The sequence below is a fragment of the Gracilinanus agilis genome, chromosome 2 (genome assembly GCF_016433145.1).
Source record: "Gracilinanus agilis isolate LMUSP501 chromosome 2, AgileGrace, whole genome shotgun sequence".
NCBI classification, from domain to species: domain Eukaryota; kingdom Metazoa; phylum Chordata; class Mammalia; order Didelphimorphia; family Didelphidae; genus Gracilinanus; species Gracilinanus agilis.
The window spans coordinates 308,292,413-308,364,501 of NC_058131.1; positions in this window are offsets into that span (position 1 = coordinate 308,292,413).

Below are 72,089 nucleotides of genomic sequence, written 5' to 3' on the forward strand. Positions count from 1 at the left end.
AGAGAATTGCTATAAAATTTTTCATACTACTTCATTGTCTTTGGTACTTTTAGGAAAATGTTGTCTCCCTGATTATCCCTTTTACTTAGATTTATTTTGATTTTCACTTTGTCTGAGATAATGATTGCTAGCCTTGAGCATTTTTCCATTTAGTTGAAGCATATTAGATTCTGTTCCAGACCTTTATTTTAACTCTTCTTGTGTCTTTCTGTTTAAATGTGTTTCTTATAAATAACATATTAGATTCTGGCTTCAGTTTTATGGGTGGACTCATCCCATTCATATTCATAGTTATGATTTCTAACCATTGTTCTTTTCTTTCTAGTTTCTTCTGTTTTTTTCTCTCTTTTTTATCCTGCTCTTCCCCAAGTCAATGTTGTTTCTAACACCTGCTCCCCTTTATAGTCATCTCTTTTATCATTCCTCCCTTATACCTTTCCCCTAATATTTCCCTATTGCATAAGTTACATTTCCATATACAAATGAGTATGTATATATTTTTCCTCTTTGAACCGATTCCAATGAAAGTGAGATTCGAGCACTGCCCACTATATCACCTTTTCCCCCTCCACTGTAAAAGCACTTCCTTATGTGCCACTTTTATGTGAGAAAATTTTCTGCAATCTATCTTTTTTCCCCCTTCTCCCAGTGTATCTCTCTTTCTTCTTCATTTTTTTGGGAGATAATTCCAAAATAATTGGTTCACATCTATGCTCTTTGTCTGTGTAAACTCCTTTTAACTTTCCTAATAATGACTAAATTCTTAGAAGTTACATGTACCATCTTCCCATATAAAAATACAACCAGTTTGATTTTACTAAGACCCTTATGAATATTCTTTCATGTTAATCTTTTTTGTGCTTTTCTTGAGTCTTATGTTTTAATGTCAGATTTTCTATTCAGCTCTGGTCTTATTATCAAGAATTCTTAAAAGTTCTCTATTTCATTAAATGACTAGTTTTTTCCTTTAAGGATTTTCTTTAATGGTGATTTTTGTTTGGTAGATTATTCTTGGTTACTATTCTAGCTCTTTGCCCTCTGGTATTTTATATTCTTAATATGGATGTTGCTAATTTTTTTCTGATTCTTATTGTGGATCCACAATATTTGGATTGTTTCCTTCTGGCTACTTGAAATATTTTTTCTTTTATCTGGAAGCTCTGGGATTTGGCTTTAATATTCCTAGGAGTTTTCTTTTGGTATTTCTTCCAGAAAGTAATTGATGGATTCTTTCAATTTCTATTTTACCCTCTAGATCAATGATATTGAGACACTTTTCCTTTAGGTAGTCCTGTAGTTCCTTAATTATCTCTCATTAATCAATTTTTAGGTCAATCTTTTCCCCAAATTTTCTATTTTTTCATTGTTTTGTTTTATTGTTTCTTATATATATATATATTTGTATATGTGTGTGTGTGTGTGTGTGTGTATATATATATATATACATAATGAAGTAATTATTTTCCACCTGCCCAATTCTAATTTTTAAAACATTATTTTCTTCAGTGAGTTTTTGTACCAATTTTCCATTTTGTCAATTCTGTTTTTTTGTTTTTGTTTTTTAAATAATTCTTTTCTTTAGTGAACTTCTATACCTCTTTTTTCCACTTGGCCTATTCTGATTTTTAGAATTTTCTTTTCTTCAGTGAATTTTTGTGCTTCTTTTACCATTAGGCCAATTATTTTAGGTGTTATTTTCTTCTTTTTCTTTTTGTGGCTCTTTAACAGGCTGTTAATTCTCTTTTTATAATTTTCTCACACCACACTCATTTCTTTGCCCAAATTTTCCTCTACCCTTCTTCTCTGTTTTTTTAAGTCCTCCAGGAATACTTGTTGACCATGGATCCACATTATCATTTTTTCTTTGAGACTTTTTAACTCTATTAATTAGCAAAAGAAACAAATCTAGCATGATATGAGGACAGACTATAATAAATAGAATTGTCCAAAAGTAGAATGAATTCCTTGAGAATTAGAAGGTTCTCTTTCACTAAAGGACTTTCGGGGGAATAGATTGAACTAAATGGAAACTGAGGCCCCCTCCAACTCCTCAATTTTGTGATTCTGTAATGATCTTGATGACTTTTCTCAATCTGGATATATTCCTCTGGACATCCTTGACTTTGTCAAATACTTACTAAAAAGTTATATCCAGAACTAAGAAAATATTCCAGATATATTCTGAGCAGGTAAGAAGAAAGAGAAATTATTATTTCCCTAATCTGGGACATTATACTTTTCTTAATACAGCTTAAAGTCATACCAACTATTTAAGGTCCCCTATTTTGCTGGTTATTCATATTAAGTTAGCAATTCACTAAAAATCCCAATATAATTTTTCAGATATGTAGTCATTTAGAAAAAATCATCTTATATCATTCAAGCTAATTTTGAACCCAAGGATAAAACTTTACATTTATCTCTTTTAGGTTTGAACAGAACCCCCTCATTTTACTGATAAGAAAACTAAGAGCTTCTAGAGGAGTTGTGATTTGTACAAGGTCAGGCCGATAGTAAATGATAGAGCCAAGATCTGAACCCACTTGCTTACTTCCAGATCTAATGTTCTTTCTTCAACCCCAAACTATGGCCTAGTATTCTATTCTGTCAAGATCTTTTTGGATCCTGACTCTGTCAATATAATATAATATAGCCTGTTAGCTATACCCTTCCCACCCCTTTCTGGATTTGTATCATCAGCATATTTAATGGGCAAGACATTAATGCCTTTATCCAAGTCTGAACCAATCAAAGATCTTTGGATTACTAAATTTTAAAATGACTATATTTTTATCCCTCCATTCAACCATTTCTGAATCCACTTAACTGCACTATTGTCTAGCCTATATTTCTAAATTTTCTTCATAATCACATGAGATTTCATTCAATGATTCACTTACATAGAGGTAAAATATTTTTTGCAGCATCCTTTTGGTCTATGAATTCGATACCCTTTTACTTTAGGTATGTGAATTTAATTGATGTGACAAACTCCTGGCACGGAAATTGCCTTTGGTAATACAAATAAGCAACACCTTTGTAACTTATAGCCTTAAACAGTTCCTTAGAGCACTGAGAATTTACCTATGATGTTATAACTAATACGGTTCAGAGGTGGGATTAGACCCCAGATCTTCTTGATTCTAAGACAATCTTCCACTATCCATTATGTGGACCATGCTTCCTGTACTTTGAAATCCCATGCCAGCCCTGAATCACAGTCCATGTAGCATAGAATGTGTGGAGTGTTCTGGAAAGACTAGCACTTCAGGAATGCTCATCCACCTTTTGTGTCCACCTCTTACCCAACTCTCACCTATGGCTTCAAGAAGCTGTAGCATGGGCAAACACCACACCCTAGTTAAACTGTTTTGGCTAATGGCTAAAGCAGGCTGAGGGTCTCTGATGAGCCTCAGGTCCATTGATGAGTTAGGGAAATATTTACCCTAATCATATGATATGAAAACTTGTCCTGGTGGAGTCTGGGAGCTGTCAACTCTATAATGGGACAAAATCAACCTCTTGCTGATAGGTCATTTCTCCTCTTATGGGTTCTTAGTTAGTTGAGGTAAATTGCTCCAATTGTGAACTCTGGAAAAGCTACTCAAAATGCAATGAAAGTTATCATTAGATTGTGAACTCCTCAAGGCTAGAGACTGTCTTCTGCCTTTCTTATTATTCCCAGGGCTTAGGGGCTGGCACATAGAGGGAAGTTAATAATTGGTTATTCACTGAAAGTCAAGTCAGTTCTTAAATTAAGACTGACCCATATCTATCAAGGTAAAATCCAAAGATCTTTATATATCCCAGGTAACCCCAGCTAAGCACTTGCCCTCCTTGGCTCCTTGCTGAGAGTCAGCACGCCAAGTAGTAATTGTTTTATCCCATCTTCTCTCCTTATCCATAGTCTTGTGGTATTGGCTCTAAGGGAAAAAATGACTAGCTATGGATCTTCTCTGCAAGCTCTCTGTCTCATCCCCCATTTAAAATAATCAAGATAACATTTTTCCTCAAGATCTCTAAATGTACTTCAGTAATCATCTCCATGAGAACTTTAAATTCTATGGAATGGAGGTTGTCTGAATTTGGTGCCTTAAATACAACAAAGACAGGTAGGTTCTGCATTGTTGTCAAACTTCTTATTTTGGACTTCAGCTTCTAGTCATTTTTGCTCTACCCTCTTTGGTCCAAACATAATTTCCCTTGATGAAGAAAATAGAACCAAAAAAGGACTTGAATATATCATCTCTACTCTGTTATCCATTATCATCATCCCATCCACTTCAAGCACTGGGTCAGTTGCTTACTTTGCTTCTTTTCTTTTCATTCTTTTAAAATAATTTTTAAAATTGTCCATTAGTTTTTCCTGCCTGCCTCAGCTCATCAGAATATCTGCCACCCCTCTGATTATCCTTAGATGACACTGCCACATTTTTGCATTCATCCTCTAGTAGCTGTTCTTGTTTCTGTGTTCGGTTCACGTCTTTTTGATCTGGTAGCCAAGTTTCTTGTGACTATACATTCATTGTCTCTCTAGACAACTATCCTTTTTATCTCCTCATGGGAAGTATATCTTGTGAAATACATTCTCAAAAGGTTTTCAGACCTCCTAGGTTGACTCACCAGTTAAACCTTAGTCAATATGATCTAACCCAGTGATGGGCAAACTATGCCCCCAGGCCAGATGCAGCCTCCTGAAATGTTCTATCCAGGCAACGACATTATTCCTAATCTGACAAATACAATGAGTAGGATACAATACAATGAAACTTCAAAAGAGATGCCTTAGAAACAGACTGACAGATGAGCAATTCTTTTCCTTTGGCCCCCTCTTTAAAAAGTTTGCTCATCAATCCTTCCTCTAAGTCCTTTGAAGTCTCTCCAAATATCCAGGGGGTGGTGTTATACCATGGCCATATTTTTTCTGCTTTTCTGTCACAATTTTGATAGATGAATCTCCACCCATATTCCCATTTTCAACACATCTAATTCTACAATCAGGATCATAATTATCCTTCAACCTTCTGACATAGGGCAGGACTCCTATCTGCCTGTTCAGATCACTTTTTTCCTTTGTTTTTACATTGTAGCTTTTTTTCCATTTTTAAAAGAAACTTTTATTTTTCTCTAATAACATGGAGGTTGACAAGGTACTCTTCTAGTTCCTTTACTTTCTGTTCAAGGAAGGAGACCAGCCTGTACTTTCCATATAGATAATAATTATTTGCTTGTGGCAGAAAGATAGACGTTAAGCACTCCACAAAATTGCCTATGCTATCTGCACTTTCTGGAAATAAGATATTTTATTATTCTTGCTAGTAGTTCTTATCCCCAGTTCCCCTGGAGAATTGCTGCCCCAGATGCCTGTTGGGTAATTAAACTGAGAAGTTGTTCCTCCTCTTATTGGTGCTTTTTATTTAATTTAATTATTATTTTTTTTAATATTTATTTTTTAGAAACGTTAACATGGTTACATGATTTATGCTCTCACTTTCCTCTTCACCCCCCGACTCCCCTCCCCCCCCCATAGCCACTGCGCATTTCCACTGGTTTTAACATGTGTCATTGATCAAGACCTATTTCCAAATTGTTGATAGTTGCACTAGGGAGACTGTTTAGAATCAATATCCCCAATCATGTCCGCCTCAACCCATGTGTTCAAGCAGTTGCCCCTCTTCTATGTTTCCACTCCCTCAGTTCTTCCGCTGAATATAGGTAGCTTTCTTATCCATAAATCCCTCAGAATTGTCCTGGATCACTGCATTACTGCCAGTATAGAAGTCCACCACATTCTATTTTACCACAGTGTATTGGTCTCTGTATACAATGTTCTTCTGGCTCTGCTCCTTTCGCTCTGCATCAATTCCTGGAGGTCTTTCCAGTTCACATGGAATTCCTCCAGTTTATTATTACTTTGAACACAGTAGTATTCCATCACCAGCATATACCACAATTTGTTCAGCCATTCCCCAATTAAAGGGCATACCCTCATTTTCCAGTTTTTTGCCACCATGAAAAGCACAGCTATAAATATTTCCATACAAGTCTGTTTATTTATGATCTCTTTGGGGTACAACCCAACAATGGTATGGCTGAATCAAAGGGCAGGCATTCTTTTATAGCCCTTTGAGCATAGTTCCAAATTGCCAGCCAGAATGGTTGGATCACTTCACAGCTCCACCAGCAATGCATTAATGTCCCAGTTTTACCATATCCCCTCCAGCATTCATTACTCTCCCCTTCTTTCATTTTAGCCAATCTGATAGGTGTGAGGTGATACCTCAGAGTTGTTTTGATTTGCATTTCTCTAATTATTAGAGATTTAAAACACTTTCTCATGTGCTTATTGATACTTTTGATTTCTTTATCTGAAAATTGCCTGTTCACTTCCCTTGCCCATTTATCAATGGGGGAATGGCTTAATTTTTTTATACAATTGATTTAACTCCTTGTATATTTGAGTAATTAGATCCCTTTCAAAGTTTTTTGTTATAAAGATTTTTCCCAATTTGTTGTTTCCCTTCTGATTTTGGCTACATTGTTTTTGTTTGTACAAAAGCTTTTTAGTTTAATATAATCAAAATCATTTATTTTATATTTTGTATTTTTCTCTAACTCTTGCTTGATTTTAAAATCTTTCCTTTCCCAGAGATCTGACAAGTATACTATTCTGTGCTCACTTAACTTGTTTAGAGTTTCCCTCTTTATATTCAAGTCATTCACCCATTCTGACTTTATCTTAGTGTAGGGTGTGAGATGTTGATCTAAGCCTAATCTCTGCCATTTTGTTTTCCAATTTTCCCAACAATTTTTGTCAAATGGTGTATTTTTGTCCCAAAAGATGGGCTCTTTCGGTTTATCATACACTGTCTTGCTGACGTCACTTACCCCAAGTCTATTCCACTGATCCTCCCCTCTGTCTCTTAGCCAGTACCATACCGTTTTGATGGATGCTGCTTTATAGTATAGTTTAATATCTCTTCTATGTTTCCACTCCCTCAGTTCTTCCGCTGAATATAGGTAGCTTTCTTATCCATAAATCCCTCAGAATTGTCCTGGATCACTGCATTACTGCCAGTATAGAAGTCCACCACATTCTATTTTACCACAGTGTATTGGTCTCTGTATACTGCTAGGCCCCCTTCCTTCACATTTTTTTCAGTATTTCCCTTGATATTCTTGATCTTTTGTTATTCCATATGAACTTTCTTATAGTTTTTTCTAATTAGGTAAAAAAGTTTTTTGGTAGTTTGATAGCTATGATGCTAAATAGGTAAATTAATTTGGGTAGAATGGTCATTTTTATTATGTTAGCTCATCCTACCCATGAGCAATCAATGTTTTTCCAATTGTTTAGATCTGGTTTTAATTGTTTGGAAAGTGTTTTGTAGTTGTTGTCGTATAATTCCTGTGTTTTTTTTTGGTAGATAGATTCCTAAGCATTTTATTGTCTATGGTGATTTTAAATGGTGTTTCTCTTTCTACTTCTTGCTGCTGTGATATGTTGGAAATATATAGAAATGCTGATAATTTATGTGCATTTATTTTGTATCCTGCAACTTTGCTAAAGTTGTTGATTATTTCTACAAGCTTCCTAGTTGATTCTGTAGGATTTTTTTAAGTAGACCATCATATCATCTGCAAAGTGATAACTTAGTCTCCTCATTGCCTATTTTAATACCTTCAATTTCTTTTTCTTCTCTAATTGCTACTGCTAGTGTTTCTAGTACAATGTTAAATAATAGAGATGATAATGGTCATCCTTATTTCACTCCTGATCTTATTGGGAAAGCTTCTAATTTATCCCCATTGCAGGTGATGCTTGTTGATGGTTTTAGGTATATACTGTTTATTATTTTTAGGAAAGGTCCTTCTATTCCTATACTTTCCTGGGTTTTCAATAGAAATGAGTGCTGTATTTTGTCAAAGGCTTTTTCAGCATCTATTGAGATAATCATGTGATTTTTGTTTGTTAGATTGTTGATATGGTCAATTATGTGGATGGTTTTCCTAATGTTGAACCAACTTTGCATTCCTGGTATAAATCCCACCTGATCTTGGTGAATGATTTTCTTAATTACTTGCTGGAGTCTCTTTGCTAATATTCTATTTAAGATTTTTGCATCTATGTTCATTCGGGAGATTGGTCTGTAGTTTTCTTTCTCTGTTTTTGATCTACCTGGCTTTGGAATCAGTACCATATTTGTGTTATAAAAGGAATTTGGTAGGACTCCTTCTTTGCTTATCATATCAAATAATTTGTATAGTATTGGGATTAGTTGCTTTTTGAATGTCTGATAGAATTCACTTGTGAATCCATCAGGCCCTGGCGATTTTTTCTTAGGGAGTTCTTTGATGGCTTGTTCAATTTCTTTTTCTGATATGGGATTATTTAGGTATTCTTTTTCTTCTGCTGTTAATCTAGGCAATTTATATTTTTGTAAATATTCATCCATATCACCTATATTGCTATATTTATTGTCATAAAATTGGGCAAAATAGTTTTTAATGATTGCCTTAATTTCCTCTGCTTTGGAGGTGAGGTCTCCCTTTTAATCTTTGATACTGTCAATTTGGTTTTCTTCCTCCCTTTTTTTTATTAGATTGACCAGTACTTTGTCTATTTTATCTGTTTTTTCAAAGTACCAGCTTCTAGTCTTATTTATTAATTCAATAGTTCTTTTACTTTTGATTTTATTAATTTCTCCCTTGATATTTAGTATTTCTAATTTAGTTTTTGTCTGGGGATATTTAATTTGCTTGCTTTCTAGTTTTTTTAAGTTGCATGCCCAATTCATTAATTTCTGCCCTCCCTAATTTGTTAATATATGCACTCAAAGATATAAATTTCCAACCGAGTACAGCCTTAGCTGCATCCCACAGAGTTTGGTAGGATGCCTCATCATTGTCATTCTCTTCAATGAAATTGTTGATTGTTTCGATGATTTCTCCTTTGACTAACTGGTTTTGGAGAATCATATTATTTAATTTCCAATTAGTTTTTGATTTTCCTGTCCAGGTGCCCTTACTAATTATTATTTTTATTGCATTATGATTGGAGAAGGTCACATTTATTATTTCTGTTCTTTTGTATTTGTTTGCTATGTTTCTATGCCCTATTACATGGTCAATCTTTGTGAATGTACCATGTGCTGCTGAAAAGAAGGTGTATTCCTTTTTGTCCCTATTTATTTTTCTCCACATATCAATCAAATCTAATTTTTCTAGGACCTCATTCACCTCTCTTACCTCTTTCTTATTTATTTATTGGTTTGATTTATCTAGCTCTGAAAGAGGAATATTTAGATCTCCCTAGTATTGGGATAGTAAAACTAGTATGGTTTTACTATTTCCTTCTTGAGCTCTACCAGTTTCTCCTTTATGAATTTGGATGCTATGCCATTTGGTGCATACATACTGAGCACTGTTATTTCCTTATTGTCTATACTGCCTTTTATCAGGATGTAATTACCTTCCCTGTCTTTTTTAATCATATCTATTTTTACTTTGGCTTCGTCAGAAATCATGATCGCTACTCCTGCCTTCTTTTTCTCATTTGAAGCCCAAAAGATTTTGCACAAGCCCTTTACCTTAAACTTGTGTATGTCCACCCACCTCATATGTGTTTCTTGTAGACAACATATGGTAGGATTTTGGTTTCTAATCCACTCTGCTAATTGCTTCTGTTTTATGGGCAAGTTCATCCCATTCACATTCAGAGTTGTAATTATCAGTTGTGTATTTGCCGACATTTTAGAATCCTCTCATAATCCTACCTCTTCTTCTTACACTATTTCCTTTTAAAACAGTGGTTTGCTTTAAGCCAGTAACCTTTGTCCCCTCTCTTGATTTACTTCCCTTTCTACCCCCTCCCTTATTATTCCCTTCTTTTTATTTTTAAGGCCTAATGAATTCCATCCCCCTTCTTCTCCCCTCCCTTTTTTGACCTCCCCACTCCCCTGTTCCCTGTGGTTATTCCCTTCTGACTTTCTCAGTAGGGTTAGATAGAGTTCTATATCCCAATGGATATAGCTACTCTTCCCTCTCAGGGTTAATTACAGTGAGAGTAAGGTTTAAATATTACCTCTTAATGCTCTCTTCCTCTCCTTCTTATAATAATATTCATCCCCTCTCCTTCCCATGCCCTCTTTGTGTGTAATAGAATATCCTTTTTTTTATTCATTCAAGTTTCCCTTGGTGTCCTCTCCTATTCACCCACTCTTTCCCACCCACCCCCATATCATATTAGACCATTTAGTATTCCAACCTCTCCCTACGATTAATTCTTCTAATTACTATAATAGTGAATAGAATTCACTACATTTCTCCACATAGGAATACAAATAATTAGATCTTATTGAAGCCCTTAAAGGGGCAAATTTAAAAAATAAGAGTTTTATTTCTTTCCCTTCTGTTTCTTATTTACCGTTTCACGTTTCTCTTGATTTTTGTGGTAGGATATCAAACTTTCCATTTAGTCCTGGTCATTTCTGTGCAAATTCTTGGAAATCTTCTATCTTATTGAATGCCCATACTTCCCCTGGAAGTATATAGTCAGTTTTGATGGGTAGATGATCCTTGGTTGTAGACCTAGTTCTCTTGTCTTTCTGAATATCATATTCCAAGCCTTGTGGTCTTTTAGTGTGGAGGCTGCCAGATCCTGTGTGATCCTGATTGGTGCTCCTTGATATCTGAATTGTTTCTTTCTGGCTTCTTGTAACATTTTTTCTTTTACTTGGAAGCTCTTGAATTTGGCTATTATATTCCCTGGGTTTATCTTTTCAGGGTCTAGTGTAGGGGGTGATCTATGGATATCCCAGTGCCCTCTCAGCTTTATCCTCATGCCCAGGGTCTGTCTGCACTCTTTAGGCTCCTGATGTCTCAGGTCTAGTTGTTCTCAGGATCAAGCCTCCTGGTGGTCCCCTTCCTTGTTCCTCTGCCTGAAGCTCCTTTAACAGTCTCAGGGAGCTGCTTCCACAGTTGTGCACCACTCTGCACTGGGTCCCCACCCAAGATCTGCCTGAGCTCAGGATCCACGCCCATGCCTGCCCTCAAAATCCCTGTATGAGCCTGAGCTCAGGGTCTGTATTCAATGTCCGAGAGTTCTTTAGCCTCTTAGGGTATTAAGTCTTGCTGCTCTCAGGAGCTGGCACTGGTGACCCTAGGTGGCTGCCAAGGACTAAATGGGTGCCCCAAATTCGCTCTGACTCTTTTGAGCTGGCTTTTGCACTGTAGGTGGTGTGTGTGGGGGAGGGGTTGCTCAGCTCATGTTTTAGTGAGAGCTGTTTCACCTCTTTATAGCATGGGAATGCCCCAATTTCATGTACCTTCAATGCTGTGCCCTGTTGTGGGGTCCCTTCATTCATATGGGTTTGTTTTTATGTCTTCTTGAGGAGTCCTATATGTGTGAGTTAGGAGAGATCAAGCAGCTGCTTTTTACTCTGCAGCCATCTTGACCCAGAAGCAGTTTTGCTGTTTTATTTTTTTTAATCTCTTTAGTTCCTTGACAAACATATCCAACTTCCCTTCCCTTCTCTTCCTTTCTTCTCATTGTTATTCTCCTCCAACTCTTCCTTCACCTTCTTCTCCTCCCCCCTACTCCTTCTCTTTCCTGTTCCCCATCCTTCTGCTTCTCCTCTTCTTTCTCCTTCACATTCTCTTCCTCTTCCTCCTTTGTCTTATCTTCCTCTTTATCCTTTTCCCTCTCCTCCTTCCTTTTCTCCTTTCCCTCCTCCTTTTCCTTTTCATTCTCTTCCTTCAAGTCTTTTTTCTCTCCTCTTTAAGTCCTTTTCAAATCCTTCTTTTCTTGCATCCTCTAATATCCCTCAAATTTCAGTATCTGGACTTTGTCATCATTCCAAATCCACCTAAATCTTTATAACTCTTTCTCCATTTCCCTTTTTGTTTATGTGAGTCCTGCCATTTTAGAATTAGAGAATTATTCTTTTTTGTTTAAGGCCTCTTTCCTTTAAAATGCAACTATGACTGGAAAAGAGGGTACACATTAAGATATTATCAGTCTTTGATTCCTGACTTTATCAGGTTCTTTCAGAAAAGCAAGTTTGAATAAGGAAGCGAGGAAGAGAACAAAATAGCACATAGTACCTGAATGAGATGCCACTCTTTGGTGAGAAGGCCAGATAGGAAAATCACTGAAGCAAATTTCATTGTGTTGTTAGAGTATATTTTTCATTTGAATGGGTTTGCCTAACCTGGTGGAATTCATCAGATCATTCTAATCAAAAGAGATTGAAGAATCCAAATGAAATCCTAATGTTCAAAAATATGTATATATGACCTTGACAGCTTTCCTCCCTGGCCTGTGCCCCCATTCTACTATTGTTCCATGACATTAGCAGGTGTCTCTAAACCAAGAGACAGATGTAGAAATTAAATGCATCCTTTAGTGGAGAAAGAGCTAATGGTGCAAAAAGTGACATGTTTAACATTTTTCCCTAAGTAGTAAATTAAATTAAAGTTTGGTTTCAATTAATGTTAATGGTCTTAAATGACAAAAGCTAAGAAAATCACTGTTTAGTTGGGAATTCCTTTCTCCAAATCCAGATAAGTTGAAGGGTTTTTTTTTTTTTTGCTGTTGTTGTTGTTTTATGGATCCATTAGCCCATAGTAAAGGCATGAGCCTGGAAGAGCATAGATGCTTTGTTTCATTCTTCAAATTCCATGGTCTGCTTTGTGCATTTGATTCTACAGACATTTAATGATGTATACAGGGAGAGTCCTGTGCTAGACATTAGAGATATAGCCAAAAATATCATTTGCCAATATAACACCCCCTGCATCCTTCTATGCAACAAAGAAAAAGAATTAAACAAAATGGTGGATACAGTAAATATATCTTACATCATATGAAACATTCTGTATGTGTAGTCTCCCATTTATCAACCAAAAGAAAGTATTTTTTATCATCAATCCTCTTGGACAGAGATTCTTCTTATGTTGAATCAAAGTTATGCTGTCTTTAGGTATTCCTTTACAATCATCATCGTAATGATTATGTATATTATTCTTCTGTTTCTGCTTACGACAGCGAATCAATTCATTCATTTTTCCTAAGTTTTTCTAAATTCTTTATGTTTGTCATTTCTTATTCAGCAAGAATATTCCATTATTTTAGGCTTATTGGTATATTTTGATTTTACATCACTCTTATTTCCAAACATATTCTTTACTTCTTCCCTAACAAGTGAATTACTTTTTTGAACAAAGATTTTAAAAGAAAGCAAAAAAATCAGTTTATCAGAAATGACAGCTATACACATTATCTCTTACATATATACATATATATATATACATATATATCTCAAATACAAATTCGATACCCAGAATGCCAAGAGAAGAGGGAGATACGTGCTCTTAAGTATTCTTTCAGGTCAAGAATGGTACTTACAAGTGATTTTTATTTTGTAAAATAGTATTAGTGTAACAACCCTTCTGGTCTACTCCCTCAATTTACTCTTGCACTTATGAATTTTATCCCCAAAAGGTAGTGGCTTCTTTAAACTCTAGGAGTAAGCTTTCAAGTCTGCATTCATTTTACAATTGTATCTCTAACCACTGAGCAATTAAATAAAATGAGGTACGGGTTTTATGAAAAAAAGATAAACAAACAAAAAAATAGATAAACCATTGATTAATTAATTTGATTTTTAAAAAGAAATAAGATCAAATTACCAATATCAGAAATGAAATTTCTGATGAACTCTCCACCAATCAAGATAAAATTAAAGCAATTACTTAGGAGCTGTTTTGCCCAGTTATATGACAATAAATCTGACCTATGTGAAATGGATGAATATTTACAAAAATTTAAACTGTCTAGACTAACAGAAGAAATAGAATATTTAAATAATCCTATCTAAGAAAAAGAAATTGAACAAGCCATCAATGAGCTCCCTAAAGGAAAAAAAAAACAGTATCAGATGAATTTGCAAATATATTCTACCAAACATTAAAAGGATAACAAATCCAATACTATATAATCTATTTTGGAAAGATAGGCAAAGAAGGAATCTTACCAAGTTCATTTTATGACACAAATATGGTATTGATACCTAACCCAGGAAGAGTAATAGCAGAGAAAGAAAACTATTGGCCAATTTCCCTAATGAATATGGATGAGAAATTTTTAAATAAAATACTAACAAAGAGATTGCAGCAATATATTTTAATTTCAAAAATTTTTGTTTACATTTAATTGAGGGGAAAAAGTTAAATGTAAATAAAAGAGCTATAGTTCATAAGTCTTTACTTGTGTGTTTCTTTTTTAACAGTCATTTAAGTAGACGCAATTTGTTCTTAACAAAATAATTTACTATGGTGGCATAGCAAAAACAGGAGCTACAAGACATTATCTGAATAAATTTGGGATGCACTTTCCTATAATATATATATTAGTATCCATGGGGAGAGTGGGCTCAAACTTAAGAGTACTACAGACCATTTAAAGCTGCCTATAATAATATTATCATGTTAATATGTTTTTGTGAATTTATTTTGCATCTTGCTAGATTACTAAAGCTATTAATCCCCATAGTTAGTTTGTTTTGCTGATTTGCCCAAGTTTTATAAGTAGACCATTACATTTTTACTGAACACGTATATTTCTTCTCTTTTCTCATGTTTATGTTGTTAATTTCTTTCTCCCTCTTTTTTTTTTTGCTATTGTGATATTTAGAGAACAGTTAAATAAAGGGGAGGAAATTTATCATTTTAAATTTATAATTATATTTATAAAACAGTCAAATAAGTGAAAAATGGGACCATGCATGTTTTATGCCTATATTTTATTGGGAACATTTTATAATATTTTCTTATAGCAAATAATCTTAGCTTTGGGTTATATATGCATACATATGTATAGGAATACTTTACAAATGTATGCATTCATATCTGTGCATTTATATATGTATATGTGAGCATATACATATAGATAGATAATTTTTGTCATGTGATATTTTCATAATTATACTTTTAAAGATTTTCAGTATAAAGGAGTACTAATTTTTAAAGGCACTTTCTGAACCTATTGAAATAAATGTATTTAGGAGGCAGTTTTGTTTTTGTTTTTAATGTTTTTAATTATGCTATTTTCCTAAAATTGAATCATATTTGCAATCTTGAAATAAATCCAATGTGATTATAGTAAATTGCTTTTAATTTTTCACTGTAAGTTTTGTTTTGTTTTATTTACTTTATCTTATTTTTGTCTTTTATTATATTTTAGAAAAGCTCATACAGTTTTCTATATCGATTTTTGAGAATAATTTATGTAGCATAGATATTAAATCCAAAAGTTTAGTAGAATTCTCCTCTACATCTTTTTTTTTAACCCTTTTACTTCGGTGTATTGTCTCATAGGTGGAAGATTGGTAAGGGTGGGCAATGGGGGTCAAGTGACTTGCCCAGGGTCACACAGCTGGGAAGTGGCTGAGGCCGAGTTTGAACCTAGGACCTCCTGTCTCTAGGCCTGACTCTCACTCCACTGAGCTACCCAGCTGCCCCTACCTCTACATGTTTTTTATCAGATCTTTTTGTTCCTTTTGTATTTTCTTTGCAGTTTAATTTCTTTGTAGTCGAATTTCTTTTTTTTAGATTAGAATTTTAAAAAATCATGTCTTTTTAAAAATTTGTAATATTTTTATTTTCATCAATATTCCATTTATTTTAAATATATTTTGCTATAATATAATTATGTATATCAAATTTTGATTTTTTCTTCTCTGTTGGAATTTTACCTTGTTTATTTTTAAAATTTTAGTTCTTTGGGGGCAGGTGGGTAGCTCAGTGGATTGAGAGCCAGGCCTAGAGACGGGAGGTCCTAGGTTCAAATCTGACCTCAGACACTTCTCAGCTGTGTGACCCTGGGCAAGTCACTTGACCCTCATTGCCTACCCTTACCACTCTTCTGCCTTGGAGTCAATACAAGACGGAAGGTAAGGGTTTAAAAAAATGTTAGTTCTTTGATTTTTACCCTATTCTTTCTTAATTATGTTAGTTAATCTTTACTACTCATTTTAAAGAACAAATCTTTATTTTCTTTAGAATTCTGTGGTCTTTTTTCCGTTCTTTATATTTATTTTAGAATTTTTGAAATTTTTTCCTCTGTGCTTATATTGTATTTGTACATTTCCTGATTTTCTAGTTCTTTTAATTATTCAGTTCATTAATCCTCTTTTTTATTTTATCGTGTGCTTTTAAAGATAAAATCTTTCAGAACTTCTCTAGCTGCATTCCAGAAATTCTGATGTTTTATCATTCTCTTTTATGCAGTAATTATATATTATTTATTCTTTAATACATTCATTTAGGATATCATTATTATTCTCTAAGTTAATATCACTTGCTAATTTTACTATTCTTAGTAATAACTATTATTATTAAATTACTATTTTATTGTGCAATGAACTATAAATGACATATTGAGTATTTATGACTTTTCACATTTATTTATAACTTCTTTGTGTTCTAGGACATGTTCTATTTTTGTAAAGGTACCATTTGGTGCTAAGAAATATGTATATTCTTAAATGCTCTCATTCACAAGATATTCTATTTTCTAGTTCTAAATTATCCAACATTTTGTTCAATCTTATATTTTCATTTTGAAAACCCTATTAAACATACAAAGGCAACTGCATGGTTCAGTAGATAGAATGCCAACCCTGGAGGGAGGAAGACTCTTATTCTTAGTTCAAATCTGCCCTCAGACATTTACTACCTCTGTGATCTGCAGCATATCACTTAACCATGTTTGCCTCAGTTCCTCATCTGTAAAATGAGCTGGAAAAGAAAGTGGTAAACCATGCCAGTATCTTTGTCAAGAAAACCCCAAATGGGGTTATGAACACTTGGGTACAAATGAAAAGCAATTGAACAATATTAGATGTATCTAGTTCTTTTTTTTTTAAACCCTTACCTTCTGCCTTAGAATCAATAATAACAAAAGAAACAAATTATGTTACTATTTCAATAGATGTAGGAAAAGCCTTTGTCTGTGCTAAGGGCTAGGCAATGGGGGTTAAGTGACTTGCCCAGGGTCATACAACTAGAAAGTATCTGGGGCCAGATTTGAATTTAGGATCTCCCATCTCTAGACCTGGCTCTCAAATCACTGAGCTACCCAGCTGCCCATATTCAGTTCTGGTAGGAGTAGATATAAAATCTTTTGTGATAATTATGTTGATAACTATGTCTTTTGGCAAATCAATTAACTTTTTTCTCTATGCATATAAATTCTATGCTAGTTGATATATATATATACATATATTTAATATATAGTTCTGTTATTGACTCTTTGATTGTGGTTCATTTAATTGAAATGTATGCTATAACACTTCTTGGTGTCAAGGAGTTTTTTTTTTTGTTTTGTTTTGTTTTGGGGGGGTTTTTGCTTTGCCTGATAGCATGATTGCAACTTCTACTTTAAAAAAATTATCTGACACATAGTCAGTTTCATTCCAAACTCCCATTTTCATTCTCTGTGTGGATATTTATTTTTTAGATATGCAGCTTTATTTAGCAATTATTAGACTCCCCTACCCCATCTTCTTAATTCTTTCACTCTATTTGTGTTATATTTTAAATTGTTTAATTCACTCACATTTAAAGGTATGATTGTTTGTCTTTTTTTCCATTTGTGTTGATTTTTATCCCTTTCTTTATTTCAAAGTCCCTCGACTCTATGATTATCTTTGCTTATATTATTTTGATGCTAATCTATAACTATGGGATCTTTTCCCACCTCTTCTATATGCCCACATAACTCTTCTATCCCAAGTTCTTGGAATTTGCTTATAATTTACAATTATAAAGTAGCTTAATTCTCCTCCTCTTGTGACCCTTCTCTTATCATGCCCAGTTAAATGAATTATTAAAAAAAGATCCCCTCTCCATCTCCCATCTACAAATTTCTTATTTATTCCTTTTACTGTGACCTTTTCTAAGACATTTCCTTTGCTTTATCTTCCTAATTATGTCTCTTTCATTCTAGTCTATTCTGAAATATATTTAAAAAAAAATTCATATCTAACCATTTCTTGTTCTTTATTCTCTCTGTGTCTCTCATGAGGACAAAGCTTGTGAAATGTCCTCTTTTGCCCAATTTCTAAATTATTATTATTGTCAATTTTGCCTAATCTTCCCCAATTTCTTGTATATTTCACTTTTAGAGGTATTTTCTTTTTTATTATTGCTTTTGTAGATCTTATATTGTTCTTTTTTCTTCTTTTTCTCATTCTTTGAAATATCACTTCATGAAGAAAAAAATGCCAAATGGAAAAAAATTATTTTTTGTTTGAATTCATTCTATGTTCCAAATTCAAGTATCAGTCTTAGTCCTTGCCGTGACCATGATTAGATTCATTTTCTAAAGCCATATTATATTACCTTTGGTTCTAAGCACTCCCTATCATCAAAGGTATTAGTTGCCCTTAGACACTCCTATCACATCTCTTAAGTCAGGATGTTGTCCAGAGACATACTCTTTCTCAGAGAAGGGAGTCTCTGAGTGTATCAGTTTCTACCAGGTGAAATACATCATAATGTTGCTGTCTCTTACTGCAAATATATATCTCCTCTTCAATGGGAACAATTTTTAGTGGCACTCTCCTTTTCTTGACTAGAATACCTTAGCATGAAAACCCTTCCACTACTCCCTTCATAAGTGCTGTCCACCCTTGCTTTTATTCTTACTCCAAAGACCCATTTCATATTTAGACTAAAGAAATTAGTTTTCCCTTCACTATTTACCCACGGACTTGTTAGTCATGCATCATTCACCATTCCCTGTCACCTTCCCCTATCTACATTCACCTAAATTCCTACTCTATTAACCCTCATAGAAAATGATTAACTTATTTAATTGGCCAAGGGCTTTCACTCATGGCATATTAATGAAACTTTTTCAACTTTTATTCTCCTGATTTGTATAGTAGTTTTGAAATACTTAACCTCAGTCCTTTTTTCTTATGAATAATCATTCCTTTCTTTTTCTTTTACACTACATATACAGCTCTTTTTCAACAACAACCCATAAATATGAAAGAATTTGCTTTTACTACTTTAATATTGCACAGATTTGCATTTCTTAAGTTTCTTTTGTTTGGTGTATTTACAAGTTAAGTGATATGTTCATGTATACACACACACTCACACACACACTCACACACAAACACACACACACACACACACACACACACACACACACACATATATATTTTACTCCTGCAGAGATGTTGGAAATGCATCTCTTTTGTTTAAAGTACAAAATTTCCTAGGTAATTAAGCTTATGTTTTAAGGATATGTTCTCTTTATTTGCAGATGAAGATTTTTGGTCTATACTGTTCCATTCTCTTCTCTGATTTCTTATGAATACAGAATAATCTTATAGTATTTAAATTCATTCATATTTTAATGTCCTTCTCTTGGCTACTTGAAAAAAATACCATTGAAATTGCAAAATTCCCTACTATATGCCTTGGAGTTTGAAATCTTTTTTTTTCCTCCTGGTGGTGTTTTGTCAAGTCTCTAGAGATTAATACTTTGTTTGAATTCAGAAGTTCTTATTGATTATCTTATAGTACAGTATTCAAGTATTTTATTTATCATGCTCTTCTAGCTTATAGCCATAAGTACTAAAGTAGAATATCTGTCCTGCCTAAATATTCTGTTAATTCCCTCTCCTTTCACTCATTGTCCTTTTCCTTTTCAAGAGTGGGCAGAATTAGTACCTGATAACTTTTTGTGGGAATAAGAGGCTTCATTTCAAGACATTGCTATGAGTGAGCCCTACACTTGGGCCCTGAACCACTAGCCTATGAGTTTGCTAGTGTTCACTGTGCTTTTTTTTGGGGGGGGGAGGGACTAGACTAACTGGTTTCCAAGGTCCCTTCAAGGCCTAGATCTATGATCACATTTGATTCTTTTATTCACCCCCCATCACACAGAGATTTGGGAAGCCGCTGTGGAAATGTCTATTTACTGTCAGTAGGTCTCCCTTTAAGCAAGCCTGATATATAGAAAGTCAGACTTGCTAGGAATAGGGGATTATTATTTACTTTAAAAAACAAATTACCCCAAAGCTCACAAATGCTCCTTAAAATATAATTTGAAGGAATACGGGGCTTGCACTTAACTATTCAGGAATATATTTCTAGTGCATTAAGGTGTGTGAGTATGTATGTGTGTGAAAGTATATGTGTGTCTGTCTGTCTGTCTTTCTATCTATCTATCTGTCTTGTATATATTTAAATGCACCAGTCAGCACTTCCATTAAAATCATGTTCGAGTTATTTCTGGTCACTGATACAGTTTCTTAGAAATTAAGTCAAGTAGAGAGAGTTTCGTTTTCTGTAGTTGCTGAAAGGGAGCACCAGCTAGAGTGTCAAATGTCCTGGATTTTACTCCTGACCCCTATGGTGACTTCCTATTGCCTCTGTCTGCTTCCTCAGCCTCTGGTCTAGTGAACATATACAAGCCAATTATGACCCCCCCCCAAAAAAAATAAAAGTATCAGAGATGGAAGGAGTATTAGAATGCAACCCTTCCTTTACATATAAAAGAAACTGAGGACTAAAGTAGTGACATCACATAATTAGTCACAGAGCCTCAACTGCAATTACTGACTCCTAAGCCAAAATTCTTTTCATAGGATGATATTGATACAAATTCCAGCCTCTCTCCTCTACCTTCAGCCAGCTCTCTTCCCAGGCAGTTAAATTAAAACAACATTCCTCATGACTCACTAGACAGAATCAATTCACCACAATAGGAGGGAGGGCAGGTGGCTATTTGTAAGTCTGGGGTCATATTACAATCCTCACCACTTTTCTATTGCTTATGAGTATTAGGGTATTTCAAAAGATAGTCCTCCAGGGTTTTCTGAATTCACTGGGAAAAGGGCACTACCAGTCATATACCAATGCTCAGCCCTCATTTTTTGGTTCGAATCTTTGATTTCATTGGTACAGAGAAATTCCTATAATTATGAATATGGGTCAATTCCTCCTCTATAACTCAATAGTCTTAAAGAGTCTTCTTGACCTTGACAGGTTGATCTGGGTCATACAGCTAGCATGGGCATCAGAGGTGGATTTGAAACCAGGTCTTCCTGACTGAAGCTGGTTCCCTCTAAACACTTACAGAATATTCTGTTTCATCTTTCAAGTTATCTGCTCCTTCTCTTTGGGTTTTATTTTGTTTTTGCTTTTTTTTTCCTGCAATATGAGATGGAACCAGCTGATAGAAGGAATATTATATATATATATATATGTATATATATATATACACACACACATGCATATATATATATATTTTTTCTCCCCCGCTTTTAAGTTTAAGTGGAAACTGCACTAAGTCTTTTAGGACACCTCATATGCTATCATCTTTGATCTTTGAAAGCTTATAACTGCCTGAATTTAACTTTTTTCAGTGTTACATCTCAAAGTAAAACTGCTGATAACATACACACACACAAAGAAAATTCAGATTTTGCTGTTATTGTTAAAACATGAAGATATATTCAGAGATAGAAGGGACCTCAGTAGTCATGAAATCCAATTCCTTCATGTTAGAGATAAGGAAACAACCACAGAAAAGTTAAGTGACTTGTCTAACATCTTAATAAGAGAGTTAATATTTGAACTTGGAATGCAGATAGAGATCTAGTTCCAGTCCTATTACCATAAATCGCATAACAGGAAACTCCTTAAAATGAAAAGATTTCTAAACTATGTTAGATGGATCATTTATTTTGAGCCACATAACCTCACGATAATGCAACAATTTGCAAACTCCTTGGGATCAGAACCTCTTTTTCATGTTTCCATCTTACAAAGTTTCTCTTCTGAAACTTCGTATGTAACTGGTACTCCAGTGAGTCAATTAACAAACATTTATTAAATGCAAACTCTGTCAGTCACTGTGCTAATAAATGCTAATAAATATTTATTGATTCAATAATTTACATTTCTTTAGAGTTCTCTGTAATTCTCTGAGGTAAAAATTACATTTTCCTCCAAAGTCTTCCAAAACACCTTTTTGAGGGGGTCCAGAGCTAATTTAAATATTATGTTCTATTTAGTATTAAAGTTTTTCTAAGTATTAAAGTTATTGGTGTGTACATTCTATATTTTTACTGCACTGTCACCTCTAGGAGAGCAGGGTTGTCTTATTTAACTTTGTCTCTTCCCCGGTATTGAGCTAAGTGTTCTGCATCAAGGCACAGTGTTAAATATGCATATTTCTTTAGGTATCATCAACATTTTAATTATATTGGAAAGATCAAATTGTAAGCAGCATATATTTTGCAACTTTCTGTCATTCATTATTTCTATAATCTTTTTAGTTGTATTCATACAAATCTTGCATATCTTCGTAGCTTAACATATATTTTCTTGAATTGGTATTTTTAAATGAAATTACTTTTGGTATTGTTCTTGATTTTTTTAGCACTCTTTAGAAATGATGACAATTTTATTATACTGCTATTTTACTGAAGCAATTAATTTCCATGCCATTTTTACTTAATTATATTGTCTGCAAATAGGGTTAATATTGCCCTTTGACATACTTTTAAGTTTGTTTTCTTGCTTTATTACTATGAATAATATTTCTAAAATTCTATCAAATAGCAATGGGGAATTTAGTTCTTGTTTTAACCCTGTTTGTATTGTAAAAGATTCTAGCGTTTCTTCTGTTATAAATAATACCAGCTCTTGATCTTATTAAAGAGGGATCTCCCTCTGTTTGTGATTTTTAAGTTTTTGTTCCATTATTTAACAAAAACCATCTTCTATCAAAAAAGTTATCTGTATTGTAGCAATCAGGGTTTTTTTTGCCATTTTTATTGTTTATATGATTATGTTAATTGTTTTCCTAATGTTAAATCATCTTTACATTCCTAAGAAGTATCATCTTAATCTATTTAAATTTTTTTTGATACATTACTGGTTTCCTTATAATAAAAAAATTTTTATGTTGCAACAATATGTATTGTTAAAAATGAATTCTTTATTTGTTTTGTTCCTCCATATCTGAGAGTATTTAGATCACCTTTGCTTTATTAAAAGAATTTGTTTCTATTTTTTATATTAATTTTGTGATATAGTTATTAATTACTCTTTATAAATTTGTTGACCATTTGATTCAATGTTATCTCCCCTACTTTGTTAGTTCATTGCTTATTTAAGATCTCTGTGTTTTGTTTTGCTAGTGTGAGTATTTCATATTTATAAAGATACTCATCTACCTTTATTGAATTTTTAGTTTTTCCAGAACATGACTACGTGCAGTTTCTGATAATTCTTTTTACTGTCCATTGGGGATTCAGGCTGCTAACTTGCTATTTTAATTATTACTTGGTAATTTGATTTTTCCCTTTCTTTTCCTCTTCCAGCTACCTTGGGATTTATCAATTTTGTTAGTCTTCAGAAAAAAACTTAATTGTCTTACCATTTCTTTACTCTTTTTATATTCAAATTCTCTGTTTCTCTAATTTTTAGAATTTCCTCTTTCATATCTTTTTGGAGTTGTTAAAATGTTTATTTTCTAATTTTTTAGAATGCATAATAAATTTATTAATATTTCTTTTTTTAATTTTGCTAATATAAGTTTTTGTACATATTAGCTTACCTCTGAGGATTATTTTAGATATTCCTATAACTTTGAACATATTTTCTCCTTTTATTATTGACTATCATAATAAATAATTATTTTCTGTATGATTTGCACCTGATTTTGCCCACACATTAAAGATGTAATTACCAAATTTCTGTTTAGGAATTCATATTTTCTCTTTCCTTAGTTAATGCTGACTTGCACATGAGACATAGATTTGCAGTGATAAAAGGAGTTTCCTCACCAGAATATCCCTATATCAGGGAAATCCATAGATCTAGGACACCAAAATTATTTTATCGACTGCAAATGATTTATTATTTTTACATTTTTATATTTGTTTAAGATTTATTTATGCCTTAGAATGTGATCAATTTTCAATCAAACTACAGAATATTTTTTAAAAAGATATCTTATTTTTCCCATTACCTATAATTACAAATTTCCACATATGATTTCTGAAGTTATAATATTGAAATTGTCTCGCTCCCTACTCCCTGAGAAGGTAAGCAATTTGATCTGGGTTATACATATATTATCATGAAAAACATATTTCCATATTGTTCATTGTTGTAAGAGAATGCTTGTGTAAAACAAAAACTTGAAAATAAAAATGCAAATAAAGTAAAAAATAATCTACTTTCATCTTCATTCTGACTCCAACAATTCTTTCTCCAGAGGTGGGTAGCATTCCTTTTCATAAGTCCTTCAGAATTGTCCTGAATCTTTGTATTGCTTAAAGTAGCTAAGTCTTTCATAGTTGACCATTGTATAATATTGTTGTTACTGTACACACTTTTTTCTCCTGGTTCTGCTTATTTTGCTCTGCATCAGTATGTAGGTGTTTCCATCTTTTTCTGAAATCATCCTGTTCATTTTTCTTACAGCATAATATTAATTCTATCACCATCATATACCACATTTTGTTCAGCCATTCTCCAATTAATGAATATCCCTCACTTTACAATTCTTTGCCACCACAAAAAGAACTGCTATAAATATTTTTCTACATGTAAGTCCGTCCCTCTTTTTTCACCTCTCTGTGATACAAAACTAGTAGTGGTATTACTGGATCAAAGCCCTTTGGGTATAGTTCCAAATTTTCCTTCAATATAGTTGGATTGGTTCACAACTCCACCAACAATGCATTAGTGTCCCAATTTTGCCACATCCCTTTCAACATTTATCACTTTTCTTTACTCTCATATTGGCCAATCTGATAGGGGTGAAGGAGCTAACATTTTAGAGCTGTGATCCAAAATATAGGTCTGACCATGATACCACTCCCCTCTTCCCTTATTCTTATATGCAGGATAAATTAGAGATAATTAACAGGAGAAAGGTTAGGAAGGATTTGATAATTTACAATTCATCCTGCATATATCTTGTTTATGCATAATCTGTTGTATTGTTATCTACTTCATTAGATAGTTAATTTCTTAAGAGTAGGAACTATATATTTTTTTTGTTTTTGCTTTTATTTGTGTTCTAAGCACTTAGCATAGTGCCTGACACAAAGTTGGCACTTAGTACATGTATGTAAATGCAAAATTAGTAATAATGAAAAATGTTTTACAAGACTACACATGTAAAAATCTATATCAGATTGCTTACTGTCTTAGAGAAAGGGAGAGAATTTGGACTGAAAAACAATTTTTAAAATTAATGTTAAATTGTTTTATCCTATAATTGGGGAAAAATAAAATATTTTAAAAATATTATACAAAATAAATAAACATGTTAAAAATAAATAAACATGTGTGAATGACTCTAAGATAAGAGCTTGAAAAATATATATGATTCTTACTATTTCCATCCTGCAATCAAAGGTCAGTCATATTTATTTTCAAATACTCTTTTCAGTTGTATATTTTCTTGGTTTCTTTTTGTTGAATTTATTCACCTCTGAGAAAGGAATAGTAAGATCTCTTATTAATACATTACCATCAATATCTTTTGTCAATTCACTTATCTTTTATTATCTTAAGACTATGAAATTTGGCACATATATTTTAATGAAACTGCCCTTTTTTTTCCTGTGGTATCTATAAGCATAATCTCCTTCCTGTTTGTCTATCTTGACTTTGTCATTTTTTATATTATTTCCTTATCTGAAATCATCATTGAAACTTTTGCTTTTTTCTCACCAGGAGTGAATAGACTTGTCCAATACTTCAGTGTATGTTTATAGAGACAGTAGAAAGCTGGTCTCAAAGCCAGAATGGTATTGGACAATTTACTTAATCTCTCAGTGGTTTAGGCAGCCTCAAAGGGAAAGAGTTGACTTACCTTGATGGAAGAAATTTTTCACTCTAAGCTCCCTATTCCAATGAAATCACAATTTATCTCTCTCTCTCTCTCTCTCTCTCTCTCTCTCTGTCTCTGTCTCTCTCTCCATCTATCTATCTATCTATCTATCTATCTGTCTGTCTGTCTGTCTGTCTGTCTGTCTATGGCTGAAGTGTTGTTTCTTATAACAAATTTGAGGGGGGAGGTTCATTCATTCTCTTGGAAGGAGAAGATAATCTATTCAAATTTAGGGTGAAAGTACTAAATTTACATTTTTTCCATTAAGTAATATATAAATATAGCTGCCTATAAAGATATATACATGTGTATATAGACATGACTATATGTATATGTACATATATGTATATCTCCTCTTTTAAGTCTGTAGTTATTGTCTTAAACTCATTTTGAATATGTCTGATTCTGATTTTCCAATTGAAGGAATCAGTTAGATATTATAATACATGGAGAGCTAATCCTGGACTTGGAAAGGCCTGAATTCAAGTTTGGCCATAGACACTTAATGTGTGACCCTAGGCAAGTTTTTTCCCCTTGGTTTCTTCTATTATAAAATGAGGATAATAATAGTACCTACTTCACAGAGTTGTGAGTACAAAATGAGATAATACAAGTAGCCCTTCCATATAACATGGGTTAGGAGCATGGTGTTTCCCATTGGAAAACTCATATAAAAATTTTGGGCCCTCCTTTTGTACCACAAAAGTTCTATTTTTTTTCTTTTTCTTTCATGGAGTATTACAGTACCTTCCTATAAAATTTGAGTTAAGTTTTTGCTCATAGGCCATATAGTTTCTTAACTTTTTCTGTGTCGGGTATTGGCCTTCACATGCCATCTTCAGATACCTCAAAACTTTCCCAAAATTTCCATTTAATTTCTTATGTTGACTGGTGATATATCAAAACTGTGACTGGAAAAGTTATAATGTGGAAGGGATAATTATATTTGTAAAGCACAATGCCTGGCATATGATAAGCATTTAATAAATTCTTATTCCCTCTCCTACCCCACACTACCCAACACATACATCTGCCCATCATTCCTGTTATTGTTGTTGTTGTTCAATTATTTCAGTCATGTCAGACTCTTCATGACCCCATTTGGAGTTTTCTTCCCAAAGATACTAGAATGGTCTGCCATTTTCTTCTCTAGCTCATTTTGCAAATGAAGAAACTGACTTGCCCAGTGTCACCAGCTAATAAGCATCTGAGGGGCTCCATCCATTGCACCTTTCTCAATCTGTTGGTCTCTGTCTTTCTCTTTATGTCTTACTCTCATTTTCTCTTTCCTTTTCCCAGTTGAGATACCTAATTCTTTCCTTCCCTCGCCAGGATGTCATTTTTTCTTTTAATTTTAGTGGTGTTAATTTGTAACACTTTTTTGAAGAAATGTTTCTTTCCTATTTTACCCCCTTCTTTTTTTCTTTCCCCCTTTAGGATATTTTAGAATCTCTTTGCTAGGATGTTAATACTTGGTGGAGGCAGTGGAGGGCACTTTGCTACCTAATTCTTGGTGACCTAATCTTAATATTTGTCTTCTCACTCATCAAAAGTTCCTTTTGCTATCTTGTCAAGCTTATTTAGAACCTATCAAACCCTTTCCAACCCTCTCAGAACTATGCTTCCCCTGGGATATACACCTTCTGCTCGCTAATGTGAATTAGTGCTAAGAAGCTTTATCCTCACTAATAGAAGTGATTTTCCTAATGTGGCCAGAGTTCCTGCTTCTGTGAGATCTCTTCACCATGCAGAGGGATAATTTCCTTTCTGCTTCTAGTATTCAACTTTAATTTTCTCTGTGATTCTGAGTTAAGATTATTTTTTTTTCAATCTTTATATCCCTCTACCTACCACAGTGCTTACAATATAGTAGATGCTTAACAAATGCTTGTTGATCGATCAAATGGTTTGCACCAAAATATTCTTTCCTTACTCTCCTAAAGGTGGGACAGTGGGGAATCAAAAACCTCTCCTCCTAAGTTCTGAATAGTCTTTTCCTGCCCACTGCCTCTCCCAACCTCTGTTCTCTCCTTCTGAAAGTAATTCCTCTATATTGTCTTATCATATATAATACTGACTTACTAATAAGGGAATTAGATATTTTTTCAGAGACATTTTTCATCCCTGAAAAATTAATTCCCTTCTTCATTTGACCTTTTTTTGTATTTTTCCCCTTCTATCATGTACTACTTAGATTCATTAGCCTTTTAGTCTTCTCTTTGCCTTCTTGTTTCTCAAGCCAACCTGTAAATTAGTGTTGTTTTCTCAAGGAAATCAAAACAACAAACAAGAAGATACCCCTTACCCCATATTCTTAACTTTTCTACCTTCTATTAATTAAAAAAGCATATTTTGGGTTTTTTTTGGTTTTTCATCTCTATCTGATAACATTTCGCTTTCTTCTGGTAGGTCAGTTTGCATTTTGAATACCCTGTTTACTTCTAGGTCCTTTTGAAGAAGAATCTCAGATTCCTCTTTTTGGTGAAAGCTATTTTCTTTGATGCAGTTTAGCTTGAGATGCTACATTACTTTTGGTGCCAAAAATAATTTTTCCTCTCAAAAAAATATTTTTTTGGAATAGTATAATACAGTTTTCTTTTGAATTCTCATAACCAAGGAATAATTGTGTTGTTGCCAAGATTGATTAATCTTGGCATGTAAAAGTTTTCCCCCTATCACTGTTTGATATTTAATTCTGAAGTTTAAATATGATTAATTTTGATGAATTAAACTTGGAGTTTCTTTCTACTGATCTTCTATGGGGTTTTTTGATCTGTGCAGTGTTTTTTGATTCCCATATTCCTGTGAACTTTTCTGATTAATTTCTTAAAGCAAAGCATTTACATTTCCCTTTTCATTATGGTTTCCTTGAAAGTCTATCATTTTTATATTATGTCTCCATAGCCTATCTATTGCATTTGCTTGTTTAGTAGAGCTTTAATATACCCTCCCAAATTTGTTTTCTTTTGATTTTATTCAATTCATTTTCCTTTGGCTTCTTCATATTTATGCTCCAATTCTGTTATTCTATTTTTCAGAGAATCTATTGTTTCAAATTAGGGTAACAGGTGAACATTTCAAAGAGAAAAATTTACAATTAAGGTCAGGAAAAACTCTCCAAGAATTAGAGATGATACAGATAGGTTGCATTAAAACATAACAAGATCTTCAAGCAGAGAATAGATAATTACCTATCAGGCGTGCCATGTAGTGAGGATGACTGTTATCTATTTATTGGATTTGATGGCTGCTGAGGTTCTTTCCAAATCTCAAATTCTTTGACTCTGTGATTTTAGAAAATATCTTTGTGGTAGAAAATTCTCTGCTGTCTTGTTGGACTTGTGATTCTTTTCTCAAGAGCTCTAATTTTTGTCTTTATTTCTTTTGTATATTCATCTAATTCTTTGTTCATCTGATCCATTCTTGGAGTTGTTCCATTTCCATTTCTGGGGCATTAAAGAATTTTTTGGTAATATTTTTATCTTCCTTTAGAGGTTTTAGTTGAATCTGCTTTACAATGAAGTACTTATCTACTGAGATGGTACATTTGGGACTACAATAATTTTGCCTTCTCAGTCATCTTTTAATGTCTTTCTCAATTCTGCACATTTTTCTTTGATGTCCTAGCTGTAAAAATATTGTTAATTTCAATATTTTCCCTTCCATGGGCCCAGAACTTTTGAAATCCTCCCTTATCCTCTACTGTCTATTTTCTGTGCTCCCAAAGCACAGTCTTGAATGACATCTGTGTCTCTCAAGGACAGAAGGTTTTTGTGGAACATTGCTGGATACTTGTGGACACCAAAAAGGCCATTTTAATTAAACTGTTTTTCTTCTTTCTCAGCTTCTGTGGTCTACCTTCCTCTCTTTACTTCCATTGTTAGGTTGATTCCTGGGAACTGGTTGCCAAGGATTTAGAGAAAAGTCTTCTGGGCCTCATTAAAAGGAAACTCTAGGATATCTTTGCAAATGTGTCATTTCTACTCCCCCACCCCCCTCAAACCTTTCTGGCTCCTATTTCTCTCTGGATAATATTGAATAGTTACAACCATTTCCATACATCTGGTCTACTCCTCTCTAATATTCTTCAACCATCTTCTTTCCTTCCTCTCAAGCATCAGTGATCTTTTGATTCAGGTCTCCAATTTGACCTGAGAGGGGTTCATTTCAAAACAAATGCTTAAAACTGAAGTTGCTCTATGAGATAGAGGGACAGGAATGCCAGTAATGACAGTATAATGAGCTGGTTTTCAGATACCTATCTATCTCTATATCTACCTCTAGTCTACTATCTATCTATCTATCTATCTATCTATCTATCTATCTATCTATCTACCTACCTACCTATCTATCTATCATCTATCTATTTACTTAAGAATGTCCCTTGGGCAATGAAAGTTTTCCTCTGCTGGTCACATGCATTGGGGGGGGGGGGGTGCTTATATGATATGATTAATGAGAAACTGTGCTGTAGGTTGTCTTTCACTCCACTAACTTTCCCCATCTCCTAAACCCCTTTATAAGTGAGAAAACAGGCTTAATGAGATGAAACAATTAATTGCCCAAAGTCAATTCAATTTATAGTCAAATATCCAAGACCCTTTGACTCCAAACCCATTGCTTTTTCTTTAGTACCACATAGTGTCTTTGCTACTTTCTATCTGTATGACCTTGGGCTAGTCACCCAAACTGGAGACTTAGTTCACCCATCTGTAAAATGAGAAAATAGGACTAGATGACCCCTAAGTTGCCTTCTGGCACCAAGTCCATGATTTTGTAATTCTAGGGAAAGGGCCCTGTTTCTCTAATTGCACCCTCAACCATCTCCTACTTCTCATCCCCTGCTAATACCCCCATATAGTTTATAGGGCCACAGCTGTGCCTTTTCTGGAAAATCCTAAGGCTGTCCTCCAGTCTTCAGGAACACAGGCTACAGTTTATGAAGGGTCCCAGAGAGTTCAAAAGCAAATCAATAGTGTGCATTACAAGAAACAGTGAGCTAACCAAGGTGCGAAGGGGTCATGCTCCATATGCATCTTCAAACAGCTACTTTGGGGGCTTTAATTGTCATGATGTTCCAAGGAGGAATATGACCTTATAGGGCATTTTCCAGAATAGAACAGTCTATATATTAAAAGGCAGCAAATGATTCATAACTGGTTAGCGGCAGGGCCTGTGGGCCCATGTTCCCCATGTGAAATTTTTTTTTCTGCATTGCAAACTCTTACATTAAATTGTGATAAATGAAGAGTGGAGGCTACTCATACAAATCAATGACTTTAGTGTATGTGTCATTAGCCTGAGAGATGCAGGCAGCGGTCAGTACCATAAATCATGTGATGATCTGCTGTCTGCAGCCCGATGCAAGCAAGCAGATGCATTAGGAAGGTTAAGGAATGAAATTAATCTGTGCATTTTCCTTTTCCCCCTCTTTCCCCCTCCTCCGTCACCTGGTCACACAGAAAGAATTAAAATCACATGATCCAAACTAAACTGGCTCCAGAACAGTAAATTGGTTAAGTTAGACTTCACCTTTCAACTTCCAGTTAATTATGTATTAGGGGATTAATTTATTCACCAGAGCTAAGAAGTAAAATAGAGAGAAGAGGAGGGACCATGATGGGATCCTCATCCAGGTGTTGAGGCTATTAACTGTTCTGGCAGTGCCATGAGACCACCTGGGACAGGTTGTGGACTTGGGAAACAGGAATTTTTAGAAGCATTGGTTCAGTCTTACTTACTGGAGGGAGTTCCTCTAGCAGGCGACCTGCCTCTATAGATCATAGCTTCTCAGGTTGTCTTTTAATAGTCCTAGTCCTGCTTCTACTGATATAATAATAATAATAATTAATAATAATAAATGCAATTATGTAACACTTTAAGGTTGACAAAGCACTTTGCAAACATTATCTCATTTGATCCTCACATATAACTCTGTGATGTAGGTGCCATTATCATCCTCATTTTACAGATGAAGAAACTGAGGCTGAGAGGAGTTAAGTGTGCCCAGGATCACACAACTGGGAGGTTTTAAACTCAAGTCTTCCTGAATTTACAAGTCTAGTACTCTACTATCTGCTGTGCCACAAAAGGAGGAAGTGGCCCAATTTTTAGTATTGTAGAGGTAGTAGATAGGACCTCATACTCCTACATACTCCTTCTTCCAAGCATTGTTAATTCTAAAATCTCACCATAAGTAACTAACGGCTCTCTTTAAGCACATTCTCTAAGAATATGTAATATAACCTATAGTGCAAAGAGCTTGGGGAGGAGTAACAGGGCCTCATTGGATTCTTGTGAATGAAATTATTAGAATAGTCCAAGGCAATCTTGGACTATTCTAATAATTTCATTCACAAGAATCCCTACCTGCTGAAATGAAGGTTAGGATGGAATGGAAGAAAGAGTACACAGAAATCAAGACTTTCAAAAGTAGAGGTGCCAACAAAGGATCTGATTTACACTAATAAGGAGGATTTAGTTGTTGAAGTAGAAATGGTGGGAACTAGTGGAGGTAGAAGTCACAACTCCACCTTAACATTTACAGTAGAGGATAGGAAACACAGGGATTATCTGATATACCCCCTAGATTGTAGGAGATCAGGTTTCAAAGGGTTCTGAGAAAGGATAAATAGGATCTCAAGGACTAAATTTTATTTTTTATTTAAAAAATTTTTTCCATGGTTACATGATTCATATTCTTTCCCTCCCCTTTTCTCTCTCCCCTCCCAGAGCTAACAAGCAATTCTCCTGGGTTATATGTGTATTATCACTCAATACCTATTTCTCTATTATTCATTTTTGCAATAGAGTCATCTTTTAAAAACCAAAACCCCACATCCAATACCCATATAAACAAGTGATAAATGTTTCCTTCTGTGTTTCTACTTCCACAGTTCTTTCTCTCAGTGTGGACAGCATTCTTTCTCATAAGTCCCTTGGGATTGTCCTGGATCATTGCATTGCTATTAGTAGTAAAGTCAATTACATATGATCGTCCCACAATGTTTCAGACTCTGTGTACAATGTTCTCCTGGTTCTGCTCACTTCACTCCGCATCAGTTCATGGAGGTCTTTCCAGCTTGTATGGCAATTTATCATTACTCACTTCACAATAGTCTTCCTTCCTTCCTTCCTTCCTTCCTTCCTTCCTTCCTTCCTTCCTTCCTTTCTTCCTTCCTTCCTTTCTTTCTTTTTCCTGACTTTCAAAAAACAAAGACAATGGAGTTTGCAAACTCCTGATTGGTGAATTTGACTTTAGTCTTTTTTAATTTTAAAATAAATTATTAAAAGAATGATTAATGAACATCTAGAAAAGATGTACTGATAACAAAGAACCATCTTTTCCATCAAGAAGCATTCATTCCAGATTAATCTAATTTTCCTTTTGATAGGATTACTAGACTAAATGGCTGATGGGGATTTTGTGGATAGAGTTTACCTATATTTGACAAAGACTTTCATTCTATTCTTATGTAAAAGATGGACATATGTGGACTATGAAATAATATAATTATGTGATTTGCAGCTAATGGAATGACCAGAACCAAAAAGGTCATTAATGTTTCAATGTTGACTTAGAAGGAGATCTCCAGTGAAGTGCTTCTGAAATCTTTGCCTGGTCCAGTGCTGTTAAACATTTTTTATCACTGACTTGGATAAAAACAAAGATGTCATGCTCATCACATTGAAAGAAAACTCAAAGTTAGAAAGAATTATTTACATACTGGATCACAGTAAAGATTCAAAAGGATATTGACAGATTAGAACATTTGGCCAAATTTCTATCATCATTGTTATCGTCATCATCATCATCTTTTTAGTTCCAGATTTGCTTGAATTTGCATTGTTATAGGAATCTCCAATGAGAAACTTTCTCCTCCAATGCAGAAAGACATCTTCTCTGCAGTTTTAGAGAACTGAGGATGTAGATGTTGTCACTTGCCCAGTATCACATACCCAGTATGGGTCAAAGGTGGGCTTTGAATTCAGGTCATTCTAATTTCAAGATTAGCCCTCTATTTACTACTCCCTGTTGTTTCTCAAGATGAAATTTCATATTGGGTTCAGAAACAATCAACTTCACAAGATGGGGGAGACATGACTAGGTAGCGATTCTTCTGAAAAAAAATCTAAGGGGGTATTTTGGACTCAATGAGTCTCAATGAGTCAATAGTATGATATGTCAGGTAAGAAAGCTAATTTCATCTAAGGTTTCATTGAGGGATGTGTAATGTCCCAAAGTAGGGAAGTGATTGTCTTGCTGAATTCTGTCTGGCCACATCTAGAGTCTTAGTGTTCAATTCTAGAGGCCACATTTTAGGAAGGATATTGATAAGCTAGAGAGTGACCATGGTGGGGAAAGATCTTGGGTTTGTGCTATGTAAGTTATCAACTGAAAAAATTAGGATGGTTAGCCTAGAGAAATAAAGGCTTGGGGATTGGTGTATCATAAGTCTTCAGGTATTTGAAGGTATTTGAAAGCTTGAGAGAGAGTGATCGATCCGAGATGATCAAAGAGATGAGAGAATGATCTATCAAAGCTCCATGGGGGCACACAAGCTGTATCTTGCTGTGTCAGGTCAGAATGGGACAGGCAATACTGATCCCAAGATCACAGGATATGTAGATGGAACAAGCCTTAGAATTTTTCCTGATTGCCTGTGGAGCTTAGTGCTCATTCTCTCATTAAGTTATACTGAATTTCCTTATCTGTGTGTAGGTCATTCCCAGGCTCCTTGAGGGCAAGGACAGCTTTGGTCTGATCTTTGTATTCCCAGCACATGTGTTGGACACAACAGACAATTAATAAATATGTGTTTAATTGAAAGCATTCAATCTAGTGCCCCTCCCAATGATTTTTAATATGCACTCGTACATATAATAGGATTGATAATAACCCTTACGGGATGTAATAATACTTCTAAAATTTATCTCTCAGAGTTGTAATAAGGCTTGCAACTTTATAACATATGAGATCTGTAAATATGGTACCTGCAAAAAGCCACATAAATGGTAAGCATTAGAGCTAAGATACAAATTCAGGTCCTCAGCGTTAATATTCAGGTCTCTTTTAACTAACCCAAGATGCTTTTGGGAGAAAAAGAAATGTTAATGATGATGTCAATGACAAAATAACATTTATATGGCACTTTTCATATATTATCTCTTTTGATCTTCACAAACACCTTCAAGGTAGATGCTCTTATTGTGCCCATTTTAAATCTGGGGAAATTGAAACTGAGAAAGGTTAAATGACTTGTCCTAGGTCACACAGCTGTTAAAAACCAGCAGCAGAACTGGAGCTAAGGTCTTACTTACTCATAGGTTATTTTTGCTAATAATAACTGACATTCACATATGACTTTAAAGTTTGTTGGAGGCTATGCTCTATATACATTGAGTCACTGAAGAAGCCTCATGACAACCCTGTGAGATAAATCCTACAGGCCTTATTATTACTATTTATAGATAAGGAAGCTGAGGCTGAGAGAATTTACTGAACTAACATTTGAATGGATGGACACAGTTTTTACTAAGACACTTTAGGGCTTGCCCAGGGCCACACAGCAAGTGACAGAGGTGGGATTTGAACCCAGTTCTCCCTAACTCCAAATCTAATATTCTCTCCCTCACATCGTAGCCACTGAGGCCTCCTTCCATATTGCTTAACCAATGAACACAGTAAAGAGAGGATTTATTCACTAATCCTTTGGTTTCCTGGTTCCAGTGACTCCTTTGCTCTATTCAATAAACCAGTAATTCTCAAAATGTGGTCTGGGAACCAATGGGGATATTTGTTATCAAAACTGTTGTCATCATCATATGAAGATATTTTAAATATTTCTTAAAAAATAAATGTTTCTAAGTATAACCCACATAAACAAAAGCTAGTATAAAAGGGTCTCAAGACCGAAAAGTTTGAGAACTGCTACAATAGAAGAAAGATTTGGTTTTAGAGTCCAAACTAGTGCCAGCTAATGAAGGAATAGCTTGCTAAGACCCAGACAGATTAATATTATAGTTGAAGTGTATATAGGCCTCAATTTAAGAAAATCTAGTATTCAAAAACACAAACTCATTAGACTAGCAAATGAGAGGGAGATAATGTACATTATAAAATATTTCTTTGTTTTGCAAAATGAGACACCAAAGTGTTTTTTGGAATAGCAAGTTGATCAAGTGCATGTAATGAGGAATTCAATTTGCAACCTTAGATATGTGATTTAGAGCATAAATCAATTTTCAGGAAATAAGTCGAAAAGATCACTGAAGATCATGGTTTGAATTTTGGCTCTCTCTATCGCTACTTGCATGCTCTTGGGCAAATCACCTTTCTGGAACTCAGTTTTCTCACCTGTAAAATTAGAGAACTGAATGATCTAACCAAAAGGTTCCTTCTAGCTCTTAATCTGTTATCAATGAAAGGTTTTTTTTGGTTGAATAAAGTATGCCTGACTCAAGGATCTAGGTACCTGTGTGATCTTGGACAAGTCATTTAACGTTTTAGGTTTTAGTTCTTCATTTGTAAAATGAAGGAATTAGATTAGAAGACATCTGTGGCTGCTTCCAGTTCAAGATCTATGATCTATAAGCTATTATCTGCTAATACTATCTATCTATCCAGACTGCTGAAGAGGTATGAACATCCCTGGAAAGGGAAGCTCTCTATACCTGGGGCTATGTTATCATAGAAGTAAATGTCAATTATTGATCAACTAGTCAGTCACATTGTAGAGGGAGATGGTGTAGGTTGGGATTCATTCTTCTCCCTCTATTCTCAACAATATCTTTGTGGTACAAGACTTCATTGTAGCTTGTGTAGAATAGGCCAATGAGTCCCAGCAGTATCCAACAGAATACCAATAGTATCCAACAGAAATGAGAAGACTCCCTGCTATCCATACTGTTAACTAAGCACACGATAGCTCTGCCCACAAAAATAAAGCTCTAGTTTGTGATAGGGGCAACATCAGCTCCACATAAACAGGGTTAGTTGTTTTTGGTTTTGTTTGTTTTGTTTTTTTCCTCCTAAAAGGCAATGGTATCATTATGGATACCTAATTGGGTCAGTGGACTAAGGCTCTAATTGTTGATATAACTTCAAATGTATCAACCGTTATTAAGCACTTTCTAACTGCCAGAAACTATGCTAAGTGTTGGGGATAGAGAAATAGGTAAAGACCGTCCCTGTATTCAGTGAACTTACAATCTCAGAGAGATGACCCATTTTAAAAAATGTCATATATATATATACATATATGTATATGTATATATATGTGTGTGTGTGTATGTATACATGCAAAGCAAGCTATAATAATAAATAGTAAACAATTAATAGAGTTAAGCACTATAATTAAGAGAGATTAGGGATGACTTTCTATAAAAGGTGGAATTTTAGGTGGGACTTAAAGGAAGTGAAGGATGTCAATAGTTGGAGGAGGAGAGAGTGTTCAAGGCATGGGGGAAGAGGAGGAAAAAATGTCACTTTTCTACTCCTTCCCCAAACGCTTTCTTACACTGTTAATATCTCCACCCTTGTGTTCTCCTCCTCTGATCACTGAGTTCTTTTCTGCAACCACGATTTGAGAACGTAAGGATGCCAGTCCTGTTCACTTAACCTGGTTCAGTCCTCATCTCCAAGGACTGTTTTCCTACTTCTATCCCCAAACTTTCTCACCTGGAAGACACAGTGATCCTATATCTTCTTCTTCCATTTGGTTCAATAATTTAGAATGTACCCCTAATAGCCCTTCATAACTTGGTCCCTTCCTACCTTTCCATGATAATTTCATTGGCTTCACTCACTTCCACATATTGTATGATCAAGTGATATGGCATCTTTGCCCTTCCTTTCACAAGACACTCCATCTCCCTATTCTGGACATTTTTACTGACTTATCTCAATTCTTAGAACCCTCTCCCTCCTTATCTCTATATTTTTAACTTGCTTAGCTTCCTTCAAGTCTCAATTAAAATCCTACCTTCTACAAGAAGGCTTTTGCAGATCTTTGTAATCTTAGTGCCTTCTCTCTAAAGTTATCTCCAATTGATTTTGTGCATAGTTTATTTGTACAGGGCTGTTTGGGTGTTGTCTATGTGTTCCTTGAGATCAGGAACTATTTATTGCCTTTCTTACATCCCCAGAGTTTAACACAGTGGCTGGCACATAATAGGGACTTAATAAATCCTAGCTGATTGACCCATCAATCTCTAACCCAGATCAGTTCCTGACACATTTGACTATTTTTCCACAGATAACCTTCTTAACTTCCTTTTATGTGTTGTCTCCCCCCACCCCATTAGAATGTAAGGTCCTGGAATAGACTAGGAGTAAATGACTTCAGCAAGCTAGTACTCAATAAACCCAAAAGAACTCACTATTTGACAAAAACTGCTGGGAAAATTGGAAAATAGTATGGGAAAAATTAGGTTTAGATCAACATTTTATACCTATACCAAGATAAATTCAAAATGAGTAATTGACAAGTATGAGTGAAATCATAAATAAATTAGGTGAACATAGAATAGTATACCTGTCAGATCTGGGGGAAAGGAAGGAATTTAAGACCAAGCAAGAGATAGAGAACATTGCAAACTGTGAAATGAATGACTTTGATTATATCAAATTAAAAAATTTTGTACAAACAAAACCAATGCAACCAAAATTAGAAGCAAAGCAACAAACTGAGAGAACATTTTTATAACAAAACTCTCTGACAAAGTTTTAATTTCACAAATATATAAGGAACTGAGTCAAATTTACAAAAAATCAAGCCATTCTCTAATCAACAAATGGTCAAGGGACACATGATGAAATCAAAACTATAAATAAGTACATGAAAAAATGTTCTAAATCCTTCCTGATTAGAGAAATGTAAATTAAAACAACTCTGAAGTACCGCCTTATACCTAGCAGACTGGCCAATATGATAATAAAGGAAAGTGATAAATTTTGGAGGGGATGTGGCAAAATTGGGACGCTAATACACTGCCGGTGGAGTTGTGAATTGGTCCAACCATTCTGGAGGGGAATTTGGAACTATGCATAAAGGGCTTTAAAAGAATGCCTACCCTTTGACCTAGCCACACCTCTGTTGGATCTGTACCCCAAAGAGATAATAAGGGAAAAGACTTGTACAAAAATATTTTTAGCCATGCTCTTTGCGGTGGCAAAAAATTGGAAAATGAGGGAGTGTCCATCAATTGGGGAATGACTGAATAAATTGTGGTATCTGATGGTGATAGAATATTACTGTGCTGAAAGGAATAATGAACTGAAGGAATTCCATGTGAATTGGAAAGACCTCCAGGAAGTGATGCAGAGTGAAAGTAGCAGAACCAGGAGAATATTGTACACAGAAACTGATATATTATGGCACAATTGAATGTAATAGATTTTTCTACTAACAGCAATGCAATGACCCAAGAAAATCCAGAGAAATTTAGGAGAAAGAATGCTATCCACATCCAGAAAAAGAACTGTGGGAAGAAAAACATGATCAATCACGTAGTTTGATATGGATATGATTAGGGTTTTGATGTTAAAAGATCACTCTATTGCAAATATGAATAATATAAAAATAGATTTTAAACAATGATACATGTATAAACCAGTGGAACTGCTTGTCAGCTCCAGGAGGGGGGAGGAAAGAGCGGAGGGAGGGGGGAATCATGAATCATGTAACTACGGAAAAATATTCTAATAAAAAAAGGGAAAAAAAAGAATGTAAGGTCCTTGAGGGCATGGACTGTCTTTCTTTTACCATATATTGATTGGTATTCTCAGTTTAGCACAATGTTTAGCACATAATGTTGTTCTGTCATTTCAGTTTTGTCCAACTATTTGTAACCCCATTTATGGTTTTCTTGGCAAAGATCCTGCAGTGGTTTGCCATTTCCTTCTCCATCTCATTTTATAGATGAGGAGATTAAGGCAAACAGGGTCAAGTGACTTGCCTAGGGTCACAAAGCCAATTAGTGTCTAAGACCAGATCAGAACTCATTAAGATGAGTCTTCCTAACCTCAGGCCCAGAATTTTAGCCACTGAATGATTTATTTAATCTAAACTCTTGTTTCTCATTTCATTCCAGTCTTGAGCCTGAGCCACCAGATTGGCTGGAATCTGTGCTTGGGCATAGCACAAATAGATCTTGTGGCTCTAGGATGAAAACACCCTCTTAAAGAGTAGAGTCCAAAAAGAACTGTATTAAGAAACATCTCTGTATCTGACACCAATCAGATAAAACATCACAGATAATGAACTTAGAACCAGAAAGGACCTCAATGTCATCTAGTCTAACCTCCTAATTTCACAGATGAGGAAAATGAGATCCAAGGAATCTTGCCACTTTCCTCAGACTCCATTGGTAGTAAGTGTCACAAACAGGATGTGAACCCACATCTTTTGACAGTAGAATGCTCATTTTTTCTCCTCATTGCATCATACCTCCTGGGAGGTGAAGAAAAGCTTCCCCATCCTTCCTTACATTTTATTTGAAATCTTATAACAGCCAGCCTCCTTTTACCCTATGTGGGTATGATGTCAAAACTCACGCACTTGAAACACAAGATTTTCCTCACCCTGACCCATAAGTTGGAGATTTCTTCTCCAACCCTATCTCTCACTGCTCTAATGAGAATGATTTGTTCTGCCTTTCCCAGCACAGACACCAGTCTTCTTCATTTTCCTTTCTTTTGTACATGCTCTATAATCTCTTTAAGTCATAGCCATCTTTTAAAGCCCAATGATTTTGCCACCTCCTCCAGGAAGACATGGATCCTTCCCTCTCCTGAAACCCTACAACAAATAATTGTTTGGACAACATAATTTAATAACTAAATTTGCATTCATTTTTCTCTTCTGCCTTAATGTTCTTATCTCCCACCTAGACTGTGAGCCACTTGATGGCAAGAACCCTGTTTTAAATTTTTTTTGTATCCCCAGTGGTATTGAGCCCCCAGCTGGTGGAGCTCACAAAATGCTAGCAAATTGACTGATTGATCATCCAAGTGCTTCTGCTCCATAGTGACAGAGCCTCAGGCCCAGGCTGTCCCAGACCCATCAAGCCTCTCACTTTGTATTTCCTAATTCTTTTAAGATACTCCCAACACTGTCTCCTTGGATAGAAATGAAATAAATGTGATATCTATTTCTATCTCTTAAGCACAAATTATAGTATTTTTTATTAAATACTGCATTGTCAAATGCTTGACATTCTTCATAATAGATAAAAAGCAACTAAAACTAGTTATTTTCTTTTACCTCTGAGGTTTGAGATGTAGTTTGTATTGTATTTACTTGTTATGCTTAGCTTGTCGTGTTTTATTATGAGCATGTGAATTATTTTCTCCATTAAATTAAAAATAAAAGATAAAACCCACACTCCCACCCAAGGGCTTCTAAAGAGGTGAGAAAAAGAGGTGAGGAGGAGAAAACCAGTAGCCTGGCTACCACCATGGGAGCTCTGCTGATATGTTTGCCCACCAGAGAAGGAGGCAGCTCTGTTCCCGTCACTAGAAAGACTCCCTTGGGGGTGGTTGGTGGAGGTAACACATGCCACGTTCTTGACAGGGGACTGGTTGCAGGCTGTGTCTAGGCAGCACAAAGGCAAGGGGAGGGAGAATTGATCACAATCATCTGGTTAATTTACGCAGTGAATTCTGGAAGTTATACAGGAAATAATTATACCCTTCATTTGAAGTCTCAAAGACTTTTACCGTTATTATTTCATTGAACTTATGTAAGAGCCCTATTGTGTAGAAATGAGATGGTATAGAGGACAGAGTGTCTGACTTAAGAGTCAGAAGGCCTGGGTTCAAATCCCACCACAAACTCTTACTAGTTGTGTGACCTTTGGCAACTCATTTATTAGTCCTATGTAAAATAAAGGGGTTATATCTGATGACCTTTAAATTCCCTTGAAGTTTTAAATCTTGGATCCTGTAAGTATCTGGGGCAAAAGCTATTGTGCCCATTTTATAGAGGAAGTAAATGAGGTCCAAAAGGAATAAAGCTTAAGGCAAGCAAATTGGCAAGCTCTGACTTAGGGTTTTAGTGCTCTTACCACCATAACACGATAAGATCTGAGATGATTTTTTTCCCTGCCTAAACAATCTAGATTAAACAGATTGTTTCCAATGATCCCCATTTATTTATCCTGTAATAACCCTGTGTGACATTGGGCAAGTCACTTCCCTTTGAGGACCTCATTTTCTTTATAAAATGAGATGGTAGTTCTAATACACATGGATAAGAAGGTCCTTCTGAATTTAAATCTCAGATGTGCAAATACAGCTTTTAATATAAAATAAGTTGTATTTTTTATATTTATATTTATATTCATATTTAATATAAAATAAGCTGTATTGTCTATAAACATGTCATCCAATCATCTATCCTGACTAGGTCAGATTCTGAGAGTGAGAGGACAAGGTTTAAAATCCTACCCCTGCCACTTAGTACTTATATGATCTTAGCAAAGGAATTTCACCTCTATGAGCTTCAGTTTGCAAACTGAGGGATGTGGGGCCAGAAGCCCTTTAAGGTTTCTTCCAGATCAGCTCTATGATGAACCTATCCAAAACTCCATTTCTGTAGGGAAGGAAAAGGGAATAACCTGAAAATTCATTTTCAACAATAGAAAACCTATTATTATCTCCTAAGGGATTTCGTTTTTTGTTACGTGGAGTTTTGTTACGAATGATATGGATTTTTATCCTGCATATCTATACTGATTTTCCATCTTTTTTATTTCCCTCCATCCTCTAACAACTAGATGGCTCAGTGGATAGAGATCCATACCTCAAGTCAGGAAGACCTGAGTTCAAATTCAGCCTCAAACACTAGTTGTGTGACCCAGAGCAAGTCATGCAAACTTGTTTGCCTCAGTTTCCTCATCTATAAAATGAGTTAGAAAAGGAAAGGGCAAGCCATTCCAGCATCTTTGCCAAGAAAACACCAAAAATAGATCACAAAGAATTAGACAGGACTGAAATCCCTGAACAACAACAAATCCCTTAACACATATATCACCACTACCATGTGTTATCTAAGAGAAAATCATGATAACAAATAAATTAACAGGTGAGTGTGAACTCCCATTTCTTGGTCTCTGCATATAAGAAGCTTAGATAAAAATTCAGTGACTTGGTTTAGCACACTCAAGGACTAGCTAATGCTTGTGCAAATCTGTTGCTGAGACAAAAAACTTTATCATTCATGACTCAGTTTCTCCATCTGTGAAATGAAATGACCACCAGTTATTGCACTCACTCCCAGGATGCTCTGAAGATAATCAGTGAGTGAGAGTTTATAGAGAATATCCTGTGAAATAAGGATTTAGTAGTTAACACTATTTAAAATTATTCCTTTGTTGGTAGAGGAAATCATGAAGTTCAGGTCCCCAAATTTGACCTGCTCTGTTTGAAAGTTGCCTTCATTTCCCAGGCCACATTTTCAGGATTCATGATAACTTGATACATCTCTCTATCACTCAGAAACAAATGCGTTGTACTCCTAGCACCTTTCATCCGAGCTCCATGCCACTCACAAAAAGGATTCCCGGAGCTGCTTGGATAGATAACAACTGGCAGGGCTTGCAAAAATGGCTCCGATAAGGCCGCGCACATGCAGAAATTATGACTCTTTAACACAACATCTAGGCCACAGTCAAGTCTATTCAAAACACTAGAGAAAAAGTCATGTGTACCAGTGAGGGGAGGAAAAGATAAAATTGGTAGAAGCAAAAGGTACCTTGAGATTCTTCAGATGGAATTGCAAACAATGGAGAGGAGAAAGCCAAACACAATGAATGGGGTCCCCAAACACAGAGCCTGGCATCATCCTACCAATGCAAATAAAACCATGGCTTCGGGGCAGGCTTTTCTCTCTTCGCCTCTGGACATGAAAGAAAGTCAGGTGGTATATGAAAAATGTACAGTAGTGAGGGTTGTATCTACATGGGCTAAGAGAGAGGGAGAAAACATGATATTCTAGATAATTTTTATATGAAGCTCTACTTTCGTTTCAGCCATTTAGTTCTGGCATTTTGTTTTACTTTTTGGACACTATTTTTATTTACAAATCATAACGTATCCACCAACCTTTAGATTAGTGTCCTAAAGACAAATGCCTATCGGGAGTGACAAAATCAGACTCAGAGATAGAAATAAAGAGACCAGTAAAGAAAGAGGAGGTGCAGGCAGGCAGGTAGGCTATAAACATTTATTAAACGCTTACTAGGTACCAGGTACCTAAATGATGGGGATCACCACTATCAACATTATCATCACACAATTAATAATAAGCACTTAAATAGTTATTTGTTAAAGTTTGTAAAATAATTTAAAAATTCTCTCATTTCATCATTTTTTAAAAACTCTTCCCTTCCCTCTTAGAATCACTACTGTGTACTGGTTCCAAGGTAAAAGAGTGGTAAGGGCTAGGCCATGGGGGTTAAGTGACTTACCCAGGGTCACACATCAAGGAAGTGTCTGAGGCCAGATTTGAACACAGAATTTGTTATATCTCATTTCATCTTCATAAGAACCCTGGGAGGTAGATGCTATTATTTTCATACCCATTTTACAGATGAGGAAACTGAGGAAGACAGATGATAAGTGACTTGCCCATAACTGGTTAAGTGTTTGAGGCCAGGGCCAGCACTCTATCCATTGCTCAAACTAGTTGCTACTATACAAACACAAACAAAAAGAAACACTGCCCTTGCCCTCAAAGAGCTTACATTTTAATGCATGAAAATATATAAAAGGAAATTGAAAAAGATGTGAGGGAGATAGAGAAGGTACTTGAAAGGAAAGCATCATGGAGCATCATGAAGAGGGAAGTGAAAGAAGAGACAAAAAAGAAAGAGAAAGTGGGGGGAGAAGGAGAAAGAAAAGAGGGAAACATTGTGAAAAGGAAAGAGAAAAAAGAAATAGGGAAGAGATACAAAAGGTAAGTAGAAGGAAAGAAGAAAATGAAAGAGGAAATGAGAAAAGAAGAGAAGAAGAAGAGAATGGAAAATAAAGACAGAAGGAGCAAATGAGAGAAAGGAAGGAAAATAATAAGAATGGAACAGGAGGGACAGAGTTACTCAATGGGTTTCTCAAAGACATTAGAGTATCCTTTGGAATCTGTCCCCTAATAGGGACAAAAAGGAAATGTCTAGTTTCTGACACACCATTAAATGAAACACTGAAGAAATTAATCACATCATGTCATCTTCATTATTATCAACAACATAATCACCACCAGTCCTCAAAAAGCAAAGTCAAGACCAAACGTGCACAAGTATTGAATTCCATTGGGAAGACTGTTAGGTTTCTAAGTCACTTTAGCAAATGCCCCTTTTGACTTCTAACTATTTAGCAGATGCCCTGTTGGCTTTTTATGGCTCTTTCTTGATTCCCTCACTTCCATCCACATGACAGGCAGCTTTTCGATCTATCTCACAATCGTAGTTCCTTGACCACTTTTTCTATAGCAGTATCGCACACTCTAAGCCATCCCTGCTATTTAACAACATGTCCTTCTTTAAGACCTCTTGGGGCCTCTCGAAGGCCCTTAGATCCCTTTTGGGCAAAGTACATGCGGTGTGTGTGTTTGTAGGAGGAGACGTTCCACCCAAGAGGTGGCTGCATTTCTAGGGCATGTCCAACATCTTGTTGGGATGTAGTACTATGGTGTAGAACATCTTGATACAGATGAAGGGCACTGTATGGATCAATAAATCATAAGTTAGCTTGGACAGCACTTAGATAGGTAAATGTATGTGTTTTATTTACTCAGCTAACCCTCCAAAAAAGATAATACACTCAATATCTCACTGTGCTGACATATTTCAACTAAATTGATAATGGGTCAGGATTGAGCAAAGCTTACAGAGTGAATTACCTTTTATCCATCCCTTCAAGTTTAGGTTTGCAGTCACCAACAAAATCAATGCTGTAGCATTCTCATTTCATGACTTAACCTACAGTGACTCCAAATGAAATAAACTAATACTGCCTATCAATGGCAGCACCTGACATAAAAGAGAGTCAACTTTCGAGGAAGAGGTACTGGGTCCTAATGCACAAATATAATTGTAGTAACGATACATGGATCCTGGGAAATTTCTCATCTCTATTCCTTTGCACAAACTGCATCCCATTCTTTCCTGGAATATACCCTCTCTGCCTTTTAGAATCCCTAGTTTACTTCAATGCTTGCCTCCAACAGTCTTCCACAGGAAAACTCTTCTGATTCCCACCTCCCAAAAACTAATTTGTAATTATTCTGCATTTGCTTCATGAGTACTGTGTGGATATATAATTTGCTCCTCAGGACCAGTGGTTCCCAAACTTTTTTGGCCTACCATCCCCTTTCCAGAAAAAAAAAATATTACTCAGCCCCCTGGAAATTAATTTTTTTAAAAAAAATTAATAGCAATTAATAGGAAAGATAAATGCACCTGTGGCCATCACTGCTTTCCTGGATCACTGCAGCACCCACTAGGGGGTGGTAGCACCCACTTTGGGAATCACTGCTCAGGACTCTCTTATCCAGCATCCCATTTACGTGCTCAAGCTGAGTGCGAACATTGCTTGTGAAGGTATGGAAGATAAAGTTTTGGTCTGACCCCTCTCCTCTCTCTCTTCTTCCCAGAATGCAGCTGTGGAGGCTGGGGGCAGAGCTTGGCAGGAAAGTTTACTCACATGGTCATACTTAAGCTTTGTACTTCTATTTTTTATTTCTTCCACTTCAAGTGATTAATAATAAATCTTACAAAATATAATACTTGGAGTTATTGATATTAATTTTAATCTTACAGGACTTAATGTTCCTATCCGTCTCTATAATCATGCACACAAATATATACACAACACACACACAAACATGTATGCAAATATAAGATGCATCAAGGCAAAACCTGTCTCATTTTTGTCTTTATATCATTATTGACTCGTACAATTCCTAACACATAGCTAGTGCTTAATAATTTTGCTTGTTGAATGAGTAACTCAGACACATAGTTGACAAAGAGATATTAGCCTTAGAAAGCAAAGTATTCCATATAGTTTCAGCCAGGTCTGCCAGGTTCCATTGGACATAGTCCATCATACACATGACCTCTATCAGTTTCACCAGAGATCAAGGACTTCTGGCTAAGTATGGAACCTCTTTCCTCATTGGACACCTTCTAATGCTATTCCACAAACAGAGATAACCTGAAGACCCTCCATTCTCCTCTGCCAAATATACTCAGAGAGGCATAACATTTTCTCACTGATATCAGCAAAAGTAATGCAAATTCAAGAGACAACTACATATTTGATCAGTCTTTTCTCACCCACACCGCCCAATCTCAAAGTAATTTGACTTTTTAGCAAGGCATTAGAAAATTCTGGAAAATCTCCATGACCACATAAAAACCAATAAAGCAGCTATTGGTAAGAAGGTCCTGCCTATGGGAAAGAGAACTGGCTCAGTTCTCCTTTTTCGGTAACCTTGTGGTTCTTTGGCAACTCTGGACAAGAAAATGCAAATAGGCTTCCTGGGAGGAGTCCCAGATTATCCCAACAGGACCTGGAAAATTGACCAAATATGAGAAAGTAGACTTTTTTTTAAATGGTGGTGGGGTTGCATTAAAAAATTGAATCAATGGATATTTGGGTGGTAGAATTACAGATTTAGAGATAGAAGGGACTTTAGGAACTACTGAATTCAACCTCTAAGTACCCATTTTGAAGAAATTGAGACACATAGAAATAAGTCATTTGTCCAGGTACTCATAGTGAGCCAATCAGGCATCAGAAGCATTTAATGATCATTTTACTATGTGCCAGGCACTGTGTTAAATAATAAGGACATCAAGAAAGGAAAAATAGTCTCTGACTTTACGAAGCTGACATCCTAACATTCTGACATCCTTACAATTATTGTCTCATTTCATCTTTTAAACTTTTACCTTCCATCTTAGAATAAATACTGTGTGTGTGTGTGTGTGTGTGTGTGTGTGTGTGTGTGTGTGTGTGTGTGTGTAGAGAGAGAGAGAGAGAGAGAGAGAGAGAGGAAGACAGAGAGACAGAGACAAAGGGGAGGAGACAGAGAAAGAGAGAGAGAGAGAGAGAGAGATCATAAATGGAAATTAATATGAAAGGGGAAGGTGGAGAGTAGCTGCACAGACCAGGAAAGCCCTATTACGGGAGGTGATATTTGAGTTGAGTTGAGTTTTGAAGAAAGCCAGGGAAATGGAGATGAAAGGAGAGGACAGAACATTCTAGGCTTGGGGGAAGGCTAGTGCAAAGAAAACAAGGAGATGGAGGGTAATGTTTGAGGAGCTACAGGAAGACCAACATAGCAGAGTTGTAAAATATAGGAGAGGGAAAAGGCTGGAAAGTTAGGAAAGGGCCAAGACATGAAGACCTTTAAATACTATTCAGAAAGGTTTATTGGATTTTGGAGGTAACACAGGAGATCATTGAACATCTGGATGATGTGGTCCAACCTACACTTTAGAAAAAATCACCTTGGCAGCTAATAAGTATCTACTGTGTCATATTAACCCAGATCTTCCTGACTCCCATTCTTATTCTCTATCCAGTCCATTATACATCTCAGTTGATGGCTGGGACATTCAGAAACCTAACCAGAATTACAAAGGTAAGGGGAATTTAGTGTGGACTCTTTCCCCAGAAACTTAGACATAGACAATATCATCTATTGGTAGAAGGATAGACCAAAAGACCACTGGGTACAGATTGCACTGAGAGAGCCAGATATCAGCTTAATGTAAAAATTTCCTAATTTCACATTTTCTAATAATTTCAGCTTTCCAAAAGCAGAACTTTATGTCTTGGAAGATAGTGAGTACTTCTTCACTTGAGGTTTCAAACAATAGCTAAATTTCCATTTACTAGATATGTCATAGAATAGGGATTTTAACCTGAGATCCATGAAATATTTTTGGTTTTGTTTTTTAATTTTGATATTTGTATTTCAACACATTTATTTACCTTTGTATTGTTATATATTTTATTTTATTTTATTATTATATTATATATATATAGCGTTTAAAAGTATTATTCTGGGTAGAGATTCATAGGCTTTAGCAGACAATTGCCAAAGGGATCCAGGACATATATAGAAAGATTAAGGTCCTTTTGTAGAATATTTTCAAGCTTAGGTACTAGATAGGCTAGTTAAATTCTGATGTCCCTTCTGATTCTTAGATTTTTCATTCTTCCTGATTCTACATTTCTATTGTATGTCTTGAATTCCTCCTCAGCCATTTGTCCTTCCTTGTGTATCACTGGGAACAATTTAGAGATTATACTTCCAAAAAGAAGAGATCTCACTATTTGTGAGTCTGAGAACTCTTTATCTGCACATGGCCCCTCATTCCTTAGAAGGAATTAACTTGTACCTTTTGGGAGATATTTTGTAGATATACTGAGAGGTAGATTGGCAGAGTGGATAGAGATCTAGATATGAAGTTTGAAGATGTGGGTTCAAATCTTCCCTCCATCATTTACTAACTAGCTATGATACTTAGTAGGCCACTTAACCTCATGTGAGCATGGTTATCTCATCTATAAAATGCAAGTGACAGTAATTGCATTACTTATTTAACAAGTTGTGAAGAAAGTCTTTTGTAAAGTCATCACTATTTTCTTGTTTCCTCCTCTAGACTGTAAGCATCTTGAGGGCAAGGATAATCCTGTGCTCCTCTTTGTCTCTTACAAGTGGTGCAGGACAATCATTTAACAAGGTCATCTTCAAAGAATGAAATAATTTCACTCCTTTCCTTCCTTCTCCTTCCCTTTCTTCCCCTTTCTTTTTCTCATCCATTCTTCTCCTACTCTCAGTAGTATCCTACTTCCCTAGTACAAGCATGGATCACTAGGTCCAACTAACAGCCCCTGCTGCAAAGGAGCTTACATTCTAACAGTTATGTTTAAGTGTGCATGTGTGTGTTTATACGGAATCAAAATGTATAAATTCAAATATGTCCAATGCATCTAACTACAAGGTAGTTTTGGAGAGAAGGAAAATTAATAGTTTACAGAAATGAGGAAAGGTTTCATGGAAAAGGGGGCTCTTTATTTATGTATTTATTTATTTTCATTTTTATTATTTTTAAATTTCTTCTTAACCAATTACATGTAATATATTTCAACATAAGTTTTCCTAACTTAAATAATCAAATTTATTTTCCTTCCTGCCTTCCCTTTCCCTTCCCAGTGCTGGCAGGTGATTCAATATGGGTTATACATGTATTATCATGCAAAATATATTTCCATATTATTCATTTTTATAAATGAACAGTCTTATAAAACCAAAACCCCAATACACAAACCCAAATAAACAATTGAAAAATTTTATGCTTTCATCTGTATTCTGACTCCAGCAGTTCTTTCTCTGGAGGTGGATAACATTCTTTGGCATAAGTGAAAGTGATCACTTTAAAAAAGAATTAAAAAATGAATTTTCTGTGATGGAGGCAAGGAGTCAGTTCCTCACAGGGATAGGGGACAGTGATGACAAAATACAAAGAGAGAAGAGGGAGTATAGAAGAAGAACAATAAGAGGACAATATGTTTGAACTATAGATGAATGTTGGAGGGGATGTGGCAAAATTGGGATGCTAATACACTGCTGGTGGAGTTGTGAATTGGTTCAACCATTCTAGAGAGCAATTTGGAACTATGCACAAAGGGCTTTAAAAGACTGTTTGCCCTTTGATCCAGCCATACCACTATTGGGTTTGTACCCCAAAGAGATAATAATGGAAAATATTTGTACAAAAATATTTATAACCATGCTCTTTATGATGGCAAAAAACTGGAAAATGAGGTGCTATACGTCAGTTGGGGAATGACTGGACAAATTGTGGTACCTACTGGTGATGGAATACTATTGTGCTAAAAGGAATGATGAACTGGAGGAATTCCATGTGAACTGGAACGACCTCCAGGAATTGATGCAGAGTGAAAAGAGCAGAGCCAAGAGAACCTTTTACACAGAGATACTCTGTGGCAAAATCAAATATAACAGACTTCTTTACTAGCAGCAATGCAATGACCCAGGACAATCCAGAGGAACTTAGGAGAAAGATAGCTTTTCACTTCCAGAGAAAGAACGGTGGGAACAGAAACACAGAAGAAAACATATGGTCAATAACATAGTTTGATATGGATATCGACAAAAGATCACTTTACTGCAAATACGAATAACATGGAAATAGGTTTTAAACAATGATACATGTATAACCCAGTGGAACTGCTTGCCAGCTCTGGGAGGGGGAAATCATGAATCATGTAACCATGGAAAAATATTCTAAATTTTTTAAAAATGAAAAATAAATAAATATATTGGTCCAGGAAAAAAATATATATCTGAACTGTGCAATGCAAGAAGCAAAGTAATATATAATGAGGCTGAAAAGGGCGGTTGAGATCAGGTTGTAAACGGTTTTAAAAACTAAACAAAAGACTTTATCCCCATTGCCTAGCCCTTACTGCTCTTCTGCCTCAGAACCAATACATCCTATTGATTCTAAGATGGAAGGTAAGGATTTAAATTAAAAAAAAAACAACTAAACAGAGGGATTCATAATTTATCTCAAGGACAAGAGGGAGCCAGTGGATTTTGTTGAATATTAAGTATTTGTTGAGTGTATGAATTAAACATGCCATGTAATCTTGGTGAAATTGCCTCAGTCTCATCAATTGGGATTAGGATGTGCCTCCTAGGTACCAGGTACTGCTATAGCCTTCTCAGAAAGGAAATGTAAGCCATATGTCCATAGTCCCTAGTGGAAACCATGGGATCACAGATCTGACTATAAGCCGTGTCATTGGACCACTAGAAATGCCAACCTCAGTTACGTAGACCAACCAATTTTACCTACTGGCACAATCCGCAGCCAGACCGTTAATGCCTCAGTCCTTGCATAGATGCAAACTTCTCATCTCAACACTATGGCCCTTGGCACCTCTTTATGTGACCCATCCAAACCAACTTCTCTTTGGTACAAACATGGCCATGGCAGGTGATGGACTCCAAGTAAGTTCAATGGTCCTCTCGCAGCTATCTTCTGTTTTGCCCCCACTAGCTTCCCCCACATCAAGCACACACATCCCTGTTTGCCTTGACTCAACCTCGGACTTCTCTGTGGCGAGGACCGAGGAGCCACTGGGGAGCCTCATGGAAGTCCTGTCCCCCTTCCATCTGCAGCCAGTGATGAATGGTTGTTGACATTACTAAACAAAGGTATTATTAGTAGATTACATCCAAGAGGCTGGACTCTTGCAGAAGGAGGGCAAAGGGAGCCGTGGGCCTTGCTCATCTCCCAATTACTCCACAAAAGCCTAAACCACCGGGTCATGGATAAAAGTGAATAAATGTTTCTAAATTCTTATCTTAAACACACTTAAGCTTAAAGCTATTTAACTGGGGCTTTTAAAGCGTGTGTGCTTTATGGGAGCCCAGCTACCTGCTTCATTCTCTTGCTCTTATTTTTTCCTTTTATCCTTTTAGTCTTGAAGAAGCCTAATTAGAAGCTCGAACAGGGCCCTCTCTCCCTGCCCTTAAATCAGTAATTGGCTGCAGTGCAGAGACTGTCAGGAAATTAACACATCACAACATGACAGCTGTTAATTTTTTCTCCTTATTTGTCATATGAATCACCGCTGATTTGCCGGAGTGCATAACAAATTAGTGGGCTGTAATCAGGGCCTCTCTCCCATGAACAGCACCTTCTTGTTTTCTCTCTCTCTCTCTCTCTCTCTCTCTCTCTCTCTCTCTCTCTCTCTCTCTCTCTCTCTCTCCCCCTTTTCTTCTCCACCCCCCCCCAAGTCCATTACTTCCCTGCCTCGGCAGAAAAGACTGTTGCTAGGTGTGTCATTGTCAATAAATCAGAATAAGGAAATGCTAAAAGCGCCAGAAGCTCTTTAAACTTTGATGAAGGCTTTTAGTTACATTTTTAAACTTACACTCAGAACTAGAATTTTTTTTCTTTTTCCCTCTCTCTCTCTTTTTTAATTGTCTCTTCCTCCTAACAATATATGGGTACATGTCCAGCAGGGTCCCTATTTCACAAAACTATAGGACGCACATGGCATTTTTAGGTATCACTGGAAGATCTAGCCCACCAAAGGGACACAGAGGAAAGTTTGTTGGGAAATATATAAAAACATGTGAGATATTATTTAGGGTCAGAATAATGAATGTCTGAATCTGTCTTCTATCTCTGACTGGAGCAAAAGGGATGGGTATGGTGAGTCCTAGAAGTAATAGGGAGCCACTGGAGTTTATTGAGGATGGATAGAGTGATACAGCCAGATCTTCACTTTCAGGAAAATAACTTTTGTGGCTGGGTAGAAGACAGTTTGGAGTCAGAAGGAGGTCATGCAGGGAGACCAAATATGATGCTATTTTACTAATCCAGGAGAAAAAGGATGAGGACCTGAACTAGGGTGTGGTATTATGTGAATGCTGAGGAGAGAATGTATATAAAAGATGTAGAGGTAAAAGGACAAGATTCTGTAAGTGATTTGATTTGTGGAGTGAGAGTGATGAGTCAAGGATGCTACCAAGGTTGTGTACCTGGGGACTGGAAAGATGATAATGTCCTAAATAGTAAATTCATTAATAGGGAGCTTCAGAAGAGGAGTAGGGTTTGGGAGGGGGAGATAATTAGCTTTAATTTGGATATGTTGAATTTGAGATGTGTTTAGAAGAGCCGTCACAGATTATCTAGTTTGATTCCTTCAATTTACAGATGAAAAAACTATAGCAGGCCCAGAGAGATTAAAAGATTTGTCCAAAGTCTTATAATTAGCTAGTGGCAACGGGATAATTTGAACCCATATCCTCTGATTTCAAATACAGGATTCTTTCCCCTAGAATCATTTGCCTCAAGACCTTTAATAAAGTATCAGAAATAGATTATTCTCAAAAGACATAAGTATCCTCTGAAGTATTTTTCAACTCCAAAATCCTAGATTTTGCAAACCACTTTTCAAGGTTTGTTGTTTTGTTTTTTTTTTCATTTAGTTGTTCTCAGTCTTATCTGACTATTCTTGACCCCATTGGGGGTTTTCTTGGCAAAGATACTAGAATTTGCTATTTCCTTCTCCAGCTTATTTTACAAATGAGGAAACTAAAGCAAACAGAGTAAAGTGACTTGCCCAGGGTCACACAGCTAATAAGTGACTGAGGCCCGATTCAAACTCAGGTCTTCTTGACTCCATGACTGGTGCTCTATTCACTATATCACATAACTGCATCTTTAGAAAAGGTTTAGGTTGTATAACATAATAATAACAGGAAATGTAGTGTCTCTACACTGAGGCCAGAGCCCAGGGATCTTAGTTTAAATTTTAATGCCCCCACTTCCAAACTCTATCATTTTGGGACAATGTAAAGAACCTAATTCTGGAGTCAGAGGATCTGAGTTCAGATCTTTTCAGTGATGCTTATGGACTGTGTGATTTTATGTGAGTTGGTCTCTCTGTTTCCTCAGCTATAAAAAGAAAGAGTAAGCTGTAGCCATCTTCTAAGAACCCTTCCTGTTCCAGAAATATGATCATGTAAGCCAGTCTCTTTGCTTACCTGTAGCTTCTTCATCTGTAAACTAGATGGGCAGCTAGGTGTTGCAGTGGAGAGGGCACTGGGCCTGAAGTCAGGAAGACCCAAGTTGAAATCCAATCTAAGACACTTCCTGGCTGCTTGACCTTTGGGCAAGTCATTTAACCCTGTTTGTCTCAGTTTCCTCATCTTTCAAGAGAGCTGAAGAAGGAAAAGGCGAACTACTCTAATATCTCTGCCAAGAAAACTCTAAATGTGGCCATGAAGAATCAGACACGACTGAAATGACTGAAAACCAACAACAAACTGGAAATAGTAATACTTGCATAGCCTGTCTCAAATATACCAGATGGGGATTAATTGGGACAACAAATGAGAAAGCATTTTGTAAAGCACAAACCACTCTATATGAACGTCAACTTACTAGAAGTCCTTCTTGACCATCTTCCCACTGTTTTGCCCTAACTTCTCTTTCAAGCTTGCAGAGAATTCCCTGGCTCTAGTGTTCCGGGCTGAAGTGAGCAAGTTCATAATCACCTTAGTGATATTGTTGATCAATTTATAAACTCTGCTTCTAGCTCCAAAAAATTGTCTTTTCAGAGTGAAGAGATGTGAGTCTTAAAGGACTGAACAAGTGAATATATGAACTAAATCACTGATTCAACAAGTCTTTCTTGTTCTTTTATCCATTTGTCAACACTGTGCTAGGTCCAAAAGAAGGAGAAATAATCTGCCCTCAAAGAATTTGCCATCCTGGTGAAGAGTTAAAGCTCATCCACTTGCAATAATTAAGAAATAGTAAAAGAAAGATTCGAGAAAGGAATGATTCTATCAGAGGATAAAGAGACTAGCGTTGGGGTCAGAATAACTTAAGTTCAAATCCCAGTTCTAGTACTGGTTAGCTGTGTGGCTCTAGGCAAATCATTTAAACTTTCTCAGTCTCAGTTTCCTTATCTATAAAACAGGGATGATAATAATAATAGCATCTATTTCCCAGGGTTGTAGAGAACAAATGAAATAGTATTTAAAACTATTTTAAACCCTCACCTTCTGTCTTAGAATTAATGCTGTGTATTGGTTCCAAGGCAGAAGAGCAGCAAAGGATAGGCAATGGGGGTTAAGTGATTTGCCTAGGGTCACACAGCTGGGAACTATCAAAGGCCAGATTTGAAGCTAGGACTAAAATTATTTTTAACTTTAAAGTGCTATGTAAATGTTAGCTGTTATTTTATTATTATTATAGTATGGTAGAGTAAAATACCATGGGATTTGGGAAGGGGAGAGAGAATGACTGTCATGGTTGTTGCTTTTTAGAATCAGAAATGTGAGGCGATAGAGATCAATGCCAAGGTCCATTGAGGTGATAGGGGATATGGTAGGGATAGGATAGGCAAAAAGAGTACTGATCAGGGAATAAGGGTCAAATTCTGTCTCTGATACATAACTGCATGACCTTAAGTAAGCCATTTAACTTCCTGGGGACTCTGTTTCTTCATTGGTAAACTGGGAGTCCTTCCAATTATAGATCTATAATCCTATGAACATTTCTTATGAACTACTTGGTCTCAGAGATGTCTATGTAGATTGGACAATGTCTGAGGAATTGACACAATTTTATATCTAGCTTGATAGAGCATCTAAAGTATTTTGACATGTTCTTTCCAGCACTAAATTGATGAATTATTGAGTTCACTCCTTTACAAGTTTCTAATTAGTTGTTTTAGTTATGACTATATGTAAATTAAAACCCCTCAGAACAAACCACAAACCCCAAATTATTTTTTCTTTGTTTATTTGAATAAATTTTCTAGCTATTTCCTGTAAACATGGGTTTGGGGGCATGAGCTATACAGAGTTTGCTCTACTCCCTTAGTTGGTATAGCATAAATCAATAATCCCACCGGATACCTTTTCTTTTTAGGAAATATTTGTATTCAAAACCCATTTCCCCAAATTCCAAAGCATTAGACTGTCATGATTGTTTTCATATCATTTCCTGTCCAAACAAGACATGTCCTGATGCCACTGGACAATGACCATCCATGAAAATTGCCCTAACTTCACCACTGGACCTGGTGACAAGTAAACTCATCAAACTTCCTGAGAACTTGGCCAGGCCCATGACACATCCACGTTGGAGACATGGAAACCTCACTCAGAAAAGAAGTCAGCTGCATCCAGAGATAATTTAATTATGTTCAATATGGTTTGCTCCTTCTTAATATACTACATCTTCTAAAATTTTTGCTGCAGCAAAAGTTTGCCTTTGCTGTCACTTTGTAAACTCTAAGAAAAGGGTTTGTGAGGAAAATTTCAATTTTACAATTATTCTGTCAAGTCCTAATTTAAAAAATTATTTATATATTATATGTTATGGAATTAGTCCCCCTGTAGAGACCTGGAATTAGTGATTAAGAAATAAGCATCAGACAGGGTGGTATTGGTAGAAATTTCGAAATACAAATTCTAAAGCTGGCTCCTCATCTTCTCAGATAACGGCATCCTGTGGCACCTGCCCTGCCACCCAGAAATCTCTCATAGGACTCCCCAAGCAGACAGTCTTTTCACAGACAGCCTGAGGGGCAGCTCATCAATTTTTTACTTAAAGGGCTAGGTTTTCTGTCAATGCTTTCTCTCCGTAGAGCCACAGAAGCTTTGGGGTACATCACAATGATAACTAAAACATTAGTCAGCTTCTAGTTGCTTCTGGAAAGCAATCTTGGGAAGGGTCTGCATTTCTACCACGCTCAAAATGCAGAACTCAGTCAAACAGCTGAGTATTTGGTCTCCATGAGATTTGTTGACTCTTCTGGATCTATCCAGCTGTTTGTTCCTGGTTGGTCACAGCTGGGGACTTCTGAGCTGCTACCAGACAATATACGTCTGTAATTACCCCCACCTTTTAAAATGGAGATAGCAATGAAAGCTTAGTGCATTCTTTCCTACTCCATTCCACTAACTCTTCCCACCAATAACTGCGTGAGTAAGTGAAAAGCTATTTCCAAGGCTGGGACAGAGTGAACCAGAACAGGATGGAGTCCCATTTTCAACAAACTCAGGCTAGGCTGAAAGCATAATCTGTAAGGCAAGAACAGACACATGCAGAAAGCAAAACAAATGCTCATTAGGCAGACTGACCCAGACTGGCCACCCACATTGCTGTAATTCACCAGTAAACTATCTACTCTTCACTCACTCTGATCCTGGATTCTCATCTTTTGGTCCTATCCTTGTCCATCCCCATCATCCCCACCAAAGCAGAGGTAATGGAGAGGACATGGAAACTAGGATATTTCGCTTTCCCTGTCTTTGAACTTGGAGTATCTGGGTTCCCCATCTTTGCCATTTACTCCTTCTATGACCTTGGGCAATTCACTTATTTTTGGGTCTCAAATTCCTCATCTGTAGAATGAAGGGGCTTGGAGTAAGTGATCTTCAAGCTTACTATTTCTGAATAATCACTTTCCATGGATGAATTGAAGGAGGAAGAGGAATTTGAGAACAAGATGAGATCTGGGGATGGGGGAAGAATTTCTCAGATCAATATGTTTGCTTTTTCTCTATTGAATCTAAGAGGTGGAAGGGACCTTACATATTATCATAATTCATACTTACATATAGTACTTTAAAGTTTATGAGATTATCTTGTTTAGTCACCATTTCAATTTGAAAAACAAGGAAACTAAGGTCTAGAGAGGGCAATTGACTTGCTCCAGGTCATGTAGTGAATAAATGATAGAGTCTGATCTTTTGACTCTGGCTCTTGTGAGCCTTCTCTGATCCTTCCCTTTGAAGGATGATGTCACTTGGTGATGCTTTGAGGTTTTCTTCTTAGAGCAGAACCTTCTAACCACAAACAGTAAAGTGAAAGCTTAGGTTTACTCCCATCGTCAATCCTTTGGATTGGAATAAAAGAACCAGTTCTCCATGTTGTGTGATTCTGGTCTGCTATTCCACAATATGCAGCATGTATATTCTTTTTATCTAAGGGAAATTTAAGTACCCTGCCCTCTGTCCTGGTTTATTGATAAAATCTTTCTGACATCTCAAGAATCTCAATAATAAAGAATCCAAGATGAGATGCTGTTACTTTCCTAGAGTACCAAGATGCCAGGTGTGTATGTGTATACTTGTATATGTCCATACATATGCTTAACATATCACAAGATCAGGGACTCATAGATGTACAGCCGAAAGAGACCTCAGAGATGTTTGGGACTAATTCTTCCAGTTTTCAGATAAGAAAAAACCCTAAAGAAATTTATTTAAAATCACAAAGTTAATTAGCGGCAACTGAAAAATCTAGTGAAAAACCTGAAGACTATGTCATATGATGGTCCTTGTAATGTTTAGCCTACAGAATAAAAGAAGGGGTCAGGGTTATGTGTCATCAGGTATTCAAAGGGATGTCATATGAAGGGGGAATTAGATTTGTTCTCCCTAGACTTAGAGTTCATTGATAATGGTGATGATGAAAGCTATGAAAGGGAGCATGGAAAAATGAAAATCAGTCTTGGGAGAGTCCTGTGTTTAAGTCCAGTCTCTGAAATATACTATGTGACTATGAGTAAGTCACTTAACTTCGCAATGAAGAGTAACCCATCTGCTCTGGGAAATTTTATGTAATGTCAGAATCATAATTGTAGACAATAATTATATGGCTTGGAATATTCTAAAAATTATGAACACCTAGAAAAAGAGGTATCTAGGTGACATAATGTATAGAGAGTGCTGGGCTTAGAATCAGAAAGATATGAATTCCAATCCAGCCTCAGATACTTATTAGCTGTGCGGCCCTGGGCAAGTCATTTAAGCTCTATTTACCTCAGTTTCCTCAACTGTCAAAAGGGGATAGTAACATACTTATCACCTCAGGTTTTTATGAAGATCAAATGAGATATAATTTATTAAGTGCTAAGTCTAGTGTCTAGCACATAGTAAGACTATATAGTGCTAGCTATTATTAGATATTAGAAATATGACCATTCAGCATCATTTTTAAGGTGTTTACTATATGTCAAATATATATATATATATACACACATATATGTGTGTGTACATACATATATATATATATATGCAATTTATACACAAACACATTACCTTCATGTTAGAATATGAACTTTTTTTTTTAACCCTTACCTTCTGTCTTAGAATCAATACTGTGTATTGGATCTAAAGCAGAAGCGTGGTAAGGGTTAGGCAATGGGAATTAAATGACTTCCCAGGGTCACACAGCTAGGAAGGGTCTGAAGTCAGATTTGAACCCAGGACATCCTGTCTCTAAGCCTGACTCCCAATCCACTAAGCCATCTAACTGCCCCAGAATATTAAGAACAGGAAATGACTCCCCTTTGCCTTTTAATCCCCAGTCCTTGGTACAATGCTTGGCACAGAGTAAATGATAAATGCTTAATAAAGTATTTATTGTATACATGTATATATGTACACATATATCTTCATATATACTATATACATATATACCATATAAATATTCATATATATGCTATACATATATCATAATATATACCATATACATATTATATGTATATATCACCACTTGTGGCTGTGTTGGAAAAGAGATTGGAGTGGGGCAGGGTCTCATAGTAGGAAGACTAAACAGGAGGCTATAGTCCAGAACACAGGGGATGAGAAGCAAAACTAATGTTGTAGGTGTGTGAGTGATGAGAAGGTGGGATTATATACAAGAGAGACTGTGGAGATAAACAACTTTGGGCAACTGAATGGATGAGTGATTGAGGGAGATTGGAAAATCAAGGCCAGCACTGAGGTTGTGAATTTTAGTGAGTAGAAGAACAGTAGTATGTTAAAAAGTAACAGGAATCCAAAATTTTAAAGGAGAAACTACTGGAGCTTAAGTAGGAAATAGATAATAAGTTGGAATTATATATATACTAGTAGGAAACCTAAACCTTCCTCTATCAGATTTAGATAAATCAAACCAAAAAATAAATAAAAAAGGTAAGAGATGTGAATGAAATCTTAGAAAAAATAGAGTTAATAGATATATGGAGAAAAATAAATAGGGACAAAAAGGAATACACCTTCTTTTCTACAGCATATGGTACATTCACAAAGATTGACCATGTACTAGGGCATAAAAACATGGCAAACAGATGCAAAAGAGCAGAAATAATAAATGCAACCTTTTCATATCATAATGCAATAAAAATAATAATTAGTAAGGGTACACACAGAGTAAAATCAAAAATTAATTGGAAATTAAATAATATAATTTTCCAAAATCGGTTGGTTAAAGAACAAATCATAGAAACAATTAATAATTTCATTGAAGAGAATGACAATGAAGAGACATCATATCAAAATCAATGGAATGCAGCCAAAGCAGTACTCAGGAGGAGATTTTATATCTCTGAGTTCATATATTAACAAATCCCCAGGGAGGGAAGAGGTTGATGAATTGGGTATGCAAATTAAAAAACTAAAAAGAGAATGAATTAAAAATCCCCAGATAAAAACTAAATTAGAAATCCTAAAAATTAAAGGAGAAAGTAATAAAATTTAAAGTTAAAGAACTATTGAATTAATAAATAAGACTAGAAGCTGGTACTTTGAAAGAAAAAACAAATGAAGTAGATAAAGTACTCATTAACCTAATTTAAAAAAAGGAAAGAAGAAAACCAAATTAACAGTACCAAAGATGAAAAGGGTGACCTCACCTATTATGAAGAGGAAAATAAGGTAATTATTAAGAACTATTTTGCCCAATTATATGGCAATAAATATGGCAATCTAGATGATTTGGATGATTATTTACAAAAATATAAATTGCCTAGATTAACAGAAGAAGAAATAGAATAGTTAAATAATCTCATATAAGAAAAAGAAATTGAACAAGTCATCAAAGAACTCCATAAGAAAAAATACCCGGGGTCAGATGGATTCACAAGTGAATTCTATCAAACATTTAAAGAACAACTAACCCCAATATCATACAAACTGTTTGACAAAATAAGCAAAGAAGGAGTTCTACCAAATTCCTTTTATGAAATAAGCAGATCGAAAACAGAGAAAGAAAATTACAGACCAATCTCCTTAAGGAACATAGATGCAAAAATTTTAAATAGAATACTAGCAAAAAGGCTCTAGCAAGTGATCATGAGGATCATTCACTATGATCAGGTGGGATTTATACCAAGAATGCAAGGATGGTTTAATATTAGGAAAACCATCCACATAATTGACCATATCAACAACCAAACCAACAGAAAACACATAATTATCTCAATAGATGCAGAAAAAGCCTTTGACAAAATACAACACTCATTCCTATTGAAAACACTAGAAAGTATAGGGATAGCCTATACTAAAAATAATAAACAGTATATATTTAAAACCATCAGCAAGCATCATCTGCAATGGGGATGAATTAGAAGCCTTCCCAATAAGATCAGGAGTGAAACAAGGATGCCCATTATCACCTCTATTATTTAACATTGCATTAGAAACACTAGCAATAGCAATTAGAGAAGAAAAAGAAATTGAAGGTATGAAAAATAGGCATTGAGGAGACCAAGCTATCACTCTTTGCAGATGGTATGATGGTCTACTTCAAGAATCTTAGAGAATCAACCAAAAAGCTAATGGAAATAATCAACAACTTTAGCAAAGTGGCAGGATACAAAATAAACCCACACAAATGATTAGCATTTCTATATATTTCCAACACATATCAGCAGCAAGAGTTAGAAAGAGAAATTCCATTTAAAATCACCCTAGATAACATAAAATATTTAGGAATCTATCTGCCAAGACAAACACAGGAACTATATGGACGCAACTACAAAACACTTTCCACACAATTAAAACTATATCTAAACAATTGGAAAAACATTAATTGCTCATGGATAGAATGAGCTAACAAAATAAAAATGATAATCCTTCCCAAAATAATTTACTTATTCAGTGCCATACCTATCAACTACAAAGAAACTTCTTTACTAAATTAGAAAAAATCATAACAAAGTTCATTTGGAAGAACAAAAGATCAAGACTATCAAGGGAACTAATGAGAAAAATGTGAAGGACAGGGGCCTAGCAGTACCAGATCTTAAACTGTACTATAAAGCAGTAGTCATCAAAACAATATGGCACTAGTTAAGGGACAGAAGGGAGGATCAGTGGAATAGACTTGGGGTAAATGACCTCATCAAGCTAGTGTTCAGTTAACCCAAAGATCCAAGCTTTTGGGATAGGAACTCACTATTTGACAAAAACTGCTGGGAAAACTGGAAAATAGTATGGGAGAGATTAGGTTTAGATCAATATCTCACACCCTATACCAAGATAAATTCAGAATAGGTGAATGACTTAAATATAACGAAGGAAACTATAAGTAAATTAGGTAAACAGAATATTTTACCTGTCAGATCTATAGGGAAGGAAAGACTTTAAAACCAATCTATAGATAGAGAATGTTATAAAATATAAAATAAATAAATTTGATTACATTAAATTAAAAAGTACAAATTAAAAAGTACAAATTAAAAATTGTATAAACAAAACCAATACAACCAAAATAAGAAAGGCAGAAATAAATTGGGGAAAGGGTTTTTATAACAAAAACTTCTGATAAAGGTCTAATTACTCAAATTTATAAGGAGCTAAATCAATTGTACAAAAATCAAGCCATTCCCCAATTGATAGATGGGCAAGGGACATGAATGGACAATTTTTCAGATAAAGAAATCGAAACTATCAATAAGCACATGAAAAGGGTTCTAAATCTCTTTTAATCAGAGAAATGAAATCAAAACAACTCTGAGATACCACCTCACACCTAGCAGATTGACTAATATGACAGCAAAGAAAAATAAAAAATGTTGGAGGGGATGTGGCAAAATTGGGACACTAGTGCACTGCTGCTGGAATTGTGAATTGATCCAACCATTCTGGAAAGCAACTTGGAACTATGTCCAAAGGGCCTTAAAAGACTGCCTGTCCTTTGATCCAGCCATACCACTGCTGGGTTTATACCCCAAAGAGATAATAAGGAGAAAGACTTGTACAAAAATATTTATAACTGTGCTCTTTGTGGTGGCAAAAGCCTGGAAAATGAGGGGATGTCCTTTGATTGGGGAATGGCTAAACAAATTGTGGTATCTGTTGGTGATGGAATACTATTGTGCTAAAAGGAATAATGAAGTGAAGGAATTGCATGTGAACTGGAACAACCTCCAGGAATTGATGCAGAGTGAAAGGAGCAGAGCCAGAAGAACATTGTACATAGAGATAGATACACTGTGGCACAATTGAACATAATAGACTTCTCTACTAGTAGTAATGCAATGATCCAAGACAATTCTGAGGGACTTATGAGAAAGAACGCTATTCACATCCAGAGAAAAAACTATGGGAATAGAAAAACATAAGAAAAAAACATTTCCTTGATCACATGTTTCAATGGGGATATGATTGGCTAAATTATCAAACTAGTACAAATACTAATAATATGGAAATAGGTCTGGATCAATGACACATGTAAAACCCAGTGGAATTGCTCACTGGCTACAGGAGGGGGTTGGGAGGAGGGGAGGGAAAGAACATGATTCATGTAACTATGGAAAAATATTCTAAATAAATTAAATGAATAAACTTGAAAAAAGTAACAGGAAAGTTTGAAAGAGAGGTATATTTGAGGTTAAAGATAATGAGTTGTGCTTTTGAAATAAAGAATTGTCAATGCCTATGAGACATCTCAGTCAAAATGTCTAATAGGAAGCTCATAATGTGAAACTGGAGTGGAGGTAAGAGAATGAATATACTGATCTATGAGCATCTGCATAGAGATGGTAATTGAATCCATAAGAGCTAATGAGGTCACCAAATGAAATGGAAAACAATATATAGGCTAAGAACAAAAAAGGTTGTGTTCTAAATCCTAGGAAAGTAAAAAGAAATCCATTATGGATTCAGTGATCATTGAACAATCTGTTCAAAAGTACCATAGCATTTAGAGTGATTTTATTGATCATTACGAAGCCTTTGACTCTGTTCCTCACTAATGTCCTAGTCATGGGCAACAAATACATAAAAGAGACTCAAGTACCATGATAATACTATTGAATTTGATGTCTTCATGGAAAACTGTTCTCCACTGAAAATACATTACCAACACAGTAATGTCAAGAATAGTGTAGGATTTCAGTTATAATGAAACATGAAGGTATTAAAGCTGTATTCAAAAGCTGACTATAATGAGCAAAGTGCTCATGTACCAGACTTACAGATATATTTCTAATATTTCACAATTGATTGCTGAATCCTTAAATTGGTTGAGTCTTAAATTTTGTGGAACTTACAAATCAAGCCTCTGATGTTATCTGCAGTCTGCAAGCTAGCAGAGTTCTCCAGGTCCTTTGTAATATCAAAAACTTGGTTTTACATAAGCTGGTGCCAGGGTGCTGGAAAGGAGAGGATTTCGCATGTGCTTCTTACCTAGTACCTGGCTATACTATCGTGACCATCTGTTCCTTTTGCTTGTAATTATTATGTTATAACTTCTGATGTGCTGGCTGTTTGATTGACATCCTGCAACCTCCATTCCTACAATCGTCAATAAAATCAGTTCAGTTCAGTCACTCACTCTCTCTGGCCATCTGAGGAAGAGATGACCTGCTAGCATGCTGAGACCACACTAAAGTGTTATCCTTGTGTTCCTTCTCTCTCTCTCTCTGTCTCTGTCTCTCTCTCTCTGTCTCTCTCTCTCTCTCTCTCTCTCTCTGTCTCTCTCTCTCTTTCTCTCTCTCTTTCTCTCTCTCTCTCTCTCTCTCTCTCTCTCTCTCTCTCTCTCTCTCTCTCTCTCTCTCTCTCTCTCTCTCTCCCCTCTTTCTATGACTTATTCTCTCTAGCTTGTAAATGTAACCCATTACTTTCTAGCCTTCAGCTTCCCTCTGTAGGTAATTCAAACCCACATGAGAATTTTATGTAGAGCGGGTCTCTACAGGCAATTTCCATGAAGACATTTTAAACCCTCTGTGGTTCTAGCTACCACAGAATCTATTATTATCACTCCTAAAAAGACTGGAATATGACTTTCAAGACAAAGAAGAGATCAGCCCAAAACATCATATCAATCATTTGGTGTCCATGAAGGGGAAAGCATTAAATAGCGTATTTACCTGTCAAGGCATAGCATGCTGCTTGGCACATAACAGATACTTAATAAATACTTATTGGCTTGACTTTATCTTATGGACACTTTCCCCAACAGTATAACAATATCATTTGGACTAGAAAGTGGAAATGCCATAAACTGTACCAAGAAGAATAAAATCGTGAACCAAGGACATCAACTTTGACCAATGGATAAACAAAAACCTTGTTTCCACCCCCGCCCCCGCCTCCAGGTAACATCCATTGAGCCTAGACTACCAAGGTGAAAGTTGATGCTGTCTACATTAAGAGACTCCCTGGCAACCTGAATTCAAAGCTTAATGGAAAGAACATATTCATAGCAATTAACACCTATGTGATATCATGCTTAATGTATACTTTCAACAAAGTAAAATGGATAACAACTGATGTAAATGTCCAAACAAATATGTGTACAATGTTAAGGAAACATCTCCCTAAGCAGTTCGTATTGCCAAGACAGCTATAGAAACATTAACACTTCTTCATCAAAGAGAAGGAAGACAGTTGGTAGGTGTTTTCAGAGCATACAATAAACAGGCTAAAATTTTATAGAAACAGACATTTCTGAAAAAGCTGACAAATATATATCGTTGAATTTTTCACATTTAGCTGAAAATGATTTATCTCTAGATGGAGACAATGGAAAGGCTAAGATCCAAGAAATCAGAAGGTGCTCCACAGGCTATGCCCCTATAAACTAAACCAATCTGTGTCACCAAAGTAGTGTAGAATAAATGACTGAGTCATGTGGATGTGTTTGTGAAAAAGGAGAGGTTTATGATAGTAATTCAGGATTAGGTCTTTGCCAGCAGGAACTAGAGAAATATTATCCTTAAGGAATCCAGACTTATTGATTGATGAGTATTATATAATAGAATGATGGGAACTATACAACATACCACTACAGCTGGTATTCTAACCATTTCTTTTGGCATGGATCCTTTTGATTGTCTGGGGAATACCATGAACTGTTATGCAGAAAAATGTTTTTAAATGCCTAAAATAAAATATATAGGATTAAAAACCAAATCACTTTCATTATATTGAAAAAGTTATCCATCTAGCCTATTTGTCTATCTCTATATATTATTTTTTAAAAAGACAAGTTCAAGTGTTCTAGGATGAGAACCTCTGTTTCTAAATGATGAAAAATTGGCATCTTCTGAATACCTTTGAAAAATTTGATTACATAGCTTACAATTTGATACTAGAAGTTTGCCATCCTATATGTCTTCATACTACAAGTCTTCATACTTCAAGTAAAAAGCTTGACATATCCTTGAGAATTTAACAAATAAATTGTATTGGAAAGTAAGCATCATTAAAGACAGAATTTTTGTCTCAACCAGCTAAACATGCATTCATTGATCCATACAAATTTAAGAATAACACTTTTAATTGATGTCGCCAAATGCTCAATCTCTAAACTGCATGGAATGGAAAACTTTTGGAATATAAAGATCTAGTAGAAGAAACTAAAATCTCTTGGGAAAAGGATGACTTATTTTGTTTATACTGCTTCTATAATTGTCTCAAAATGCTTTTAGTAAATTCACTGATGAGCTTGCCTTCCAATACTCTTACTAATTTAGAAGGTAGCCATTTTATCTATCTGCACAAAAGATTCTAGAGTGCATATGTACATATACATATATGTGTGTATATATGCATATATACATATATAATTAGTTTGTCAATGAACAGTTTTCTGTGCCAGACACTACACTAAGTGCTGGGAATATGGGGGAAAAAGAGACTAAAATTCCAGTCTTTGCTTTCAAAAAACATGCATTCTAATGGGAAAGGCATTTGGGTACATACAAGTTATTAATAGATAACATACAATCATCTGAAAGGAGAAGGCATAGCAGCTAGGAAGCACCAAACAAGACCTCCAGAAAAAGATAGGATTTCAAATGAATTTTAAAGGAAGTCAGGGAAACTAAAAGCTGGTAGTGAGAGGACAGAATATTCCAGGCTTTGAAGGACAAAGGAATCTAAATGGAGTGTATTGTATTCAAGGCACTAAAAGTAACTTAGTATGAGCTAAATCATATTGAAAGGAAGTAAGATGTAAGGAGATGGGAAAAAGGAAATGGCCCTGGTTATTAAGAGCTTAATTTATTTATATCAATTAAGAACCATTTATTTACTCTCCCTACTACCTTACAACTGCTTTCCAACACCTGGGCTGGGGAGGAAAACTTGTATAACAAATATGCATAGTCAGGCAACAATAAATTTTCAAATTTTCCATGTCCAGAAATTTGTTTCATTTTGTATATTTAATACGACATCACTTCTCTGTCAGGAAATTGGTGTCATTTTTCATCATTAGTCCTCTGGAATCATTGTTGCATATTGCATTGATCAGAGTTCCTAGGTAAATAAAATTGTTTATTTTTCACAATGTTGTTATAGTAGAAATTGTTCCTCTGGTTCTGTTCACTTCACTCTGCATCAGTTCTCTGAAATAATTCATTTCATAACAGTAGCATTCTACTATATTCACATACAATTTAATCTTGTTTTACCTGGACTCAACATACAAGAATTTAGGTATATGCAACTGACACTAGAAAAAAACAAAGGCAGAAAAATACTTAAAATAAAAAAAAATTTTAGTTATTCACTAAATCCCTGCCATTTCCCCAAGTAGCACAAAGTCTTGATGCAGTTCACCCAATTATACTCATTCTCACTCTGAGAAGTATTAGTGTGAATCATTACATTGTTTTTGCCAAGCAATGGCTCCCACATTAGTCTTTGTCTAGAGTTCTCATGTGTCCACATCAGAGCAATGCTACTCTTCATTTCATTAACATCAGCTAGTTATTAATAAAGGCCCGAAATATAAGAAAAGTGATCCTGGTAGCTCTGATAAGCCTAAGAAAAGTAACAAAGTACCTGAGTATATTCATAAAAGGAATATTTATTAAATAATAGTGTTCACTATTATGTGCTATTTTCAACTTAACATGAAGGGTCTTAGAATATGTTGGTTGTATAAAATAAGGTCCTACTTTATTGTGCTTTGTTTAACCATTCCTCAATTGATGGTAACTTCATTTCCAGTTCTTTGCTGTTGTAACAAGAGCTGCTATAGATATGTCTCTACATATCGGTCTTTTTATTTGTTCTTTTATCTCTTTGGTATGTAATATATTCTAATAATATATTGATGGGTCAAAGAGAATGTAGAGTTTAGTTTATTTAGGTGCATATTTCGAAATTGTTTCTAGAATTGCTGTACCAATTCATTGTTCTACCAAAAATACATAAATATGCCTGTTTTTTCATATCCCCTCCAACATTTGTCATTTTCCACTTTGCCAATTTTACCAATTTGATGAGTATGAACCTCAGTTTCTTAAATTCTTATTTCCCTAGTTATTTGTGGCTTTACAACAGTATGAAGTGCTTAAAATGCCAAAATGAAGACTTTTGCTTTTGATCTTGGAGGTATCAGAGAACCATTGAAGCTCCTTGAACTGCGGTGAGTGGGGTATAATGGCATAGTCAGACCTACACTTTGAAATAATAGCAGGATCATGGCTTATCTTTGGACCATTTCTATCTGAAATTCATCTAAAAAGTGAGAATGAAATAAGAATGATAGTATCAACCAGATAGCTAGAATGATCCAATCAAGTGACCAGAATTTATATATAAAATGTTCTCTAGCTTTCCTAAGCTAAAAGAGAATAGATGCAAACTCAAAAGCATCTTGAGAATTTGATAAATAATTGGTCCTGAAATTAGATCATTATCACAGGCAGAATGGAAGACAAACTGGACATAACATTGATTCCTAAAAATCTTAGAAAACCATTTCTAATAGATGTTTCTATACCAAATACTAAAAACCTCCAAATTATATGGAAAGAAAAGCTCTCAAAATATAGAGAACTTCTGGAAGTACTCCAACCCATGTGGGAACAAGCTAAAGTACCAATCTGTCAATGACTGTTAGTGTTACTGGAGTTGTACCAAAGTTGCCTTTAGGGGGTCCATAGAAAATGAACTTACATAAAAGAACAATAAAACACAGCAATTTAAGAAGTACTTTTACCTGAACTCCATCAAATATAAGATGAGAATAATGATGATGATGATAACAAATAGTAATAGATGACATATATCATGTTTTAAGATTTTCAAAAGACCACATATATATGATTATGTTTTAGTGGACATTTTAGAAAGATAACTTTAAATTGTCTCCAAGTAAGAAAAAACTTCCTAGTGATTAAAGCCTTGAGGAGGTTATAAGTCCCCATTACTAGAGGTTTTTAGATAGATACTGCATGGTCATTGGTAGGAAAACTTATAGGAGAGTATTTTTTTAGAAATGGGTTACTTCCCATACCTTTGTACTTTCATTATCATCCCTAAAGTTGCATCTGGTTTTGAAATTCTTTGATTGTGATATATGATCATAATACATGGTTAATGTGGTTTTTATGTAGTCCTTTACTATAGATTAAGACCCTAGAGGATTTGTTTAGGCACTTAAGGCTTAGGGTGGATGCATCTAGTCCAAGACCTGCATTTCCTGCTGCCATCTTGGAATGATTATACTTCTCAGGTGCTCTTGTCAATTCTGTTAAAATAAGATCAGAACAGGACAAGGACTGTCAGCCTTAACTAACACCAACCTAATTTGGCTGAGTAGTACTTAAAAGAGAATTCTGCTTTTTACAAAGCAGGTATTTCCAACACATATGCCTTAGGCTTTGGTCACTGGAGGGGTCCTTATATCGCATCCCTTATCTTGAGCCCTAAATGTCTATGTCACAAAGGACATAGATGGTACTATGTTGGTACACTGTTGGTAAAAAAATCATATTTAAAGTCATCACCATAGTGATATGAAAAGACCACTGAACTCAAGTTCAAAGGATCTGGGTTCAACTCTTGTCAGGACACTTATTACCTCTGGGAACTCAATCAAAAAATTTGACTTCTCTGGGATTTAGTTTTCTCATCTAGAAATAGAAAAGAGATTGGACTCGATGGTCTGAAAGGTTCTTTGCAGGCATAAAAATTCTATGATTAGACTTCAAATAAACATTTCTTAACCTTTTGCTTTTACTTTCTCTCCATTCACCCACCAGGAAAGGTAGAATGATATTCTTAGAGCAGTGAACTCTTCTTATCAAAAGAACTAATATTTTCTAATTTTGTGAAAGAAAGACACTAGCACTGGCATCTCACTGGGGAGTACCCCAGCCCCATTTAGCTCCCACTTGAAAAATTGATCATTTCTCCCCATATTTAGAAGGTGCCAGATTCACGGTGATAAATGACCAGTATTCTTTGCAATGTTTAATGGCAAACCCAGATCCAAGAGGAACCGTCGCCAGATGGCACGTGTATGATTCCTGGAATATGGCTTTCAGAGAAACCACAAACCTGGAGGAGCTAATGCTGTTCCAGATGCATTAACTCATAATCCCCAGGAAGAAAACATTTCAAATGAAGGAAGAGGAGGAATCTGTTCTTGACGAGCCCTAATAGCTCCGGTTAATCCTCATCCTGGTGAAAGGTACTTGCTTACAAGTATGGAAAAACTTCATCAAAGTCAGCAAGAGGGACCAAACATACACACACACAATTACTGCAGAGAGCAGCAGCTCAGCAACTAGCTTAGTGTTATAGATTGTGCTGGGGCTCTGTGCAAAGCCCCCTTGGAGTAGCCAGGACAATCAGGAATCCCACCCTAGTCTAGCTACTCCTTATTTCTAGGAAGGTAGCAATAAACTTTGTTCAATACTTCTGTAGAGACTATATGACAGAAAGTGTGCCTGGCTCAGAATAAGAGTTTAATAAATGCTTGTTGACTGGCTAAGTGGAAATGGGATGGTAACTTACTACCTGCTATTTAGCTTTTTGGTTATATTCATTCATTCATTCACCGTGTATTCACTGATTGCCTGCCTGAGGTGCAGGCAGGTTTTGAGGTGCAGGTGCTTTTGTACAGCATCCTTTTCTGTGAACTCCATTCCTTCTCTACCAACTAGAGATTTATTAGGACCAATAATGGTACAATGCGGGCAAACTGGGTGGGGGGAGAGATAAGAGACACTAATTTTTTCCTTGGATTTATTTCCTACAAGATATTAGACACACTTAGGAGTAGCAGGAAAATCCAGGATAAACAGCCCTAAATAAGGAATTTAGTGGCTATGGCCCTGGACTTTGCTTCTAGTTATTCCTTCCCCCTTTTTTTATAGCTGACTTGTTTTGTAATCTTAGATTAGGGTTAGAGAAACCTCAGTTTCCTCATCTATAGATTAGAGAAGATTACTTACCTGTGCTTTTGGTGTGTGGTGAAAAATGAGAAAATTCATTCTTCGTGCTTTAAGCTTCTTGGAGGGAGGGTGATA